Source organism: Amphibalanus amphitrite, unplaced genomic scaffold, assembly GCF_019059575.1.
Source record: "Amphibalanus amphitrite isolate SeventyFive unplaced genomic scaffold, NRLGWU_Aamphi_draft 000579F_arrow, whole genome shotgun sequence".
Lineage (NCBI taxonomy): Eukaryota > Metazoa > Arthropoda > Thecostraca > Balanomorpha > Balanidae > Amphibalanus > Amphibalanus amphitrite.
Window position 1 is genome coordinate 178,608 of NW_024882073.1, and position 72,089 is coordinate 250,696.

The 72,089-nt window shown below is 49.7% G+C and overlaps 2 protein-coding genes and 1 long non-coding RNA gene across 4 annotated transcripts in view; all 3 read right to left on the minus strand.

Annotated features, from left to right (window-relative positions):
- The window catches only part of LOC122394200 (bifunctional 3'-phosphoadenosine 5'-phosphosulfate synthase-like), a 55,130-nt gene extending 41,703 nt beyond the window's left edge, over positions 1-13,427 (minus strand). The window contains exons 1-2 of one of the 2 annotated variants that reach the window (XM_043390924.1): positions 13,161-13,427; positions 12,532-12,692 (exon numbers count right to left, since the gene is read on the minus strand). In XM_043390924.1, coding sequence (XP_043246859.1) covers positions 12,532-12,618 — 87 coding nt within the window. In that variant the 5' untranslated portion in view covers positions 12,619-12,692; positions 13,161-13,427. Of the gene's footprint in view, positions 1-7,285; positions 7,503-12,531; positions 12,693-13,160 lie in introns of those variants that run through there. The other variant, XM_043390926.1, reaches the window with a different exon arrangement.
- A 14,515-nt stretch (positions 13,428-27,942) lies between these two features.
- Positions 27,943-31,124, minus strand: LOC122394204 (probable indole-3-acetic acid-amido synthetase GH3.9). The gene is made up of 3 exons (XM_043390929.1): positions 30,734-31,124; positions 30,086-30,348; positions 27,943-29,888 (listed from the first exon to the last, which is right to left on the minus strand). Exons 1-3 carry the CDS (start codon positions 30,774-30,776, stop codon positions 28,380-28,382), a joined length of 1,815 nt encoding a protein of 604 aa, XP_043246864.1. The 5' UTR covers positions 30,777-31,124; the 3' UTR covers positions 27,943-28,379.
- Positions 31,125-31,543: 419 nt separating this feature from the next.
- LOC122394205 lies at positions 31,544-34,321 on the minus strand. Its single transcript, XR_006258821.1, has 2 exons — positions 32,360-34,321; positions 31,544-32,079 (listed from the first exon to the last, which is right to left on the minus strand). It is a non-coding gene; the product is annotated as an uncharacterized LOC122394205 (long non-coding RNA).
- Between the last annotated feature and the right edge of the window lie 37,768 nt (positions 34,322-72,089).

Genomic DNA, 72,089 nt, shown 5'->3' on the forward strand with positions numbered 1-72,089 from the left:
ATAACAACACAGTTAATTAATCACCAAGCTGTTTTGCAAGTTCCAATACAGTTGAATCGCACGCGATTTGAGTGCAAAAATCAAGAAAAGTGCCAACTTGTTCCCGTAAAATATTTTGAATATTGACCTAAAAAGGTGAGTAATTTCCAGATAAAATAACAGCGAAATCAGTTTTCGCTTGCCAATAAAACTCACAGATATTGAAGCTCCATTATTAAAGGAACATTTTAGTATATGCCATTCTTTATAAAACTTCTTAGCCACGCAATACCAGCGCAAAATAAAGAGACACTGAAAACACGACCAATCACTCCGATTTACCATAGGAAAATACATAGACAATGTATGTCTCAACTGCGCCAAATATACAGACAGTTATATACCTACATGTGACGTCATGATTAGCCCGACCAATCAGAAGCAAGTTGTTTTCAGCCACAAATAATTAATTTCTGAACTAACTAGGCATTTTTTAACAAAGTGATTTTAAATTAAATCATTAAAAATTCTGAGCTTTTTTATTTTACCAAAACATACAGAGCATGCAGATAGGTCCCAACCCTATTGTCAATCTGACGAGCCAGAGCCAATTCAGCATGCAGAAAAGTTGCCGTTGCAACAAACAAGTTTGATAGGCACACACAATACAACGACACCACTCCAGCCAACGCATGAAGAAAACAAAATGGTCAAAATGTGACAAATTCCTCCAAAAAGGTGGGCGTTTTGATTCACATGACTATGTGCAGATCACAAAGCCTAACAATCTGCCAGTTACAAAGTCTGAGTCTTGGGTCTGTTGCGGTCTAAGTCCCAGCCTCAGTCTCGGCGCCGTCCTTCAAGTCTGTCGAGTCCCGGATTGGGTCAGCTCTGTCGTTCTGTGCACGGGTCCCAGTCTGACCCCGCCTGTCGTTTTGTGTTTGGGTCCCAGTCCGTAGTGTGTTTGGGTCTCGGTCTGACCCCGCCCCGGACTATGTTTGGGTCCCAGTCCTGACCCCGATTTGGTCCCGGTCCGACCCTACCCGGTCTGTGTTTAGGTCCCAGTCTGTTTGAGTCCCAGTCTGGGTCCACCAGTCTGTGTTTGGTTCTGCCCCCGACCCGATCCGGTCTGGGTCAACAAAGTCCCGGACTGGGTCAGCGTGGTCGCTCGGTCAGCGCCCCTGCACACCTGCGCCGCTCCGACGGTAACGGTACTATACAGCGGCACCGTCCACCGGTCAGCCGCAGGGCGGCCGACACCGCGCCACCGCAGCCGTCAGCGGGACATCAACACCGGCACTGCTTCCATTAAACCGTCAGTCCAGGCCACTCACATAACAATAAACTTTGATTCTGCTGCTATACAGACATGACTATAAACCGTCGTGAAGTATCCATGCTTGCAGGGAAAAGTGATACAATATTGCGCCAAATGCGTGGCTGTGTTCTAAGGTCTAAATAATTTCACACGTCCTTTGAGGCAGGTCAAAATCAAATTTAACCGAATGGCGGTAATGCATCATCAATCGAGACAATGGTGGAAGAGCAGGGCTTATTTTTGAGAATGTTTAGACATATGATGCGCAGATCACGACTGTGATCATTTAAGAGTCTAGGATCTGCTCATATCCTAATGCCTTGGCGGGCAATAGAATAGCGAGGCAACAGATACCTGGCGTAGTCGCAAATAATCCATGGCATCAGTGAGACGAACGCACCATAACACACGCCTTCGAAGTTCGGGCAATGGCTTTATAATATTGATGCTGCTTGAAACACTTGCTAAAACCGACTGTACTAGCATTTATATATAAAAAAACGTACAACCTGGTGCGTTAAAGGTAGTGTGCCAGCTTTCCTGGACCGTATGGAGTTAATGGCCCAGATAAGGAGAACCGGATTTTTAGAACTTATCCATACCTTCAAAACTCATGGAAACGTCTTAAATTCTTCAAATTTTGAGTACCCCAGTGTGAAATTCGCCCCGACGGGTTGTCGGTCGTACCCCAACCACATTTCACACCACTATGAACAATAAATGCACACACTGAAATCGCTATTACCGATATGCTCATCCAATCAAGTTTCGATAAACCCGTTCATCATCTCCTGCGGTTTCGAACACGCCTGTTAGGTGGTGCGGTAGACCGCGCCCAAAGCCAGGGCCCCGGTAACGTGAGGTAGCCGAGTCGGGGCAGCGTGCGCTGACCCAAGCCGGGGCCGCGCGTCCTCCCGGTGTCATGTGATAGCCCGGGGCTGCCCGCGGGGATGCGGTAGATCGCGCCCAAAGCTGCGGCCCCGGCTTGGGTCAGCGCACGCTGCCCCGACTCGGCTACCTCACGTTACCGGGGCCCTGGCTTTGGGCGCGGCTTCTGCTCATACTTTGTGGTGCGGTGGTGGTGCGTCGGGCCGCGCGCTCTGACTTCGGCCAAGAAAAATGCGTCAGCTGATCATTGTCATTTCTGCCAGTTGCGTGTGGTGAAATGGGGTCATAACTTAAGAGACGGCTGTTTCATATCAATTATTTTACATAAAATCATATTTCAAACCATAAATAATGTTCGACAGCCAAATAAAAGAAACAATACCAATACAGGCTTACAGTTTAAGGCTCGACATTGTGTTGTCTACGATTAGACAGCTGATAACTCATTCCCGTACGTCGTAACTCTATAATGACCTTTGCTTATTGTCACATGTGCCCCGCATTCGCGATTGTTGCCGACGCCTGTTTGCAGGTCAGCCCACTACAGTTGTTATACATATCGAAAAACCGATAAACTTTTAGGCGAAAAAGGCACTATTCCAGGCCCATTTTTGATTTTTTTGCGATATTAGGTAAAAACAGAAGCTTCTTATTCTAGGAAAAATAAAATGGGAAATCTTTCAAAGGTGGCACACTACCTTTAATTGGAAACTCGACAACCTTCGCCACACCTCTACAGATAAAAAACATACCCCTCCCGTCGAATTCAACAGGCTGTGCCACACGTGCGCCAGAGCCCATGACAGTCAGCGGCGACTCCTTTGAAGAATGCCTCGTCACGGTCCTCTATACTCGATCCACCTACAAATATTGTCCGCCCTACGTCACCTGTCTCATTCTTTCCGCACGTAACGCCGCCGCTCGCACAAACGGCTTCAAAGCGCACTGTTGGCATATGTGCCGCATGTGACCTAAGAAAAAAAGCTGAGACATGAGAGACGGTCGATCGACATTTTTCCTCGCAGGTGTGGGCAAGTCTGGGGTCTGACAATCTGACATAGGCAGAAACTGCAATCTGGGACACATTTCGCGACCTTGGTGCACTGGGTAGGCACCAGCCAGTCTCGTGGTTTCGTGCCCAAATGCACGAGAGGCGAGAACAGTAGTTTTCCTCCACCAATTATCTGGGCTTTTCGACAGTAGCGGCAGAACACCTTCGATTAAGGGGGGGGGGGGGCACTGCCGACTTTTGGTCCGATTCTTTCTGTGCAACGCCCATAGGGCTGATGTAAAAATGCCAAAATCAAAGGGGGCACGGTACCACGGTGCCCTACCCGTTCCGCCGCCTATGCTTTTCGACAATCATTGCACTTTTCCAGGTTGTAAAACAAGCTCCTCTCAACAACTCAAATGCACCCTAAACAATTGGTAGAACTAAAGAAGGCTAACAAATTGCTGTGCATGAAATCTCTCACACCACGCCCAACAAGGAAAATACCTCGACTCTGTTTATTTATGGTTTAATGGCTGCTGCATGACATATTGCATAATACACAAACCATGGAACCCAGAGGAATTCAATATTCGGATCACGGCATCACCGTTCACAGGGCACAGCGACGAACGTAAACAAACGTGCTGGGCTCTATGCACTTCCCACGGGAGTCGATGCGGGACGACGGGGACACGTTGGGCGGAGGAACGGGAAGGGAGCCGCAGCCACAGGAAGAGTCACAGCCACAGGAACGGAGGGGGAGCTCACAATCACAGGAACCGGGCCGGAGTGAGAACTGTGAGCCGTGGAGTTACAGAGACGGCTTCAGTTACATAGCCCACAGTGACCTCAGAAACAATGAAAGTAATGGATACAGTGAGATACATGTAATGGAGGCATAGCGGGCACCGTCACAGACATTATAGTCAACAGCCAAAACCACAGTCATCACCACGGTCACTGCCAGTGACCGCCACAGCCACAGTCTACAGTCACAGCCAGTCAACAGCCAGGCCCACAGTAAACACCGTCAGTCAATCGCTGTCAAAGCCACAGTCATCGCCCCAGCCACAGCCACAATTTTCACCGCAGCAGTCACCGTTACACCCACAGGAAACTAGACGGAAGCACAGCAGCTAACAGTCACGGATGCAGTAACAGAGGTAAAGCCACACTGGGTCGGCTCGGCTTGCTGCTCTGTCTGTCGGTCAAGAGATGGAGAGAAGTGTGCCAACACATTACCGAGAAAAGAAAGATGGAGGGAGGGAGGGAGAGGGAGAGGGAGAGGGAGAGGGAGAGGGAGAGGGAGAGGGAGAGGGAGAGGGAGAGGGAGAGGGAGAGGGAGAGGGAGAGGGAGAGAGAGAGAGAAAAAAGATGACAATGCTGCCTTTCTGACAGCGGCTAGAGAACAGTGCATGACAAGTTCATAATTCTAAAGGCAGACAGAGCACTCAAGCGTTGTTAACAGATGTCTACGGTCGCCTTCTGTTGTGAGTGAATACGAGTTATAGGTCAGACCGAACCACCTGCCAACTCATCAGTACACCATATGGTGACAAGCTATTGGAAATTAAACACCCTTCTCCTGACCTCACAATACACTGTCACCAAAGTCACATACTGATACCCCAGCACGCACCGACTGTCAGTTCATTTTCTCAGCACGTCAGCATTCAGGCGGCACAAAATTCCCGCCCTAAATGTCATCAGGTTCATACCACACATACAGGGTGGAAAGTAATTACGCGAACATACTTTTTCGTCTTCTAGTAATGAAAAAAACGGCGGTGACATAAACAATATATGTTTTACTTTATCCTTATCTCGTTGCGATGCATTGACATAGGCGTTCCGGCATGATTTACATCAGCATGTGAAGATCTGTTGGCCAAAGCTCAGCCCACACCTTATGGAGCTGTCCAGTGAGGCAATCGGCATTGGTGGCTCCTTGCAGCTTTTAGACGGTCTCCTGAGGAGTCATCTGGAGATTTTTAATCGAATTGAGGCCCAGGCGTTTCCCAGATCAGCTTTTGTATGTCCTGAAGAAAAACAGGTTCTCACAGCACCAGTATTGCGTTTTGTTGGCCGTGAAAGTAAGGATTTCACCAATCACGAAGAGAAGTTTCTTTGCGTCGGGCACAAAAGTGCGCTCAATCATTTTGCCCCTTTCGTTGCACGGTGGATTAGACAGAGACACTCGTCTTGGAGGATGTTCCACCGGTTGTATACTTTATTTTTAGTGACCTTTTTTAGCGCTACACGCAATTCTGACACCACCCGGGGGCTCGTGACCCACTGATGTGTTCCTTTGCCGGATGTTTGAAGGTTGGGACGGACGGGACATAGGACGCAACAGCAGCCCTCAGAGCAGTTGTTCTGCAGGTTTGACGGATGAAACAGTTTCACAGATGTCTCACCCAACCACAAATCCAGCTGACTGTCCTCCTCTGTCCATCTTTGATTGTCTTTGAAAAGCTTCAATTAACAATTCTGCTGTTAATTCGTGAATTTTGGTCATCCCGAGGGTTTGTACGACTTAATTTTCGAATTTTTGCGTATTAATGTGCGAATCGTGATATCCTAGATCGGGTACCCGGCCAGAGTAAGCTATTTTGCCAGTTTTTGGGTCGACTGGCGTCGTTTTGTCGCCGACATGGTGACCACCCGTCCGGCGACAGAATTCGCCGAGGGGTTGCTGCCGCAGACGGCTTTGCTTTTTAAGTCCTCTCAAGTGTTATTATGTTTTAAAAAACGTATAATTGTGCAATGCTGGTGCTGAGACCGCTACGAATCCCTTCTCCGCCAGTCCAGCGAAAATAATCACAGACGCTTTCCCTGGCAGCTCCAAATTGAGCTCTTTGCCCATTTCGGTCTTGTGCAGCGTATGGTGTCTGCACCATTTTAAGTCGAGAGGTGTTTAAGACCTTCCAGGTCATTGTTCAAAGATAGGTCACTTTTGGTAGATGAGGCGACAACAAACACGACCAATTATGTTCCATGACAGCCCGTACTCATAAAAATGCTCCACTGACGGTCAAAATTGTAAGAAAATACATGTTCGCGTAATTACTTTCCACCCTGTAGGTACGTATACATAAGCGGGTCTCCATACCAGGACCTCTAAAGTCCACAGTCCAGGCGGCTTCTAGTCAGCCCAGTCAGCGTTACAACGTCAGTTCGGCCGGTGGAGGGGGCGTGGTAGGGATAGAAGGGGGCGTGGCAGGACCAGAAGGGGGCGCGGTAGGAACAGAAAGGGGGCGTGGCAGGGATAGACGGGCGTGGCTGCCGGAAATGAGACACAGTGGGAGCGGCAACGGCTGACCAAGAGCTGAAAGCAGCGTGACATAACCGACCTTGACGCCAAACCGGGTGTCTTGTGGAGGATCGTGACAAGGCAAATGGGGCGATTTACTTTGGGGATACGACAGGAAATAGGAACTGGAAGTGCTGAGAGACTCAAGTGGAACCCATGACACAGATAAATGATCTCGCCGGAGATATGGGTTCTCCCAGGCGACCACAGCTTGAGTCGCTAAAGACAAAGCCAAGGTGACTGCTGAGCTGAAGCACTCAGCTGTGTTCGCAAGCCATGTCGAATCGTGTGGTCGAAAGGCCTTGCTTCAAGAAAATGCTCACCACCGAATCCAGCCACGGTAAAACCATGACGGTGCCCTGACATTTAGATTCACAAGCGTCCGACACAGCGACGCTCAAGTAATCTAACCAAAGCCGAGCGGGATGAAGTCAGGTTTGAATAACATTCCGCGTTCCGATCAACAGTTCTTCGACTGAATAATGTGTACGAAGAGCGAGGTCATGTGCTGAAACGAGACTCAGCTCCTGGCTACATTTATACAAACTAGCGGCAGTAAGCTCACATCCTGGACACTTGACAGTATAAGCCAGACACACACTGGTTTCGATTTACTCTCGACTGATAGTATCCCCTCAAATTGATAAATCGTGTCTTCCAGAATAAGCACAGCTCCTTAGCCTCACAAGTACAGTACCCTGTACCCCGAAACTGACACGACGTTCTGAAACCACCATTCACGAGCCGAGTACCCCTACATACCAGGAAAAACACACACCCCAAGTTCTCCTACCTTTCCGAATCCCATCTCTGCTTCTCTGATCTTCCCTCCTGCTCAACTTAACCACCAACTACCAGTCTCAAACACACCCTCCGGGCGCACACACCGTCGACCGTCCGGCCTCGGCCAAATCCAGCCGGAGAGTGACGGCTGGGCGGCGGCGGCACTGGCTCCTCAGTGCGCCGCTGGAGTCGAGAGGCGGGGACGGGGGTGTGGCGGCGGCGGCACTGGCTCCAGTGCGCCGCTGGAGTCGACTCGAGAGGCGGGGCGGGGTGGGAGTGGGAGTGGGGCGGGGGTGGGGACTCCAGTAAGACGCTGGAGTATAGAGTCGGCGGAGAGCGGATGAAGGGGGTGGGGCGGGGAGGCGACTCCAATACAATGCTGGAGTAGAGATTCGGAGGAGTGGGTGGGGGTGGGGGTGGGAGCTCCAGTAATACGCTGGAGTAGAGTCGGAGAGCGAATGGAGGGCAGGGACGGGGGGTGGGGGTGGGGACTCCAGTAATACGCTAGAGTAGAGAGGTGGAGTACGCTGGAGGCGGAGCGGGGCTGGGGTGGGAAGAGACATTGGGTGTGACCGGCAACGGGGCAGTGTGGTAGTTATTTCAACCAGGGTACTTCCCACCTGATATATGTAGGTCGAATCTTGGCAGTGAATCAAACGAAGAAAAAAATCCGGAAGTGTGATAGAATTGGGTCATACTGCGAGCCCAGCTGCAAAGCCCGGGAGAGGAAAATTGGCGTAGAATAGCGCCCGCACGCAGGATACAGACTGAGCGTCGAGGGAGTGAATCAGCACTGCGAAATCGTAGAACTAATGGGCGACCAAGGGCGTCAGACAGGCTCCAGTGGCAGTGTAGGTAACGGTTGTGGTGCCTTTGGCACACGCAACCAGCGTTCTTTCAAGATGCCGTAACAACCACAGGACAGAGCGATGTACGGCACATTGCTAATAATATTGTCGGTATTCCACCGCTCCACTAAGTAATAACGCAGTCACGGTCACGATCAAGCTCAAGGCGAAACCCAAGGCCCAGGTCAAGGTCAGTCAAGGTCCGTCACGGTCAAAGTCACGGTCAAAATCAAGACCATCCCAATGGCCACTAACCATCACATCCCGCCCCATCCAATTTTTTTCACCTCTTAAGTCCCACCCAACCCAATATCTCCACCTCGTATCTCATAACCGGTCATTTTTCTTTAGCGCACCACGGACCTCGACCGCGGAGCCATCGCCAGTGATGGACCACCGCCGATTTCCATTTCCCGGCCATAGCCGGCCGGCCTGCCGACTTGTTGAGTGCCCCCCCCCCTCGAGACCCCCCCTCAGGTCGTCCCCAGCGACCGAGACCCGATCAATGATCAGATTCGGTCGCAGAGTACCGCCAGAGCAGCTAGCGAGTCTCTCGAAAACAACGGGAAGGTAACGGGAATGATACGACTGAGTCGACTGACGCTATTGTATGTAGAGCTAGAGGCCATGTAGGCAGTCATGGAAGTAATGTGGAACTAATTTGGTAGCAATGACTGCTAACTGCGTGAAAAAAATACTAATTGATTAGCAGGTATTCACGTAAGCGCATTGTTCAAAATAAATGTAACAATATGTAATTTGCATGGCAGAAATATAAGTTTCTTCTCACTGATATAAATTTTGACGTCAAATGCCGTGAATCCAAGACAACCTTTCAGTGAGATTGGGTCCAGAGAGATCTGACTGACTCCGGACTCGGCGTTCCTTTTCGTTTATTTATCCTCAGGAGTTTTGTGGGAGTTTTATTTTCACAGCGTGATGTCTGTAAGAATAATAAACAGAACACCTAGAAAAGTTTCATACCATATCATGCTCTGTAAGCTGTTCTCGTATTTCTTACGGGCGTTATCCAAGTTGCAATCTGCTGTTGAGTCCGATCAGTCTTTAGCATTGGTAATGCAGTTTGTCATTACAAGTGTATAAAGGTGAGTCTTACTTGCACTGCCTTTTGCCCGTAACGATGATTGGTCGGATATGCACACCACCAACCCTGCTTAAGAGTGAAGAGTTAAGTTGACAGCTGTGGTGAAGCGGAACGAGGATATTACAGGATGCGATTCTGATAAAACCGCATCCTTCGGAGGCATAGAAACACGTTTTTTCAACTAGTGATAAGCTGCATTGGTCATTTTTCCATGAATATTCATTTCGACTCAAAACATCCATGAGCGAATGCGAATACAACTTAAGAGCCTCCAAGGTCACACAACAACCTTGAAACTCGCCGCAAGCATCACAAGTCACCTTGAGACGGCATCCCCAACAAACCACCTCAGACGTCTCCACATCCCTACAACGATCCCTAACTCCCTTCTTCAGACGTCTTCAGACGTCTCCCGTATCCCGCCCCCTCTCGTAACCTCCCATTCAAACGGCAAGTCAGCGTGATCTCGCTGTAGGACCCCCCCCCCCCCCCCTCCCCCAACACTCTTAACGACTTCAGGGTCGCTTCTGACCACAGTACACACACACTCGAGCTACCAATCAGGCGGCGAACGCCCGACAGCTCATGGCCAGCGCTCACAAGTGCCGAGTCATTGTTAAAAAAGTTATATGAGCCGCTGGACCGCAGGCCCAAGTCATGTCACAAGGGTAGGGTTTAGAGTCAACGTCAACAGCACTGGCTGAAATTTGGTCGGTGTAAACTGGAAACAAGTGCAAAATGATGATCAGCAAATATGCAACTGTGTGCAAAATACCTACCCCTCAGTCCAAACCAGCTGAAGCGAATACACATAATAAGGAAACCATTGAATGAGAGACTACACATCAAATTGTTACAACTCTCATCAACAAGCATGACAATCATCACAGAAAGTGTTTGGTATTAATCGCATCAGTTGAAGGAGGAGTCATTGGTGGCAGAAAGATTCCGATAACATCCAGTTCCGGCTGGTTCGATCTGGTTTGATCGAGATAGCGGAGACTGGCGGACGGATACGACAGGACAGATCGAGTCGGGTCGGGTCGAGTCAGGTCATGTCAGGTTAGGTCATGTCAGGTCAGGTCAGGCGATGTTGATTCCAAGGGGCGTGACAAGCCCGGGGTGCGTCAGGGTAGGATTTTGTTCAGGATAGGTGCCGTGGGTCAGCAATGGGACGTGATAAAACGGCGCAGAACGCAGAACGGCAAATACAATTAAGCCAGCACTGATGAGATTCCACTAACGTTACCAACATTACCACGCAGAGCGCAAATTACATAGAGATATAGTGGCCAAGGTCATGCAACTTCATAAAAAAATGGCGCCTGTCTGCGCTACCAATCGCTACCCATTCATTCAGAGCTCGCCCGAGAAACGCCACCCCAAATCGCGCACCCTGCGACCGGCGACTTCCCGTCCTATCCGACCCCACCCACCTCCTCACCAATCCCCCCCCCCCCCCCCACCGACGTCCGACGCGGAACGGCCATATCGGGTCTGTCAGATGCTGTCATTGGATCTGACAGCCACTGAGCGGGCGACAGTAGTGCGCACTTGGGCAGGCCGCAGGAGGAAGTGGCACGGGAAACCACTGGCAAGGCGGCTAGTGCGTTAGAGGAGACGTAGACGCAGGGGTTCCTCGTGGATAACGAGTCTTTAATCCCGGATCCGTTACCGTCTATGGTTTGAGTGAATGTGACAAGATATTATTTCATCAGTTGACCCTTCATTTAGCAGTACCATCAACAAGTTATCATCAGAATTTAAGTAGTGAAATTATATACCTAACCGCAAACCAACTCCAGGATGACTGGGACGCGTTCGTTGATCACATACACCCAGCAGACTGTATCTAGCGGCGCGCACCACCACACCGAATCCGCAGCTTGGCAACTACCGTACCCTTGGCCTTGACAACCAGCGTCTTGCAAATCAGCGTTACCAGACTTCTCAGGTCCATGGTCAATAGCTGTAAGCAATATGTGGAGGAACACAGAGGAACTCTTGTATCATTCATGCTTCGTTTTTAAATACCTCGTCTTGCTCTAAATGAACACAACTGCAAGCTATTCATGCCCTAAGCCCATGCTGCTGACCTTTCCTAAAAAAGCATTCATTCAGCCACATTTGGCGTGTAAAAAGCAGTATTCTTCAATGTGCGTGCCGTCTCCGACACATATTGTTTATCCTGTTGAGAAAACGACCGAAAGTGCGCCTGAGAGGCGAGTCAGTGAGCCAGACACGCCCCCTCCCCCTCCCTCCCTTTCTGAGCGAAACCGTGTCTGCACCGTGGGAGATTGAGATTAGACAGGCAGAAATACTAAATCAAAATATTGCTTTAAATTCCATATATCAATATGGTTGGAAATATATGGTTCCAGAACGAAATACTATCAACATTTGATTTGATGCCCAACATGAAAAAGAAGCCTAACGAAACAAAGACAATGACTGATGACAGCAAGATCAATCGCAATGTGTGCGGCTTGGTGAAAGCGGCAGGACCTGCTTTCGCTGCCGACTTCGCTCAGCCTAACATGAAGTCATCGCGCAGGTGGAAATATATGTGAGTAGCAGAGCTTCCTGAAGAAATTTGAAACTGATATCCACGTAGCCTCCAGCTGCGTGGAGCAAAATGTTTGAAGAAACAGAAAGCCAAACAATGATTCTAGATTCGATTAGAAACCGAAACGTAGCACACGCGGAGAGCGGTCGCTGACTTACAGTCAACAGTTTCACCATTGCGTACGTGCACCTGCGCACAGTACGAACAAGTTCTATAGTGAATCTCATATTTTAGCCTTTTCCTCACTCGGACAGAAGTATAGACACTCATCGACGACAAATAAAATATAACTATAGCGCTCTGCGCTGACCCTCTGAGATGCCACGGTATTGCGGAGACATCACTCACAGGAAAACCAATCCACAGACGACGGTATGCACGGGAACAGGACTGGTGCCCGAACGAGCTATAGGCCTGACATCTATCGTCCAACAGGACAAACTAGGACAGATGGCGCCAGCTGTCGGCAACAATGAAGATCCCAGGCTCACTCCCAAGTGCCCAATGCCCCACATAAACCACCTCGCCCTACGAACAGGTTCATATCATCATGCTAGGCTTTATCATTCTAGTCATATCTGTTATGGTCAACTGCTTACAATGTTGCATTTCCTCTTCACGTCTAACAAAATAATAGCCATCTACCAACAAGAGTAAGCAGAAAGTACTGTCCCATTGTTTGCTTGATGGCAAAAATTTATGCATATAAACAAAGTACTGACATTCCCTGAACTCACCTGAGCCAGTTTTGCCTTCTTGTTCCTCGGTTCTGTGCCATCCTCCACAGGATGCTCCGATTGCCCCTGGATAGGCTGTTGCGGCATGGCTTGCCAGCTGGTTGTGACTAGATGAATGAGTATTAGAAGTGATTAAGATGCACTTGTTTAGTGAGTGCCACCTGCAACATACAACATCAATGCTGATTTATTGCCCTGAGATCCAGTGATAAGATGTTGTGATGCAATGCATAGGTAGGTGGTTTCTTGATCATAAAAGCATGCCGAAGGACTTCCAAATAAGAAAAGCCAATGTGGTAGGCTTAGTTTTCAAAAGCTGATAATTACTTATTTTAATACCTACCTGACGGCAAAAAATCCATTACAATTAGGTACCTAATTAACATGATGCTGCCGGTTGAGTAGTAGGTTCGTAGTCAGCACCATATTCTTCAAATAGGGGGATCAGTGAGAGGTAATGGTTACAGAATAAAGCAAACTGCTATTAGCACAGTACCTTTAACAAAGCTGGCTCAAATCCACATCCTGATCCCTAGGATGAGAACAAATCCATGTTTCCGTGAATCAATCCCAATCCATTCAGAATCACTCAAAACATACCATTTAGCAGGGAGACTACTTCAACTTACCAAAGTGTGACTAGCTTGAGAGTCTCCTTATCTTGCAACAAGACAGATGTCCTAGCAATAACTTCGGATCCTAACTAGAGGCTGTTGTTGTTGTTGTGTTGTTGTGGGTTAGGGCGCGTAGCAACTTGGCTCTTGCGTCCAACCCTAACTAGAGGCGCCAATCCAACGCCAAACACATTCAACACACGTATTTTGCCCCGTTGGATTTTGTAGCAGCCGCGCCAGAATAGCACCAACGTATTATCTTCCAAATTAAAAAATAACTTTTCCAAAGGAAGGGAATGAAGAAAAATGCGCTATGACATTTCCTTCTGTCCGACAGGAGGTACCTATGTCAGTAGGTATTTGAAGTTTGAACTACTAAAACTACCCGAATAGCTATAAAACTAGCAAAATCGACGGAACTAATCGAAATCAATGACCTTCAGCTGACCTTCACGGGACCACAAGGCACGGGTAACAATATGCGAATGATCGAATCCGAACTATGGGCTACCTCAGGCTCAGCCCGGCGCATAGGCGCGGGAGCCGGGGCCCGGGGGGCAGTGGGGGCAGCTTGCTCCCCAACTCTGGGGCCGTGGGGGCGTTGCCCCCACAGCTTTGAGACGGAATACCACACTTTTTTTTGCAAATGTTTTCTTTTTTGTTGAAAAAGCCAAGGAATGAAAAATAAGTGGCCTAAAACCGGTGAGAAAACTAGATTTGGGGGTACCCTAGGTTGATCTCTATTATGGTGTGCCCCCCAGTCTGAACGTAGTTCCCGCGCACCTGGCCCGGCGCCGAGGTACCTAAGTCGTCGTCGATTGCGATTTGCAAAATCCTATGTCCGCGGACCGCGGTCACACTCACAATGTCTATGTGGTATTTGTTATTAGTCTTCTGCCACCCTTAGGCCTTACCAAGTCAAGTACCCGTTCCAAGCCAAATAACTCCGGGCGCCCGGGCCTTGCATTTATGGGGTGGGAATCGAACGGACCCCTCTTGGTTTTTCGCGAATAACTCGCGCAAAAAGAGGCCAATCGCGACGAAACTTTCAGTACCTCAACCCGCGCCCTGCTGGGGGGGGGGGGGTGTTTGAACACCCCCCTTGTGGTTTTTGGCGAATATCTCAAAAACGGCGGCGCGGAGCGCCGCCGTTTTTGGTACACCTTATCATACATCAATTCTACACATGTTGTGAAAATTTCAGACCAAGGTCATTCAAGGTCAGGTCACCAGGTCACTTGAAGTGACCTCACCTCATAAAAAGTTTCAATGTCTGTCATAGCTACACCGAGTGACCGATCGCTTTGAAACTTTCAGCGATTGCTAAGAGCAATAGCATGTACAAAATGTATCTCTCAGAATTTTGATATCGATGACCTAAGGTCAGGTCAATTTTGCGACCTCCCCATTAGGGGAGAGTGGGGTAAGATGCCCAGGGTGGGAAAGACGCCCCACCCCCTCTAGCGACGAAACAAAGAATCGGTCCTGGAAATTAATGTTCTTAGCGTAAAGCGGAAGCCTGCCTTGTTAACAGCACAAAAAATTGCGAAGCTCAGTTGGGCAACGGCTGGCTGATGACTGCATATTTTTTATTTGCTGCTTTCAAAAAATATTTTGGTGTCAGAACATTGTAAATATCAAAGAAGGTAAATAATTTTTGCGTCCCTTGCTATAGTCGTGATACATTAGCATGCGTGTACTGTGTCCCAAATAGTTTGTTTCATGGTGTAGTTTTATGGCTAACAAATTGTACTGATTTAATGTTACTTCGGTACCTTGGGGTAAGATGCCCCCTGTCCTGATGGGGAAAGACGCCCCCCTAAATCCGTAGGCTGTCCTTCAAACAGCCCGTCAAATCGTTTATTACTTACTTGTGATGTACCTAGACAAAAGCCGATCTGGGACTATTGAGAGTCCAGTACGGTCGGGTGCTCCCCATGCCGGTCTCTCGGCCCACATAGCGGCTTTTTGGGCGGCATCTGACTCTGAGAGCCCTCACGACGGCCTCTGTGGGCCCAATTATTGGCTCCAGGGCCCCTCACGACATCCTTTGAGGGCTCCCACGTTGGCCCCACGGGCCGCACTGGCATCGGAGGTCCCCACGATGGGCGCGAGGGCCCTCAAGCATCATGAAGACCTATAAGAGCCCCACAGTGGTCTCCGAACGCCACCACGGAGGCTTGTTTGGCCGCGCTGGACTATGATGGCCCTAACGATGACCTCTGAAGCCCCTTACGACTACTTTTGAGGGCCCTTATGATGACGTTTGGTGTCTACTGCAGGCTCGAAGGGACTACTGATTCGTTCAGGCGATTCACGTGCCCATTTATGTCACTTATAGTGCAGGGGGCATCTTTCCCAACGTCAGGGGGCGTCTTTCCCACCCTGTGGGGTAAGATGCCCCCTTTCACTTCTTCAGGAAAATGCTTAATAGCAAAAAAAGTAATAATATTTCAGGCACGAAGGTGTGATATTTTTGGAGAAAAATGATGTCGGCTTCCGTTGAAACTCCAAGTGTTTGCTTTCCCATCGTCATTTTCGAATAATATATGACATAGTAAAACCCTGGGCATCTTTCCCCACTCTCCCCTATAAGTCAATGGGAGAAAATTGAAATGCGCCTCTTTTGGACGAAAGACTTATAAACACTCCCAAACACTGAATCACAAGTGGTTTAGACACACTGAACATGAAAATGGTGTCCGTGACCCCTGTTTATGCTCTGAGGTCATCTTAGGTCACGAATGGTATCTAACAGTTTTTCGCAAATAACTTTTGGTAGAGGCATGCTAGAGCGATGAAAACGCCTTAGATGTGTTCAGCTCGACGATACGGATCGACTGATATGCAACATGACCCTTTCCGGTCAGGTCATGACATTGACCTGAGGTCAAATTTTCAAGTTGACCTTTCAAGGTCAAGTTATAGTTCATTCGATGCGTCTTGACGAGAGGAACACGATGCCGGTAAAAGTAAGCTCGTACAAGGCTTGGGTCAAAAGTTATTGCAGAAAAACTGTTTCCGAAAAAAATCGGCTATTTTCGCAGTTTTTGCCCCCTGCAGGCAAAACTGTTGACGTTAGGTCAAATCTGAGAGAATTACTCAGAAAGGGCGTTAATAGGGCTATCGAATGCGCTTTTCCGCGGCACTGTAGCTCTATTGGTTCCCGAGTTATGCGTTGGCTTCTTGGAAATTGTCGACATTCGACCTGGAATTTGGCGAAATTTTGCCTTGAATGACCTCTGGTGACCTGACCTTTGACCTGACCAAAAAATTGACCGAAGTGATTTCCTCATTATTTTTTACGCTCTTTCGAACGCCGCCTTCCACGTATCGCTACGTGGCCCAGGAGCCGAGTTAGAAGGGGGGGGGGGTGTTCAAACACCCCCCCCCCCAGCAGGGCGTGGAAATCCAGGACCCCCAGCCGGGCGCGGGTTAAAGTCAACCAATTTTACACATACCCTGATAATTTCATGAAACTGACCCAAATGACCTTTGACCTGTGACCTATTCCTCGGACCATGTTTGGCCGGAATCGCGATTGGACTATGTCGGCTCACATTAGTCGCGCGTTTGCATCTTTTGGTGGTCTCAAACGTTCAAACATGTGAAATGCTGGTCAGTGGTCCCATGCATTATGGTACGTGATAAGGTCTCGTGAAGTGAAGGTCAGGACAGGTCAATGACCTTTGGTGACCTTGGTTCACTTTTTCGAGTTTTACATGTCTCTGGGCTAATTTTGGAGTTGATTTCGAATTTAGAAACCATTTGAACATTTACAAACAAGTTCTTGAGCCTTTGTAACATGTTACGAAGCTGTCTGTGGTGGTTGGCAGTTGGCACCTCAGCTGGTCAACTCACCTGGTTAACTCACCTGGCTGGGTTCCCAGTGTCGTTAAGGAAGTCGGGAAGGAAGTGAGAAGTGGGTATGAGGAACAGGAACCCTGAATCCTAGACGCACCAGCCAAAGTTGAGTTCTTGTCTGGGGAAGATTATGAAGTACGAAGGCTGGAGTTGAGCGTCTTCCGTCTTCCATGATGAGACACGCATGAATACCTACAAGGCACTTAAAGGTAGTGTGCCACCTTTGAAAGATTTCCCATTTTATTTTTCCTAGGATAAGAAGCTTCTGTTTTTACCTAATATCGCAAAAAAAAAATCAAAAATGGGCCTGGAATAGTGCCTTTTTCGCCTAAAAGTTTTTCGGTTTTTAGATATGTATAACAACTGTAGTGGGCTCACCTGCAAACAGGCGTCGGGCAACAATCGCGAATGCGGCGCACTTGTGACAATAAGCAAAGGTCATTATAGTGTTACGACCATACGACGTACGGGAATGAGTTATCAGCTGTCTAATCGTAGACAACACAATGTCGAGCCTTAAACTGTAAGCCCGTATTGTATTGTTTCTTTTATTTGGCTGTCGAACATTATTTATGGTTTGAAATATGATTTTATGTAAAATAATTGATATGAAAAAGCCGTCTTATAAGTTATGACCCCATTTCACCACACGCAAGTGGCAGAAATGACAATGATCAGCTGACGCATTTTTCTTGGCCGAGGTCAGAGCGCGCGGCCCGACGCACCACGCGTATTTGGAAATTCCGACCTCGACGAGCATCAGAAGCCACCTAACAGGCGTGTTCGAAACCGCAGGAGATGATGATGAACGGGTTTATCGAAACTTGATTGGATGAGCATATCGGTAATAGCGATTTCAGTGTGTGCATTTATTGTTCATAGTGGTGTGAAATGTGGTTGGGGTACGACCGACAACCCGTCGGGGCGAATTTCGCACTGGGGTACTCAAAATTTGAAGAATTTAAGACGTTTCCATGAGTTTTGAAGGTATGGATAAGTTCTAAAAATCCGGTTCTCCTTATCTGGGCCATTAACTCCATACGGTCCAAGAAAGCTGGCACACTACCTTTAAATACAAAGTAACGAACACAAGAGTACGGTACGGTAAACAGCAACACAATCATAAAAAGACAAATGATAAGCAGCATATACAGGGTGTCCACGCCAAAAGTGTACCCAGCCTTTTCTCCATATTTTATCTTAAAAACATCACACTCACGAACAATTGCCCTCGTTGGAGAGCCAAGGCAATGACAAAACATTTGCTATGCTTTTCAACTGTGTTCGGCACTCTGCTGACCAGCGCGTGCCGTCTGGAGCAACTGCTCTATATTTTCTATATAGGTACACTTACACGATTCAATGACGGTTTTTCGTCCAGCAGATTTTCGTCGGACAATTTTTCGTCCGCAGATTTTCGTCCGACTTTTTTTCGTCTCGCATTTTTTCGTCTGACATTTTTTCGTCTGTGCATTTTTTCGTATGTACATTTTTTCGTCTGTACATTTTTTCGTCCGGACATTTTTTCGTTCGTATATTTTTTCGTCTGTGCGTTTTTTCGTCCGGACATTTTTTCGTCTACAATTTTAACGTAACCTAACCTAACCTATAACCTAACCTAACTTAACCTAACCTAACCTAACCTAACCTTTAACCTAACCTTTAACCTAACCTAACCTAACCTAACCTAACCTTACCTAACCTTACCTACTGATGTTTGCCTACCGGGGGATAAGGAAAAAGTTACTTGCATGAATAGATTGCAAGCAATGGTAAGTCAAATATTTTTAGGTTAAGTGGTTATGCATCAGGCTTCAGGCCTTCGGCCTGAAGCCAGATACACAACCACTTAACCTAAAAATATTTGACTTACCATTGCCTGTAATCTCTCCTAAGGCATTGCCTTCGGCACTGCACTGCTTCGCCCCGAGTATTATTATGACGTCATTTGCCTCCACAGTTGAATAGCATTGTAGTATGTTTTCACTCAACCTTGGGTGAACAGACGTAAAATTTATTGAACGAAAAAATGTCCGGACGAAAATATGTACAGACGAAAAAATATACGAACGAAAAAATGTCCGGACGAAAAAATGTACAGACGAAAAAATGCACAGACGAAAAAATGTACAGACGAAAAAATGCGAGACGAAAAAAAGTCGGACGAAAATCTGCGGACGAAAAACTATCCGACGAAAAAATGTCAGACGAAATTTTGTCCGGACACGTTTGTCTGGAGCAACTGTCTACCCTTTGCGTCGGGCCACCGCCGGCAGAAGGACCGTCTGGAGGTAGGTGATCGCCTGGTCAACCATGTGGGAAGGAAGGCGACGGATCTCGTCGATGATGACGTCTTTCAGCTCCTGGGTCGATCCTGGATTGCCAGCGTATGCACACAGTCCTTGAGGAAGCCCCGCTTGAAGAAATCTAGAGGGCTGAGGTCGGGCGAGTGGGGGGAGCCCATTCCACCGCGCTTTTCAAGCTGCAGATGTGGCGGTCAGGAAAGTGCTCCTCCAGGAATTCTAGCGACCGTTTGGCGGTGTGAGGCGGCGCCCCGTCTTGTTGAAGCCATTCTTCATGGCGACGGATCCCGCGTCTCTGCTTCAGCTATCACCAGAATGGTTCCAGTGCCTCCGAGACGATAGCGTTCTAGCGTTACGGTGTTGTGTTTGTCTCTCCCCTGTCGTCCTCGAAAAAGAAGGGGCCGTTGATGCCCCCTCCATGCCTCATTGCCACCCAAACCGATACTTTCTTGCTGTGCAGAGGCATGGTCTGAACTTTTTCTAGGCAATGGGATCCCCAGTGCACGGGGCATTGTGGGATTTCACATGCCACGGTCCGTCTGCCGGCGGTGGCCCGACGCAAAGCGGCTCATATAGAGCAGTTGCTCTAGACGGCACGCGCTGGTCAGCAGATTGCCGAACACAGTTGAAAAGCATAGCAAATATTTTGCCATTGCCTTGGCTCTCAAACGAGGGCAATTGTTTGTGAGTGTGATGTTTTTAAGATAAAATACGGGGAAAAGTCTGGTTACACTTTTGACGTGGACACCCTGGAAGAGTTTTTACACAAAGTCAAATAGTCTGTCGTGCAAGTGCAGATGGAGCATTTCCTTGAACTTTGCTAGGTTTGGGGCAGAGACAGCCTCCAGAGGCAGAGCATTCCAAGCAGGCATGCATCGCACTGAGAAGAAACGCTTCCTAGTGTCAGTCCTGGTGAAAACGGGAAATATTTTGTGTCTGTGGCCTCGTGTTCGTGTTTGCGGAGGTCGACTAAATACATCAATGGGCTCTATACAGGATTTTCCATTAAATATCTTCTAGCAGTGGATTAAGTCTGAACGAAGGAGCCACCTACCATACTATGAATACCTGTCAGGATACCTACTGGTTGACCTGACCTGACCTGAACCGACCTGACCTAAATGCATGAAGACATCATCTGTGATCAAAACTAACATGAAGTTCGTGATCAGCATCCCGAAAACCCCGTAACAACCTCACATTAGGTTAGGTACGAAGTTCTGACAGGTCCCGATTTTCCCGACTTTTGGGTCATCGACCTGACCTGGAAGATCAACCAATGACCTAGGCCCGGTCATCGGCTTCCTCTCGTTACTCACGGGCAACACGCTCGTTTTTTCTGCTAAGCTCTAGCTCGAATCGGACGGCAAGGGGGAGGGGTTCCGCTGGTTACGGAGTTACGGACCCCCGTGTACGTTTGCGGCTGACACTTGACAAAACACCAATACAGGCGAGGGTTAAACCGTATATTTTAGGTCACCATGGCAACCGCTGCTTTCTGATTGGATTGTCACGAAAAGCGTTCTTAGGTGCACGTCGCACGATGCAACGCCTAATAAGCATAGCATACACATATTGATATTGTGGTGCCTTCAGGGGAGGAGCTTCGAATATGCTCAGTGGGGTGCAGGTGCCCCACCAACTTGACATTTTGTCTCACCAATAAGCGCTACGCCTGACCAACTTAGCTCATTTGTGGGACTTTGTGGCCTTGCGAATCAATCAAGAAGATTTGAAATGTCCGTTTATTACGGAAGCTTATCTCTATAATGATAGGATTTGTTCCAGTCCAGCATTTGATTCAACTTAACAATCAGCTGCATTGTTTTATTAGTTTGGTGGCTTTTTTCCCCAACAACTTCCCTGGAAAAGCTCCACCAATCAGGGTGGCTTGGTGCACGGCTCGCGCCCAAAGTAGAGCCGTGGCACTCAGTTGGCCTATACTGTCTGTCATCGGCAGCTGAGTATCGGAGTTGTATTTTCTAGTCCGCTATACTGGCTACTTCTCATCTTGGGGACAGGCGCTGCGACCGGTATCTCTTTTATTAGGTACGCAACATAGGCGGCGGAACGGGGAGGGCACCGTGCTTTCCCTTGATTTTGGCATTTTAACATTAGCCCTATATGGGCGTTGCATGGAAAGAATGGGAACAAGAGTCGACAGTGCCCCCCCCCCCCTTCAGTGAAGGTGTTCCGCCGCTACGGTACGCAAGACCTGCGAACACTAGTTATGTGGCGTTGTATTATCGTCGTGGTTTGATAACTAATCAGTAATCAGACCAGTACCTATTATTTGCAAATCGTCGTAAAAATATCGGTGCGCCGCCCTCTTTTGCCCGGACCAAAAGCCTGATCATCGTCTCCGGTTCAGTGAAAAACCCCGATGCCACGTTCCGTAATAGTAATTATTATATTGGTACAGTATCCGTCAAGCTTCTTCCACCAGCAATAAATCCTTATGCGCTGCTGTTTAATGATGTCTGACTCCACAAATGACCACTGAGCCATGGACATTAGGGGTACCCATTTTTGGGTCAATTTTCCAAATTTTAGGTGGGGGTGGATTTTCCCATTATTTGGTCTATTCTGACTCCATCTGTGCCAAAAATAGCGAAATCAAACGATTTCTAGGGGTCGCGAATTCAAAATGAAAATGCCAATTTTAGCGAAAAATTGACCAAAATAATGTTATTTTATTTTGGAACAAGGTTGCCATGCGAACAGGTTGGAGTCAATTTTACCATTATTTGGTCTATTCTGATTCCATCTGTGCCAAATATAACGAAACCAAACGATTTCTAGGGGTCACGAATTCAAAATGAAAATGTTAATTTTAGCGGAAAATCGACCAAATTAGCAATATTTTATGTTGGAACAAGGTTACCATGTCAACAGTTTGGGGTTGATGTTATTGCATTTTTTTGCTCCGTTCTGGATCTAGCAGTGACAGAAATAACGATATCAGACTACTTTTAGGGGTCGCGAGCTTGCATTGGAAGTTTTAATTTTACTTGGAAAAATGACTTCATTTTAACGACTATAAATATGCAAAGCCAATGTGTTGCAGTGGTATTGATGACTGTTGGACACCGTGCAACACTACTTCAGTTGTATATTTGACGTGCAGCGGTAAAAGAGAGCACCAAATATATCTACAAAGACATAAAAACAGCACTAAGCTATCCTGGTATGCATGACCTTTTCCAATTCGCTAGACGACCTCCCCGAGTCCCGGAGTTGCAGAGACGGCAGAGGGAGGGGCGCAAGCTTTATACCACCGCGCCTTTGGGTGACCGCTGTGCTTGAGTGTAGCTTTGCCCCTCCCCCACAAACACCCACAACCACACACAGAATGCGATTGTGCATATGGAAAGACAGCTGGCGGAGAACATCACAGGAGGAGAGGAACAATGAACTTCATCCTCACCCCATTATGAAAGCAATATGTTTGCAATCTTGCTGATGACGGACAGCACTGGCCTGGCCGAACGCGTGCACGACTGCTCGTGGCTCCAGTTCTGGTAAATCTGGGCATGTGCCACTACAAGCAGCTGTTGACATGAGACGGGTGCAGATATCATGCCATGGAACTAGTGCCTGGTGATGGCCGCTGCCAGAAGTATCCTTGCAAGATAAAGTAACGGATCTTACGCTGCACTCACAAGTCACAGGCCCAGTCCAAACCCTCAGATGGTGCTGAACTGAAGTCGAATGGCATTGCCTAAAGCTGAGAATTAGGAAGGTACCAAGTCTAAACGACTCAGCCAACTCCGAGGCAGAACCGTTTACTGACTCTTGGCATTGCCTGGGGGCCGAGACAGTGGGTGGGCCACGGACCTTATGGTGGCGGACCTGATTCTCCTCCTCTTCAGCCTTTGCACGCACACTCCTCTATATGATGCGTCCTGGTGCCACCATACGGCCCATGCAGGATGAAAATCTTCTGCTACATTATAGGTTCTTCAGATTCAGACGCTAATTACCTGAGATCACAAATGATCTGTGCCAGAAGCTGTGAAAGTTCTTCGTCACATACCTATCAGCCGTGCACGTATCAGCGCATGGCTAGTCCCCCGTGTCGAATAATTAATATGAACTCGTAAATGATCGGATTGTATCGGAAACTCTTACATGAACGGTGTGTATCTGTCCCCACTGAAGAAATGAAATGGTACATGGTTGGTGGGCATGGATAGAATCGACTCTTTGGAGTTTCTGTTTTTGGATCAGAAGTTGAATTTTTTGGTATAGAACACCCATACCTAGGTATTTATCCTACCCTGTCTAAAGGTGTATTACATCGTAGCCGTGAGCGAACGGGACGGCGTTTCTTGTGGAAGTATACGGTCGAAATGGTTTGATCGTTTTTGAATTACATGGTTTGAAATACATTCGGAGCCATGATCTGTCAGATGTATCCTGAGCTAATTTGCACAAACTTGAATTGTATAATGGACACAAAGAGCCTGTCATGAACTGAGATATGGCAACTGAAACTTCACAGTTTAGTTTGACCTCAAAGGTCATCAAAGGTCACTAATGCAAGACAAAAAGAAAATATCAAAAATGATGGCACGCTGACCAGAATGATACCAGCAACAGGAGCAAAACATCCCGGCGCTTTTCATCAAATGTTACAATATCGACATTGTAATGATCGCTAGTAAAGCATTGAACCGTAACCACGTGATGGAGCACATCGATCTGGATGAAAAGGGAGCGTTCAATGACCCCTCCACCCGACTCTCGAAACAAAAAGTTTGCCTTCGTTGCGATTTACTATCAGCGTAAAATAAGCATATTTCTAGGTAAATACGCAAATTTCAATCTCAATTCGCGACCCCTAAACCACCTTTGATTTCAATATTTTTGGCACCATTGGAATCAGGAGCCGCGAAATAATGGGAAAAACCACCCCCACCCACAAATTTCCAAAATCGGGAAAAATGGGTACCCCTAATGGACATAGACTTTAAGAAAAGGCTCCAATAAAGCCGTTCCAAGAGTTCGGCAATATCTGTTCTTGCCTTAGACCCGTCAGTACCTAATCAACATTTTTGTTAGCGGCAGCATCGGAGCATCTCTATGGCAACCAGCGTCCGGTAGGTGGGTCGGCCTGTTATATCAACAGGGTGCCGCGAGAGATCAGACCAGAAAGACCGCTCACCCACCGACGTTCACACCTGACATGAGCGGCTGATCTGAGTCTCACAGCGGACACCAGCGACTTAGCAGGCCGTCCTGGAAGAATGGTGTACATTTGGGTGAAGACGGTGGTGGGCGCTGTGCTATCGATCAACTTCTCCTTCCCTCTGATCACCGTGCTTAGCAACCGACACCTCTGGGACGAGCCGATGGCACTCATCGCTGGCAGCATGTCCTTGAACTGCACCGTCTTCGGTCTGTTCGTAATGCTCATCGGCCTCTATGACGTGGCTGGTCTGCAGAGTGAGTCGCTGTGCCATTTCATGCAGTACGGAGGCAGCGGTGCTGGCATCGCTTTCAAGGCGGCTCAGTCGTGCGCCGCCCTCGATCAGTTCGTGGCGGTCGCGTATCCGCTGCAGCACTATGCCATCATGACGCAGGCCAGGCCGTGGCTCTTTACCTCCATCTGGATCGTGTTCGCCGCCAATGTCCTCTTCGGCTTGGTGTCGTTCCTGACCGACATGGAGACGTTCTTCGAGCACGTCGTCAGCCGCGGTGGCAACTCGACCTACAGCGGCTGCCGCTGGGAGACGGGCATGACCCACGCCTTCACCATCCTGGCAGAGATGGAAATGGTGACGTTTTCATTGATCACGGCCGGCATGCTGCTCTACGCCGGCACCGTGGGTCACCGCACTTACAAGAAGCTCATGAAGGAGGACCAACAGCGACGCCAGCATGGGCATGATGAAAGCAACGGAGAGCGCAAGACCTTCCTCGACAACTACCGCGCCTTCAAGAGCATCGTCACGGTGCTATCGCTGACCGTTTCGCTGGACATCGTGGCGCCGCTGGTGCGCATCTCCAGTCGCTGGCGGCCACGACCGATGCTGAACGGTATCCTGCATCAACTACGTCTTCTTGGCTTCATTTTCGAAGGCTGGGCTTACGGCTTACTGAACGCCAAACTGCGTGCCGCTTACCGCAAGATGCTTTGCTGTAAGTCCCGCCGCGTAGATGATCTGGATGCGAGTCGCAGTGTCGCACAGCATGCGGCCAAGAATGAGGAGCAACCGCCGGTCGCATCTGCCGACCCAAACTTGGAGCTCCACTCCATCGCCAGCAACGAGCTGCGGAGGTTCTAAGAAAGCCAGCAGACGTGTTACGAGTCGGCCACGAGCTGCTGAGGTCCTCAGGGATGGAGCCAGCGAGGAGCAGTATTTCAGCATCCAGGCCATTTAACCCGCGAGTTGCTGGGGGGGGGCGTTAAACGCCCCCACTTTTTTCGCCGGGCCATAGTATAAAAACGGCGCGCCGCAGGCGCGCCAAATTTTGGGTACCTGTAGGGAATTAATTGAAGTTTATTGTGACAAAGTTTCAAAAAAATCGGTCGGAAAATTTTTGAGATATCGAGGTTTTAGTGACGTCATGATTTCTGACTTTTCGACCAAAAACGGCATATGTTCAAAAAATCATATAAAATCACAGAATAGACATACAGACATGCCGTAGACGCCATTAGACTGCCAATACCATGATCAATCAAATGGCTATCTTCGATTATTGATTATCGTTCCGCATTTTCCAAAATATTGAACTGAATCTTGGCAATTTTTCTTGACTACTTCACGACCATGATACATGAATTTCTTAAATTGAACTTTTTGAGCCAAACACGTACACATATGATAAAATGAATGTCACCATCGTGTTCTACGCCCCAAAGTACCCATAAAACATGTGTCACAGGCTGCGAATATCAGTTTTGATTTTCGGGGATATGTGCCTACCCGGTTGACCTGACCTTGACCCTGACCTATGCTTGACTGACCCCTATATGAAGCTGACACTCTTGTAGGCCTTATAAGATGGATTGTGCACCGTTTTGACAGAGTTTATGGCGAGAGGCGCCCATTGCGATGTCCTGAAGTCCATGCTACTGAAAGCCCGATTTCAGGTGTTTGACCTGACCTTGACCTGACCTGTGACCTCAAAACTCAACTTTAAAGTACTCATCTGAAGCGTCTTGTCGCGCTCTTTCGTTTGCCGCCTCGTGCGTTTCGCTGCGCCTATTGGTTCTCGAGTTATCGGCTGGGGGCGTTTAACGCCCCCCCCCAGCAAACGGTGGGTGGCGAAATACCCCAGCAACTGCCGGGTTAACAAGCTGTAACGGCCAATACCACTCCCCGAAGTTTGGAAGGCTCGTGCTTGTGGCACCTTGAACATCACGTTACTCGGCACATAACAATCCAGCTCTACATAGTCGTGAATGTGTCCCGTGACGTAGCGTATAATCTCGCCCCCCCCCCCCCCTATATGAACATTTGTCGTTTTCTGTTTTGGGAGCATCAGAACCCGGTATCATAGGGCGAATTCTACATTTTGTTGCATAAACAGCGACTTCCATGTGTTATACATATGCCAGGTGTCGATGCATTGTCGCATGAACAGTATCAGCTTTCAACCAACTGTTTACCTACGTGAAGCCTTGGCACACCTGATTCCCTGTTCGAAAGACATTCCTGCTTTGAATGCGGCAAGTGTTTTCTTGTCTGTCAACTGTCGCACGACAAACCGTTCCTGTACGCATCATAGGTCTATTTTCTATAAGTTCTTTCCTTTCCGGGCATCAGCTGTAGTTCAGTTCGTAAGTTCATGTAGCTCAGTTTGTGCAGTTGATGTATACGTTGATTTAACCTCATGAGCGGCCGAGCTCCGTGTGGCCGTTTTGACGGAAGTCTCAGCAGCGTCCCAAACTTTCAACCGCAGCCGTTCCGAGCTAGTGCAGTCCTTCTAGCTACTTCGCGAATCTCTCGAGCTGCCGCACGCGCCCCTTACTGGTGGACGATGGCACAGCGAGGCCGGAGGGGTTATTCAGGTGCTGATCTACGGTTATTTTGTGTTGAGCATGTCATTGTACCCGACGCTTGCAAGAGTTCCTGTAATTAAGATTCGATTCGTGACAGAAGAGATAATCAATATTACTGTCTCCCGTCCTATTTATTAAGACATTGTAAATGTAGGCCGTGAATAAAAGCCATTTCGACTTTCATGTTTCGCATCTTCTTAACAAACACGGTCGATACAGTAAAAGGGCCAAGTGCACAACACACCCACGACTCAAGTGCACGACTCTTTGGTGCACTGCACTCACCGTACGTACCTACGCACCGTGCGTCATTAGTACTATTTATCTCTACAAATAAGATTACATTTTGCTACCACGTTCGATCATGACCGTATTATAATTTCCTTTAGAACTGTACTTAAACTTATATCTTTTATCAATGAATCTCACTTATTCTCACCCACAACCTGCCGTCTTCTGGTGCCCATTCCACACTTAGTGGATGAGCACCGGATGACGACTGACTGAACCCTGACTGAACATTCAGAACAAGTGAAGTATGGCTCTGATGGGGTCCATATATGTAGACAAAGCGCGTGAGTTTTGGAGCGCCCATTCCCGTGAAATTGAAAGACGATTTATGAATTGACCTTATTTTATTTGTACAGTCCACATCTGCACGCATTATGGCTTTTCAGTTGTGAGTGGACGCAATATACTTAGCACGATGCCTATACTTCGGTGAACATCCTACACACAACGTAGGTTAGGTATTGGACGACAAAAATGTCCACAAACACATTACACTGACTGTAACATCATATTTACATGGAACCAGAAATTATGACACATCTGGCCTAAAATAAGAGCCTATCACACATCTGCTGCTCGTTCATTATAGGGAAGCGTGCTGGGCGGATACGTGCTGCCGGCGTCGTTAGCCGCAGAAGCCACGAGGCGGCAAGGCATTTCTAAATCTGATCTGTTTGTCTGCTTTCAGTTTCCACCAGTCGCGGATACAAAATAACAGCATGGCATGGGGTAAACAGTCCTCAGTATACGTCAGCATGCACCTCACTCTGTTGATATCGCCCTATTCAGAAAGAACTTGACTTGCTCTTCGGTGCGTAGAACGCGTGGCTGTTTGAACTGACTCATTGTGGTCTGGGTAGTATCGAAGACGTGCTGACGATAGCCGGCAAAAGTGCCCGGCCGAACACACACCACCCTCATCGGGCCAATCGAGGACTTGGCACGGAACGACCGATAGACGGAGTGCTCGTTCTGCAGGGTTTTGTCAATGTCAGCGGCTTGCTGCGGTGGAAGAGACGGTCCGGAGAGCTCGACCAGCACCAGGTAGTGGGGAGGTGAGTCCGCCGAGTCGGCAGCGGCTGGGTCCAGCACGCTCTCAGCAGTGGTGAAGTCCACCAGCTGGTGGTCCGGCCAGCCGTCGACGGACCGTCGCAGCGCGCCCGTGAACGCCGCCTCCGACACCTTCTCCATGTGCACGTTGAGCATCTGTTTGGCGCGGAACTGGAAGTCGACGGTGGGCGTGCCGTGGAAGGAGCCGACCACGCGCACCACGTCCCCCATCCGGTAACGGTACAGACCGGCAGCACTGGTCAGCACCACCTCGTACAGCTGGTCCATCTGGACCTCTGAGGCCAGCAGTGGAGTCGCGCCATCCTCCGCATCACCTGACTCGTCCACCGGCAGAAACTCGATGAAGTTGAGCCCAGGTAGCATCGCATAAGCAGGCTTTTCGCCAGGGTTGTTTATGTTGACACCCAATATGCTCTCGGAACCTCCGTACATCGCTGAAGAGATTTTGAGTTTGCCCAGGTACGGCCTGCACCGTTCAATGTAAACGTTCATCGAGGTTCCGGAACACATGGCCATTACTTTCTCTACATGAGGGAGAACTCTCGGCACAATGCCGCCAAAGCCTCGTTCAAACTCCCTCTGAAGGCGGGTGGCTCTCTCGGGGTCGGGAATGAGGAGCGAGTCGATGGTCCTCCGCTCCTGTTCAGTGACGTCCAGAGCTGGACTAAGCCTGCCGCACCGAATGTCGTCAACTATGCTAGGCCAATTATTTTCCATAAAGTGAAGCTGGTTCCAAAGAGTAAATACAAATCCCGCGTCCCAGATACAAGCCTGGCTATCTCGCAGCGCCAACACGAGACCAACGTGAAGCGCTTTGGACGCCGTTGTAAATATGTTAGCCTTTGGTAGCATTGTACACTGACAAGCAATAACTGGCGAGCTCTGAGCGAACGCTGAGGTCGACCCTACCCTCACTCCCGTCGGAGAGTACTTCCACCGCGTGGCTACCGGCAGGGTAATGATATTGCGCAGGTTCCAGGGGAAGAAGTCTAGGGCCCCGAACATAGCCACGGCCTGTGCCAGCGTGACGCGCTTCGTCATCGGGATGTACTTGCTGACGCCGGTAGTTCCAGAGGAGCAGAAAAATGCCGTGATCTCTTCACCAGGATGGAACATGGCGCGAACGTTCCCTTCCATCACCCGATCAATGTACGGCTGGTAGTGGCTGTATTCAGTGACTGGGTGCAGGCGGCGAAAATCCTGAAAAGGAGAGCCGTGCTCTTTAGACGTAACTTTAACTACATAAGTGCAATAGTAAAATGACATCTACTGAATATGAACTCGTTTTGACTCATGCCTGCGCAACTAATTCTGAGAACAATGGTAAGATATGTTCTATACTTGAAAACGAATAGTGTAATGCTGTATGGAATCCAGCAATGTTCATAGAGTCATACCTCGAGTGAGTGCACGTCAAAGAAGCGAAAGTCTCGTCCATAAGTACTATCTGCATGCCGCTTCAGGGTTTTCATGACAAACTCCTCTTGCGTGTTGTAAAAGGAGGCGTATCTTGCGCTGAGGGTCCGCCTGTTGTGCCACGCCACGAGATGGAAGGCACGACGTACCAGGTAGGTCAGGATCAGAGTGCGCCACGTGTGGAACCGGGAGCGGGGCAGCAGTGCCATGTCGACCGCCACCGCCACTAACAGCGCCACTACGCCTGCAATGTGATCAGGACAAACGTCAGACGGATACCCAATAGGTGTATGCCTATTTTGCATTGCTTAACCGACCATTGACATGGCTTGGCTTGTTCATGGCTTGAAATTAATGATATTCATTATTAACTTCTACGGCTCTGGTAAACGCGGTTAGGATGAAGAGCCCTTGCTTTCAGACAAAGGAACGGTCTGCTTTGAGACCTCACAAAGGCACAATTTAAAAAAGACATACCCAATATCTTAAGTTCAAAACTTATAACCAAGTACTTCGTCAAACGTCAATGTTGAATAAAAAGTAAAGTTTCGAAACTGTCAAATTTCAACAAAGGTGTCACACACACGCAGACTGAGCTCAGGAACTCATTGGCGCCTTTTCAAACTCACCTGATAGTACGCACCACAGCAGAGTCGTCCACCATTCTCCCATTATTTGCCAGTGTGATAGCACCGATCAATCACAACTGCGGTGAACTATCCCACTGTTTAGCCAGTGTTGGCCAGGCGACGTCTGGGAGCCCCGCTGAGCGCTCCGCGGAGCCGGCCGCGGCTCCCTCCCCAGTACTGCTCAGATGAGGTATGTTTGGATAAGTGGCAACGATGCCTGCCCTACGTCACAGACCTGCACGGCTGGCCCGGTTACGAAACAGGTCCAAATTTAGAAACCGCCGAAGGTCAACATAGCAGAGCTGGAATATGTGAATAGCTAACGGCATTTGTAGCTGATAAGAAACGTCTCGGAGCTGGTTTCTCTATGCATTCCCATTACCTTTGGCTTTATCTTTGCCAAAGCTTTGCGCATGCATTTCTAATGCTCACGCACGCAGACGCACACACACACATACGCACGGAGGAGTAATGCAATCAAATGGTGCAGGATAGCGATCCGAATGGCGTTATGGTGTTTGAGTGAGTGGGACTCTGTATGAGCCATTGAGATGAGCAGCGGCCTCGCTGCTTAGTTGGTATTCCATGTGCTATTTTTAGCGTACAGACTGCAGTACGCTCCATAATCGTATGGCCTCGCCGTTCAGACCATTGCAGAATCGGACCGTGCTTGGCGCGCGTTCAGTTGTCGCCTATCGTGCTAGATACAGAGTAGTCAGAGCTCTCCGTCAGGCGTGTCCTTAGTCCTGTCCCGTATTCACTATTCAGGGTTCTCGTCGAAAAATATGCCCGCTCAATGCAAAAACATGCTACATGCCATAGTGTTGTATTCAAAACAGACTTCGGGTAGTGGGCCTATGTCTTGCAAAGAAAAAAACTGATGCATTTTGACATAACGTATCTACGCTCAGCCTTGGCGACTCTCAGCAAATGCCCAGGGAGCCCAAGCTTTTCAGTGTTCACTTCTGATGCTTCTGCACTGTTTGGTGAGATTGCATACCGGCAGCACAATTTGCTGATTTCTGATTGAAGAAAACCTTCCGAATTCTGGTGTTCAAAAACAAGCGGCGGTTAGCGGATTCCTCCAAAAAGTCCCACAGGTAGAAATGAAGTCACCGGTATACGAAAAGTTGGTCTCATAAAATAACAATAAACAGTCGAAATTCGGGTGACTGCCTCTGGCTTTAATGTGGGAGCAGACGAAACCGCATGGCGTTGTCCTCTGGAGCAGGAACAGCCCTTTGCGTGGTGACTTGTGGTTCACCCTCGGTGGCAGAAACGCTGGAGATTGACGCAGACCGAAATCTCCATTCCGTCTGGCGCTACCCGGGATCTGCTTCACCGCCCTGAAACAGGGGAGTCGGTGTCAACTGTCATCCGTATGTCTACATGCTCGAGTGCACATACTACAGTAGGTTTGAAAAGGATAGTAGGTTTGACACGCTAACGCAACAAGTTAGATCGGTCGATGCTCCCAGGCTGCTGATTAGAGAACGGAGATGACAACCGGGCGTGGAAAGCACTCGCCTTAGAACGGATGTTCAAAGGCACGGGCTGGCTTTGCGCAGCCAGAGCTCGGTGAGGTGGGAGCTGATCACTGATCATGTCGTCTAGCCTCTGACGCACTTGCAGAAGAACGAAATGACGTCCGGGTGAAGACCACATCAGCAAGGTCGGAACCAGTCCTCCGCCTGCGATTGACGTCCGTTGGGAAGCCGGCAGAGATTCAACAACTCCAGCACGGGATCAGCAGCCATCGTCGTAACGGCGACAGTCCTGCTTCCTGCAAACAATCGGCGGGATAAACTGTGTCATGGATCTGCGAAATTGGTAAAAATAACGCGTAAATAAGTGCAGCGGCAGGTCTCGCTAATGTTTCAAACAACGATATCATATTTCATCTCATTTTTATATTCTTGTTTTATTGCGCTTTGCATGATTCACTTTTATTTTCCCGCCCTAGATTATGGTGCCATGGTTACCGCGCTCGTAAATAACAAGTTTCTTTTTTGTTCAGAAAATGGAATTTACATCGCTATAAGAATTGTTTTCAGTTCAGTGTGCGGTCAGATATCGAACTGCAATGCCTTTCTTTTCCGTCAAAGCATAATTGTCAATTTTTATCTTTTATCTCGGCCGCCACAACTGTTCGTGTTCACACCGTAAAGTAAATAAACAATGAAGCAGTAACAGCGACGAAGACAGATGTACAATGTACATACATCAGGTGTAATGATTGTAGCGCTGCGAAAACAGTGAACGAAACTTGGATTGCTTTTTTGAAAATATCATGTCACAAATGTAAACCAAGCGGCAAAAGATGAAGCCAATAGCCAGAAAACGCACCAATAACCAAAACGTAGCCCTAAATGCACGTAATTCACGCAATTTGCTGTGTCTCGGAACGGATCCGCAAGCCAATTGCGGTTTTCTAGTCACTCAATCATTGGCAGGTGTGGTGAGGAGAATATTACCAACATCCGTGCAGGTATTTGTATGCTAGGTATTCTGAATAGTGCGAATAATAACAGAGCCAAGAATGCAGTAATATAGCATGGCATAATATGGCTGACGGTATTGCTGAAATCTTTCGTTCGGTGCGTGAAATGGCAGCTGGAATATGCAATATTACCGTTCTAGCAGTTATGAGCTATTTGCGGAACATTTACGGTTGGTTGGCATGGGTGGAGCTTTTCCAAGGAAGTTGGTGGGGCAAAAAGTCGTCAAACCCACAATGTCCGATTATAAAGTTGAATAAAATGCCACACTGAATCAATTCCTATCATTACAGACAAACATGTATTATTTTGCATCAAACAGGCATTCCAAAGCTATTCAATGCGAAAAAAGATTAATTTGCAAAGCAACAAAGTCTTAGAAATCAGCTAAAGTTGGTGGGGCAAAACGCTTATTGGTGGGGCAAAACGCTTATTGGTGGGGCAAAATACCTAGTTGGTGGGGCAGCTGCCCCACCAACTGTATAGGAAGCTCCGCCCCTGTTGGTTGGTGGCACTGGCTAGGTAGCATATCTTGTGGACCAAGTGCTAACTGGAACCCTCGCCCTTCTCAGGCGGCCATGGGACAGAACGTCACCCCACAACCGAAGCCACCCCGACGACTGCCTTGTTTTTTGATCGAACAAAAAAAAAGGTTCTTGGCTTCATAATGCAACCGCCTGAAGTTACTTCGACGAGCTCGAACGACGAACGACGATCCGAGTGCAAAGGAATGCAAATGCGATTTTTGTACTAACAATTGACATTGAAAGTGATTTTTTCAGCGAAAAATTTGTTTTGGCGATGTGCGCCGCCTAAAGATAACCCGCGCCCCGTAGGGCTATCGGCGGACCCTACCATCCGTAAGGGGGGGGGGCGTTTCGCCCCCCCTTAGATCTCGAAAAATTACCGGCCGATATTCAAAATTCAAACGGCGTTCGATAGCCCAAACGGGGAACTACCTTGTGACCAAATTTCATTGACCTAGGTCAAACCGATCCTGACAGCTCTCCTCGCAAAGCTCTTTCGGTCGAAAATGGCAGAACATGCGTCATTCTGACGTCATTTGTGGCCAACCTATCATAGCCTTTGAAAAGTTTTGGTCACAGTGTGTAAAATTGATGCCCAGGGGGGTCCTGAAAGTTTGGTGGCGCTATCTGCAGTCGTTTAGGAGATATCTACGGAAAAGGACAGGGGGGGGGGGGTTCGCCCCCCCCCTACGGAGCAGATTTACGGCTGATCTTATTTTGCAGGATCTAAGAACTAGAAGTGCAAAGTGAGAAACGACGTGTGTGAAGGAAGCATTCCTATTTGAATTTTAATCTGTGTCGCAAAGTATTTTGACAACTTTGATACAGAGTGGAAATTAAAGGTGTACCGCATTTACCTTCCTTCTAGCATGCACACTATTTAGCTTAGCGCGTGCTATCATGCAAAATTCGAAAGCACGAGGGTTGGATATTTTTCGGGAACACTTTTTAATCGTTTTCAATCATGTCTCCAATCAGTACCTACTGAGGAAAAAGTAAAACTGGTAGATTCCTATTGGAACACCAGATCCATTATTCAGACACAGCGGAAGTTCAGAGCACAGTTTGGAAAGAAAAGAACTCCGACAAGAAAAACAATACTCCGTCTGTGTGAAGGTTTCATAAAAGAGGGCTCTGTCCTGAACCAGAGCAGGGGTCACAGCGGCCGGCCAATATCAAAACGAACCCCTGACGTCATCAAAAAGGTGAGGGATGCAATCGAGCGTGACCCCTCGAAATCCATCCGAAAGATCGCTCAGGAAGTTGGCACTAACCACTTAACATTGAGGAAAATTCTGACGAAGGATCTCAACCTGAAACCCTACAAGCTGCCCGTCCACCAGCACTTGGCGCCACACGATGAGGGGCAGCGAATGACGTTTTCAAGCTGGCTGAAGGAGAAAGTGCGCGAAAATCCGGACTTCTTGCAACAAGTTTGGTTCAGCGACGAGGCACATTTCTGTCTGAACGGCAAAGTAAACCGCCAAAACTGCAGGATCTGGGCCTCGGAGAAGCCAGAAGACGTGCATCAGCTGCCTCTCCACAGCCCCAGGGTCACCGTCTGGTGTGCCATGAGCGCCAGTGGCATCATCGGGCCATTTTGGTTCGAGACCAGCGATGGCGCGACGACCACCATCACAACCGACCGCTACATCAGCGTCTTGAACAAGTTCCTGAAGGAGATCAGGAGAGCCGGTGACGGCGATCAGGGCAGCTGGTGGTTCCAGCAAGATCAAGCCCTCACACGGCAAAACTGACCCTCGCATGGCTTGAGGAGCACTTCGGCGACCGCGCATCAGCCGGAAGACGAGTCATCCGTGGCCCCCTCACTCCCCCGACTTGACACGGCTGGACTTCTTCCTGTGGGGGTATTTGAAGTCGAAAGTGTACCAGGGTGACCCGCAGAACCTGACAGAGCTGAAGCGCGCCATCAAGAAAGAGGTCAGAGGCATCAGCAGGGAAACGTGCGCCAAAGTTCTCCGTGAAGTGGACAAGCGAGCACAGCTGTGCCACTCAAGACAAGGCGGGCTTTTCGAGCACGCGCTGTAGCGGTGAGGCCGTGGAGCGTGAAGATGCTGGACCGGTCGCAACTAAATCTCCAAAGAATGTGCTTTGAAATGATGTAATACAATTATGTCTGTGTTGAACATTTTTGGTTTTATTCAACTGTAAAATGAGGTACACCCACCTTTAATTTCCACCCGGTATTTAGGCGAATTATTTACAGTGACTTTGTCTTTATGGTTTGAAAAAGATTTATATCGAAACACTTGTGTAGCCAACTTAAAGTAATATGACTCAAAATCGTTCCCATTGTTTTCCAATTATAACTGAATTTGTCTATCAATATCAACGATGTTTGACCCGAGTTTTTGCATGGGGCGCGGCTCTCGACCAGGCACCCCAGCAGCCACTCGTTAACCCGCGCGGTGTGCGCGTCAAACAGCGATTCAGAAAACAGCGACTCAAAAACAGCGATTCACTCAAAACAGCGACCGCATTTTTAGCGAACTCCAGAGCAGCGGCTCACACTCTTGAGCGATTATTTAAAACGGCGATCCGTAACAGAGCGACCTCAGAGGAACAGCAACTGTTCTAGCTTTGCTTTTATCAAAATTATAGAAGATTCGAGTTTTCGGACATTCTTAACTCCGTTATTGATTATTTTGACGACACTTACATCAGAAGACCCCAGCGAAATCGCCATCGCGGCCCATCTTTCCACCCACATATGTGGGATGTTCTGGAACGAACAACTGATGGTCTCCAAAGAACAAATAATATGTAAAAAGCATAGCCTGATCCAGCTTACTCCCCAGGCAACTAACATCCTACCATTATAAAATCCACCCTGATAAGTACATTGTATACATACACGCTACAGGATGAAAGCAAACGTTTCCGTTTGTCCCATGTCCACATATTAAGGGAGTTTATGCAAAGTAAGCAGGTCCGAAACTCACACAGTGTAATTGACCCGGTGTGCTCTCGGAGCCATCTCTTCAGTTCTGGCCCAAGGCAACACACGAGCGCGGCCGGCAGCTAGTCTAGGAATAAAAAATTGACGTGCATTACAATGAAATATCTTTGCGCTTGACCATCACCGTCGTAGCGACTCATTCGTTCAGAATCCGTTTACTGTGCGCCGGAGCAGCAAGTTTGTCGAAAAGTCCCCAGTTGTACGAAATCGTGCGGTTTGAAAAGAGTCAAATGAATATTATACATGACTTGCGTCGCTTTGGGAACTTGACGGTTGCGGTTTATAATTGTGCTGTCAAATATAATAGAGGCGACTATATTACTTGGACTTATATACATTGATACAGTTCGTTACATTGATCATTGTTTCCACAATTCATCGGAACTTGTCAGGTTTGTACCTATACATACAGTATACATATTTGATTGTGGTACAAGACTGGAACTGGAAAGACACAATGCGTTCGATACAGATGTACCCTTCTAAAAAAGTACATGTATCTAATAGCTCGGTATCTTACTTAATGGTAATCTATACAACGGCTATGGAAATTCAATCATTATTAGAGCACACTGATCAACACAATGTATAAGATACAGAAAGCTCTGTATCAAAACTCGTAAAACACGTCAGTTGTGCCATGCAAAACTCGTTAAACTTTTAAAAAGTGCAAAACTCTCACTTGTAAAAAACGCGCGATTTTATCCAAATATTTGGATCGAATAAAAGTGTTCCGGTTTTCGAAAGGGCTAAGGAGGTAATCCTTCTGCTATTAATACCATTTTACGGTGAAATGGATGCAATGGAAAGTGTGGGAAGCGATGAAACGCAATTTGATGAAGCCAACGATCATGGTAAGTACTAGACAACCCCACCAATAACTTCTGTTGCTATTCCAACTATGTGGATGTCAAATAATTGCATAGTGACTCTATGGATAACAGATATTGTCATAGCGGTGATAACAATAGGGTAACGTAAAATCTCGAGAAACTCGCAAAAGCGTCCGTTATAAAGCGAAAAAAGCGAAAAACTCTCGTTTGCTAAAACGCGTAAAAACCAAAAAGGTTTACACGTGGAGACAGTACTTACCGGCGTTAAATGTAGCCGAGAAAAAAACACATGATGATGAAGGCGCCCGCAAACGTTTCAAAGTGGGATCTTTCCAACTGTGTCGGAGCACTAGACGCTGCAAGTGATCGTGAAGGCGACCACAGCTACAGAAAAGTGGGACTTTCCCAACTATGTCGGAACCATAGACGGAAAGAAAAAGATAGTAAAGGTGCACCCGAACAATATAAAGCGGGCGGTGTGTGGGTGCAGTGGATGGCAAGCATGTCATGATAAAGACAACCTTAATCAGAGAAAAGTGACACTTGACCAACTGCGTCGGGGCTATAGACGGCAAGCACGTCATGATGAAGTAACCAAGAAACAGAGAAAAGTAGGACTTTCCCAACTGTTTAGGTTACGTGGATGGCGCGCCATGATGACGGCATCCACAAGGAGAGAAAAAATGCGTCGTCCGTAAATATGTAGGCACGATAGATTACTAACACGTAATAACACCCGCAAAGAGAGAAAAGTGACTGTGGCCTTCCTACTGTGAAGGCGCATTGTATCCCAAACTCGTGATGATGAAGCGACCCAGAGAAAAAAGTGCGACTTTCCCAACTGTGTAGGCGCAATAGATGGTAAGCATAAGCACGTGACGATAACGGCATCCCCAAACAGAGAAAAGTGTAACTTTCTCCATTGTGTTGGCACAATTGACGGCAAATAAGTAATAATACGGGACCAAGCAAACAAGAATGTGGGAACTTACTAACTGCGTCAGCGTCATAGACGACAAACACGTGATAAACACACCGACAGAGAAAATGGGACTTTCCCAACTGTGTCGGAGCAATCGACGGAAAACACGTGAGGGTGAAGAAGCCTATCATACACCTGGACGAGACATGGTTCAACCAGTACGACAACAAGAGAAAAAAGGATTACTGGACGACAGCGAATATGATGGCCGAAAGACGTTCCACACTTTGACAGCATCATCGAGACCGTCAACCTAAAAAAGTTTCAATGGGGCTACAAACACTACGAAGACCCAGAACACGGTCGGCGAGAGGGTCGAGGTTCCAGCCATCAATCTGCCGGTAAGGACCGTAGTGTAAAACAGGCGGATTTCATTATTCATACGGTGGGGGACTCTCATGTGCGACGCCTCGGATCCACAGCGACAAAAACTCGCCACCTGGGTGAAGGCCTCAGGGCTGCAGGGGCCGTAGAGGTCTACATATACGCAGCGTTCGTCCAGAGCTCTACAAACAGAGGCGGGCCGTCATGAACCGACGCTGGACGTCCCGCTCATGGCAGTGGTCCTGCCCACGACGCCATCGTGGTGTGGGTGTCACTGGGTGGAAACGCTCTCACAACCCGGGCGACATCACACCTCGTGGGCGACAACGTCCCCGCGGTGACGGCAGCGGTGGCCAACAACGTCAGGTGGCTGCTCAGATGCCTGGCGATGTTCGGCGCCCCGGACACCAAGTTGTCATTTTGATGACGGCGGTTCCGCTGCACTGTTTTAACTCGGGATCAAAACTGGCCAGGGCTCGTAACTAAGAAACTATATGAGATACAGACGTGTTTTTGGGCTCAAACGAAACGTTGGAGACTAACGATCATTTAAAGTGCAAAATGTGTCGGACCAGATGCTTATGTACTTGTTTATGACGTCACAAGTGTCACGAAACATATACAAATATTGTGTCATATTCTAGCTATGAATGCACGAGCATTTAGGTATCTGTAAATTTATAGTAATCGTAAGTCTGAGCAAGGCTCATCGACGAGGCAAGTCAAGGTTGAGGACATGACCTTGTTAATTAGCGTTGATGACCTCAGATGACCTTGAATGCTCTTATATAGGACTTATTCATATAGGACCTACAATCTTTATATTTATTTCAAAAAACATTTTCAAACGTATGTTTTGATATCAACTTGATGTTAACCCTGTCTCCACTTTAGTAAGTCCAGAGTCCTGTATGTTTTACGTCACATGATGTCAGGGGCGGATCCAGCTAATCCGTTTGGAGAGGGCAAAAGTTTCCGACACATTCGGTGACCTCGACCCACCGCCGCGCCGGTGACTTTACAACGCTTCACTACGTCTGCAATCTGCATGTGTGCAGTTCAGGGAGTTTCATCTGTTATCAGCATACCGACCTAAACAATGAGCAGCGAGCGGTCAGCTCCATCCCTCAAAATGATTGTGACAAAAAGACCTGCTTTTCGTCCAGATAGGCATCGACGCTGTATTATATTTCTCATCACCAAAAGCTTTGGGAGCGGCAAAAGGATAGTCTTGCCGACACTATTCAGCTATGGGGAGGGCAAATACCCATTATGCCCTTCACTGGATCCGCCATCGCATGACGTGAAATGGTAGAATGTATACCAAAACTTCTTACCAATTCCTATTGTATGGTGCGTTATGTAACATGCAGCGTGCATGTAAAAGCACCTCATTGCCATACTAACTGACGCTTACTGCAGCAAACTGATACTTTTTCATAAAGTTGGACAGCACTTATGATACCATACCACCTACATCGAAGTAGTAATACTGACTGCAGACTGAAGAGGCCGATGGTACCTAACCCTGCCGAACGCAAACAGGTAATGGACGACCAAAAGCCGATCATCGTGATCAGCAGTCTGTGACAGGTCTCATACAGTCACCTTTCAGCTAACAGTCCCATCTTAAACTGGGCACAATGAACATTTAATTGCGCTTCATCAGGTACTAAAATATGTTTTTAAGCTATCAAGGAAGCATGTGTAGCGACCATTACAGCTCCAGAGCCCATCTATGAATTTACTGAAATAGCCATGGGGTGGAAGGTTCCGGTTATAGACCTATAGGTACTATACTTAATTAATTACACCGATAATGCTGTTGATATTTAAGAAATGTATGTTTCATAGGAATGCTAGCAGTTTTTGAATGAACAACTGTCATTCACCGACATTGTCCGGTCTCCGGTTCCGGAGACCCTTTGTTTTCTTCTCGCGGCACATGAAAATGCAGCTGGCACGTGTCGTAGGGGGTCGTGCCGTCAGCTGATTACGCCCCAGGGTACGGCAGGTCGCCCACAGGTCGGCGACATTCCATGGGACACCAACTCGTCGCAACAGACGAGAGAATGAACGAGAAGTACTAGCATTTTTCCTTGACGCACGCTAGCGACCGTCCCATGGCTCAACAGGAGTAGACGTGACTCGTTCAAAAAGTGTTCACCCCCAACACCGGCGCACTCAGGCGCAGCTGAAATTTTGAGGACATATAGACAACTCCTTGACCCACAGTGTGGTGGTAGTCCGAGACCGTACACTAGCGTACAATTTTTTGTAGCTCTATTAGAACCTTGACATTTTTCAAAAAAGTGTGCCAATGTAAGGGCTGGCGGAAATCAATAAATGTAACACCTATGTCCTATATGCATCATAATTATATAAATTATGACTCATTACAAAGCCAAAAGCTCGCGCTATCGTTTGGTACCCAAATTATATAGTTTTGTCAATCCAAAGCTCGAATATGTTGACGTGAAGCAAGGCGACTGTTTCTGCGTTTGTTCGCCGAAGTTTAGCTTTCGAGAATTGTCTGACTTTGTTGTACATTTTCAACGTTTTCAAAAGTAAAGAGAATAAAAGTTTCCGTCGTTAAAGATGCTCTGATCATTTTTGAACACGATAGTGGCCAAATGAAAACGTTTAAAAATAGTCGATATTTCGCGTCCTGGCCAGTTTTTGGCCAGCGTTAAAACACGGTGCGCTGGCCCGGCTGTCCGGTGACGTCCTGTCGGCGTTCTGACAGCTGTCCGACGCCCTGAGGGCCCTGGCGGCGGAGTACGTTCCTCGCTGCGTCCTTCTGGACGTCGAGCGGCTGGTGGGGCTGAGAGGTCGGCGCCGGACATCTGGCGCCGCCGCGTGTTCCGCCACAGCCTGATGGGAGGTGAGGCAGCGGCAGTGGTGCAGGAGGCCGGCGTAGATGTCTGGTCCGGCGCGGCCCCGCCCCGGGATTTCGCGAGGCTCGTCGTGACGGACTTCGGCCCCGACGGGGTGTCCCGCTCAGACCGTGACGGGCCGGGCGGGAGTGACGAGTGAGGTGCAGTGACGGGTTCGGACGCTCTCTGCCTCGGGTCCTCAGGCGGCGGAACCTCCTCTGGACCGGCGGCTGCGGCCCGCTCCCGCCCCTCCGCCGGCGGTGGGCTGGCGCGGAGCCCGGGCGGCGGCGGGGGCGGCGGTTCGGCGGCCGGCTCCGTGTGCCGCCCGGGCGCCAGCTCCAGCTCCAGCTCCAGGAAGGGATCCACGGGTCGCTGGTGAGGCAGCATCGGCTCGCCAAAATCCTGTCCAAAGGCAGAGGGGGCGATAATCCAACTCGGTTACCAGCCCTGGTAGCCAGCTCACTTTACCAACTAACCCGGTTACCATGTAGCGCAGAGGATCGGACCGGCTCATAACGCTCTTAAAACTCATGGTATTTTGCTGAAGTTACGATAGCAAATTTAAATGAGGAAAGTTTCGAATCATTTGCTCCAGCCGTCCTAAGCTTTCAGGGCTCAACAAGACGGGATGGACTGATAATACATTCAACCCCTATAGAATGGCAGGCATTCTATAGTAGTATTCTCCGTCGCCACGCCCCTCAGGGGCGTGGCGACGGAGTACGCTCCCCGTTGCGTCCTTCTGGACGTCGAGCGGCTGCTGGCGTCTGAGAGGCGGCTGGAGATAGTTGCTGGCGGATGGAGGAAGTTGCAGTGTGACCGTCGGCTCCTGGTCGTACAGCGCCCTGCCTCTCGGGACACTTCCCGAGGTTAGGGCCGCGCTACTATGAGGCGAACAGCGTCCAGCTGTCCTACCGCACAATCCGTGCCGCTGAGGAGGAGTTGATCTGTGCAGAGACGCTGAAGCCACCAGCCCCTAGATCTCATTGCAAACTAATCCTGCCCGGGGGTGCCGCAGGCGACTAGAACAGCGACATGCTATCCCCCATGGAGCATTTGTTCATGGCGGACCGTGTAGGTTTCCCTTCGTAGGCATAGACATATAATATAATCAAACTTAAAACTTTTACCTAGCTGGTATCGGTATCAGCTAGAATTCTATTTGACTTGCTCAGCAGTCCAGTGAAACATTACACCCGTCAGCCAGTCCAAGAAGAAAAGGGATCGGGCAAAGCCGAAGGCACTGGGAACAGAGGCGACTGTTAAAGTCCTGCTAATGGGGGGGGGGGGGATAGTAAGTTTAGGTTTAGGGTTGGCCCCCACCTTGGCGTTATAAACAGGAAAATTCGCTGTAGTGCCCTTCAGACAGAGTTCATCAACATTCAACAAACAGCTCCTGCTCTGGCATAGCCGGGAAAATCTTGCGTACACCAGTCAGTTGCAGCAGATATCCTGGGGGGGGGGGGGGGAACCGTGTGCCAAAGACAGGGATCAGTTGTTATTGGTCTTTTTTCAATGGGTGGTAACGGCGTTTTCGGACGGACAGAACTACGTTCCGACGTATAAATTCTGTCAGGACCATCTTGACCTCGTCTCCAACGCCGTTCGGACTCCCAAAAAGCTTGTGTGCATTTTACATCGACATTGCAACAAACTTGTTTGCGACGTAAGTAGCTTTCATTCAAGGTGACAAGTACTGCGTCAGATTTGTGGACGGCAAGCATGTGATGATCAAGGTGTCTGTAAACAGAGAAAATTGGGGTTTTCCCAACTGCGTAGGCGCAATATATAGCATTCACTTGATGAGGGCGCACAAAATAAAAGTAAGACTTTCCCAACCACGTCTGCGCCATGGACGGTAAACAAGTGATAATGATGACGGCTACACACAGAGAAAAGTGGGACTTTTCCAACTATGTCGGAGCAGCAGACGGGAAGCAAGTGATGGTGAAGGCGACCACAACTACAGAAAAAGTGGAACTTTTACAACTGTGTCGGAACCATAGACTGAAAAAGAAAGATAGAAAAGGTGCACAAAACAGGATAAAGCATGGCTTTCTAGGTGCAATAGATGATAAGCATGTCATGATGAAGACAACCACAAGCAGAGAAAAGTGACACTTTTCCAACTGTGTGGGAGCGATAGACGGAAAGCATGTCACGATGGAGGCACCAACAACCATAGACAAGCGGACCTTGCCAACTGTGATGCACCTCAGCACCTCATGATGAAGAAGACAACCACAAGCTGAGAAAAGTGACACTTTTCCAACTGTGTCGGAGCAAATAGCCGGCAAGTATGTCATGGCGATGACGCTCATAAGTACTGAAAAGTGGACTTTTCCAACTGCGTGGAGGCGATGGACGGAAAACACGTACAAATGAACACGATGAAATGTAAAGTGGTAAATAATATTGGACGGAAAGTGGACGGAAAGCACGTGATGATGAAGGCGTCCACAACTACACAGAAAAGTGGGACTTTTTCAATCGACTGCTTAATCGATGCTTTATTCGGCGACTGCATAATCGACTGCTTTATTCGGCCTTGCCTACATTGGTGGCAGCGGTAAAGGATCCCGATATTTTATTTATTTTATGATGGAAGCATTAAAGTTAACTGGTTTAGCACTTCCTGTGTCGGTGGCCTCGAAAGGGACCTGGAGAAAGACAGGCTTTTCGCTGCGCTGAGAGGTGATGACAGTGACACAAAACGATAACCCAGCGTTCATGTTATTTGCATTGGTTCAATCACCCTCACCCTGGACCAATATGACGACACCTGAAAACCCGGTTATCGACGTTGTCATTGACAACTGTGTAGATGTAGAAACTCTAAAAGACGTGTCAAAGACAGTAGAGATTCAAACATTTACGAGAGTGATCGTCCTAGGACCCATTCACCCAAAGGCAATGGATGCAGCAGATGTGAGATGTAAAGGCCTTTAAAAACCTATGTGACCGATATGTAGACACCGCAAAAACATCGGACATTACTTTGTTGACGCTATCAGTGTGCTGAGTGATGAAGACGGGCGCATTAAGAAAACATGGTAGGCAGGGCATCTTACCATTGAGCTGTGCAAAATGTTTGGCGTGCTGTCATCCGCGTCCTTTGGACCCCAGTGACATCTGACGTGTGATTGAAACATAGCGAGCCTATCAAATATCAGTGTACATACAGTACGCCTTCAAAGTTCCGCGCATCGGTGCAGTGGATCCATTTAGCACAACCGAGGAGCCAGGAGGGGCTGCTATAAGTTGACAGTTACCGAACCAGTTCACATCATAATCGGTTCGTTGACAGTGTCAAATTTACAGCCCTTTCTAGACATTCTATACGAAGAATGCCTGATTTCAAACATTGCCTGTAGGCTGTAGCATATACATTATATACCTATGCTAATGTTTGATCATTATGTTAGAGCCTACACAATCACCTGTCCGTGCAATGAAGGTGCCCACAAACAGAAAAGCGCGGGACTTTTGCAACTGTGTCGGAACCAAAGACTGAAAGAAAAAGATAATAAAGGCGCCCAAAAACAAAATAAAGCAGGGCCTTCCGAACTGTGTAGGTGCAGTAGATGGTAAGCATGTCATGATGAAGACAACCACAAGCACAAGTGACAATTTTCCAACTGTGTGGGAGCAATAGCCGGCAAGTATGTCATGATGAAGGCACCCACAAACAAACGAAAGTGGTTCTATCGTAAATGTGTAGGCGCAATAGATTACAAACACATGATGACGAATGCATCCACAGAGAAAAGTGGCCCTTGCTAACCATGTGGGCGCAATGTATCCCAAACACGTGATGATAAAGCGACCCAGAGAGAAAAAGTTGACTTTCCAAACTGGGCAGGCGCAATAGATGGTAAACACGTGATGATGACGGCATCCCTAAAAGAGAAAAGCGTGCCTTTCCCAACTATGTTGGCGCAATTGACGGCAAACAAGTAATGATACGGGATCCAGCAAACGAGGAAAGCGGGAACTTCGTAACTCCGTTAGTATCATAGACGGCAAACAAGTGATGACGAACACACCGACAAAGAAAATGGGACTTCCCCAACTGTGTCGGAGCAATAGACGGAAAGCACGTGAGGGTGAAGAAGCCCATCATATACCTGGACGAGACATGGTTCAACCAGTACGACTACAAGAGAAAAGTCTGGCTTGACGACAGCAAATAGAATCACCGAGAGACGTTCCACACTTTGACAGCATCATCGAGACCGTCAACCCAAAAAGTTTCAATGGGGCTACCAACGCCATGACGGCCCAGAACACGGTCGCCGAGACAGTGGGGGTTCCAGTCATCAATCTGCCGGTAAGGACCGTCGTGTAAAGCAGGCGGATTTCATTATTCATACGGTGGGGGACTCTCATGCGCGACGCCTCGGATCCACAGCGACAAAAACTCGCCACCTGGGTGAAGGCCTCAGGGCTGCAGGGGCCGTAGAGGTCTACATATACGCGGCGTTCGTCCAGAGCTCCACAAACAGAGGCGGGCCGCTGTGAACCGACGCTAGGCGTCCTGGTCATTGCAGTCGTCCTACCCACGACGCCATCATGGTGTCGCTGGGTGGAAACGCCCTGACCACCCGGGCGATACCACACCTCGTGGGCGACAACGTCCCCGCTGTAACGGCGGCGGTGGCCAGCAACGTCAGGTGGCTGCCCGACTGCCTGGCGATGTTCGGCGCCCCGGACACCACCGTCATTTTGATGACGGCGGTTCCGCGTGCCCGGCTGTCCGGCACCGGCCTGTCGGCGTTCCGACAGCTGAGCAACGTCCTGAGGGACGTTGCTCAGCTGTCCGAGTCCGCGCGCCCGGCGACAGTTCGGCGGGCCAGCGGACTCTACGCGTGGCCAGCCTTGGTGACAGCCACGCCAGGCTAGTCGCCTAGTGTCCGCCGAGCCCATCCACCACAGGCCTCGTGGTGGACGTCACCTTCGAGGCAACGTGGGGTGGGACCAGTGGGGCGGCGACCGCAAACGTCGCCACCCTCCTTACCGCCGTTCTGCGGCGCCGGCTGAGCCCCCCACCGGCTGTGGTCCTGCTCCCGACGCGATTCTGGTGTCAATGGGCGGAAATGCCCTTACGACTCGGGCAAAACCACACCTCGTGGGCGACAACGTCCCGCTGTAACGGCGGCGGTGGCCAACAATGTCAGGTGGCTGCCCGGCTGCCTAGCGATGTTCGGCGCCCCGGACACCAAGTTGTCATTTTGATGACGGTGGTTCCGCGGGCCCGGCTGTCCGGTGACGTCCTGTCGGCGTTCCGGCAGTTGTCCGACTGAGGGGCGTGGCGACGGAGTACGCTCCCCGTTGCGTCCTTCTGGACGTCGAGCGGCTGCTGGCGTCTGAGCGGCGGCTGGAGATAGTTGCTGGCGGATGGAGGAAGTTGCACTGGGACCGTCGGCTCCTGGTCGTACAGCGCCCTGCCTCTCGGGACACTTCCCGAGGTTAGGGCCGTGCGACTATGAGGCGAACAGCGTCCAGCTGTCCTACCGCACAATCCGTGCCGCTGAGGAGGAGTTAATCTGTGCAGAGACGCTGAAGCCACCAGCCCCTAGATCTCATTGCAAACTAATCCTGCCCGGGGGTGCCGCAGGCGACTAGAACAGCGACATGCTATCCGCCATGGAGCATTTGTTCATGGCGGACCGTGTAGGTTTCCCTTCGTAGGCATAGACATATAATATAATCAAACTTAAAACTTTTACCTAGCTGGTATCGGTATCAGCTAGAATTCTATTTGACTTGCTCAGCAGTCCAGTGAAACATTACACCCGTCAGCCAGTCCAAGAAGAAAAGGGATCGGGCAAAGCCGAAGGCACTGGGAACAGAGGCGACTGTTAAAGTCCTGCTAATGGGGGGGGGGATAGTAAGTTTAGGTTTACGGTTGGCCCCCACCTTGGCGTTATAAACAGGAAAATTCGCTGTAGTGCCCTTCAGACAGAGTTCATCTACATTCAACAAACAGCTCCTGCTCTGGCATAGCCGGGAAAATCTTGCGTACACCAGTCAGTTGCAGCAGATATCCTGGGGGGGGGGGGGGGGGAGCCGTGTGCCAAAGACTGGGATCAGTTGTTATTGGTCTTTTTTCAATGGGTGGTAACGGCGTTTTCGGACGGACAGAACTACGTTCCGACGTATAAATTCTGTCAGGACCATCTTGACCTCGTCTCCAACGCCGTTCGGACTCCCAAAAAGCTTGTGTGCATTTTACATCGACATTGCAACAAACTTGTTTGCGACGTAAGTAGCTTTCATTCAAGGTGACAAGTACTGCGTCAGATTTGTGGACGGCAAGCATGTGATGATCAAGGTGTCTGTAAACAGAGAAAATTGGGGTTTTCCCAACTGCGTAGGCGCAATATATAGCATTCACTTGATGAGGGCGCACAAAATAAAAGTAAGACTTTCCCAACCACGTCTGCGCCATGGACGGTAAACAAGTGATAATGAAGACGGCTACACACAGAGAAAAGTGGGACTTTTCCAACTATGTCGGAGCAGCAGACGGGAAGCAAGTGATGGTGAAGGCGACCACAACTACAGAAAAAGTGGAACTTTTACAACTGTGTCGGAACCATAGACTGAAAAAGAAAGATAGTAAAGGTGCACAAAACAGGATAAAGCATGGCTTTCTATGTGCAATAGATGATAAGCATGTCATGATGAAGACAACCACAAGCAGAGAAAAGTGACACTTTTCCAACTGTGTGGGAGCGATAGACGGAAAGCATGTCACGATGAAGGCACCAACAACCATAGACAAGCGGACCTTGCCAACTGTGATGCACCTCAGCACCTCATGATGAAGAAGACAACCACAAGCTGAGAAAAGTGACACTTTTCCAACTGTGTCGGAGCAAATAGCCGGCAAGTATGTCATGGCGATGACGCTCATAAGTACTGAAAAGTGGACTTTTCCACTTGCGTGGAGGCGATGGACGGAAAACACGTACAAATGAACACGATGAAATGTAAAGTGGTAAATACTATTGGACGGAAAGTGGACGGAAAGCACGTGATGATGAAGGCGTCCACAACTACACAGAAAAGTGGGACTTTTTCAATCGACTGCTTAATCGATGCTTTATTCGGCGACTGCATAATCGACTGCTTTATTCGGCCTTGCCTACATTGGTGGCAGCGGTAAAGGATCCCGATATTTTATTTATTTTATGATGGAAGCATTAAAGTTAACTGGTTTAGCACTTCCTGTGTCGGTGGCCTCGAAAGGGACCTGGAGGAAGACAGGCTTTTTGCTGCGCTGAGAGGTGATGACAGTGACACAAAACGATAACCCAGCGTTCATGTTATTTGCATTGGTTCAATCACCCTCACCCTGGACCAATATGACGACACCTGAAAACCCGGTTATCGACGTTGTCATTGACAACTGTGTAGATGTAGAAACTCTAAAAGACGTGTCAAAGACAGTAGAGATTCAAACATTTACGAGAGTGATCGTCCTAGGACCCATTCACCCAAAGGCAATGGATGCAGCAGGTGTTAAGGCCTTTAAAAACCTATGTGACCGATATGTAGACACCGCAAAAACATCGGACAATACTTTGTTGACGCTATCAGTGTGCTGAGTGATGAAGACGGGCGCATTAAGAAAACATGGTAGGCAGGGCATCTTACCATTGAGCTGTGCAAAATGTTTGGCGTGCTGTCATCCGCGTCCTTTGGACCCCAGTGACATCTGACGTGTGATTGAAACATAGCGAGCCTATCAAATATCAGTGTACATACAGTACGCCTTCAAAGTTCCGCGCATCGGTGCAGTGGATCCATTTAGCACAACCGAGGAGCCAGGAGGGGCTGCTATAAGTTGACAGTTACCGAACCAGTTCACATCATAATCGGTTCGTTGACAGTGTCAAATTTACAGCCCTTTCTAGACATTCTATACGAAGAATGCCTGATTTCAAACATTGCCTGTAGGCTGTAGCATATACATTACATACCTATGCTAAAGTTTGATCATTATGTTAGAGCCTACACAATCACCTGTCCGTGCAATGAAGGCGCCCACAAACAGAAAAGCGCGGGACTTTTGCAACTGTGTCGGAACCAAAGACTGAAAGAAAAAGATTATAAAGGCGCCCAAAAACAAAATAAAGCAGGGCCTTCCGAACTGTGTAGGTGCAGTAGAGGGTAAGCATGTCATGATGAAGACAACCACAAGCAGAGACAAGTGACAATTTTCCAACTGTGTGGGAGCAATAGCCGGCAAGTATGTCATGATGAAGGCACCCACAAACAAACGAAAGTGGTTCTATCGTAAATGTGTAGGCGCAATAGATTACAAACACATGATGACGAATGCATCCACAGAGAAAAGTGGCCCTTGCTAACCATGTGGGCGCAATGTATCCCAAACACGTGATGATAAAGCGACCCAGAGAGAAAAAGTTGACTTTCCAAACTGGGCAAGCGCAATAGATGGTAAACACGTGATGATGACGGCATCCCTAAAAGAGAAAAGCGTGCCTTTCCCAACTATGTTGGCGCAATTGACGGCAAACAAGTAATGATACGGGATCCAGCAAACGAGGAAAGCGGGAACTTCGTAACTCCGTTAGTATCATAGACGGCAAACAAGTGATGACGAAGACACCGACAAAGAAAATGGGACTTCCCCAACTGTGTCGGAGCAATAGACGGAAAGCACGTGAGGGTGAAAAAGCCCATCATATACCTGGACGAGACATGGTTCAACCAGTACGACTACAAGAGAAAAGGCTGGCTGGACGACAGCAAATAGAATGACCGAAAGACGTTCCACACTTTGACAGCATCATCGAGACCGCCAACCATGTTTCAATAGGGCTACCAACGCCAGGACGGCCCAGAACGCGGTCGCCGCTAGAGAGGAGGTTCCAGCCATCATCCACAGACGAATTTCATTATCCATGCGATGGGGGACTCCCATGGGCGACGTCTGGGATCCACGGCGACAAAAACTCGCCACCAAATTGGATGGAGTGAAGGCAGCAGATGTCAAGGCTGTCAAAAACCTCTCCCGACCGTTATGCAGAAACCGCGAAAAAAGCTCGGACTTAACATAGGTGCGCGTCGGCCCACTACACCGTTGAGGTCGGAATGGGCGGAAATGCCCTTACGACTCGGGCACAACCACGCCATGTCAGCGACAGCGTCCCCGCTGTAACGGCGGCGGTGGCCAACAACATTAGGTGGCTGCTCGGCTGCCTGGCGATGCTCGGCGCCCCGGACGCCACCGCAATTTTGATGACGGCGGTTCCGCGGGCCTGGCTGTCTGGTGACGTCCTGTCGGCGTTCCGACAGCTGTCCGACGCCCTGAGGGGCGTGGCGACGGAGTACGCTCCTCGCTGCGTCCTTCTGGACGTCGAGCGGCTGCTGGGAGCTGAGAGGTTGGCGCTGGACAACTGACGCCGCCGCGTGTCCCGCCACAGCCTGATGGGAGGATAAGGCAGCGGCAGTGGTGCAGGAGGCCGGCGTAGATGTCTGGTCCGTCGCGGTTTGCAAACATATCATGACAAAGATAAGTACAAGCAGAGAAAAGTGGCGATGACGCTCATAAGTACTGAAAAGTGGGACTTTTCCAACTGCGTGGAGGCGATGGACGGAAAACACGTACAAATGAACACGATGAAATGAAAAGTGATAAATACTATCACAACTGCATCGGAGCAGTGGACGGAAAGCACGTGATGATGAAGGCGTCCACAACTACACAGAAAAGTGGGACTTTTCTATCGACTGCTGGTGGACGACTGGTCGGATTCCGACTGGGACATGGAAGGTCAACCTCCGGTCGGAGCCCGAGTAGCAACGCGACGTATGATGCAGGAGGGGCTACCGGGCCGTAGCACGGACGTGTGGGTGGAAGTGTGCACTGCCGCCGCTTCCCGCGCGCCCACCGCCTCCACCTCAGGCGCGCCCACCACCGCCGCCGCCTCAGGTGCGCCCGCCGCCGCCTCATCCTTTAAAATGTCTTAACTGTCTGAAAATCTGTCTTCCTTAGGTTGAAAAAGAAGACAAAAAACATGAAGTTTAAGCCAACACTCGCCACTATTTATGAGGAGCCGCCGGAAGCCGCCAAGGAGCCTGAAATATATCCCGGCGGTCCTCCGTCGGGATATATTTCAAGGGGTCAACGCCTTGCTGGGTCATGTGGCCCTCCGGCAGAAAATATGTGATGAGGAACGCAGCGACGGGAGGCTGGGATGACTTCGACGGCCACATTAATTCCGTGCGCAGGGGAGGTGAGTATGGTGGTGAACCAGAGATCAGAACAGCAGCACGCGTCCTTGGCCGTCTCATCTATGTGTGGGAAAACGGTCCTCAGGTGCTTATGGAGCACCAATTCAGTTTGCTATCCACCTATGATATGATAGGCAGAAGCAGCACTATGACCTCCACCTGGTCGCGCCATCCCAACCAACACCACCAACGCCCCATGAGGAGCAAACTGGCTAGACCTGAACGGCCACCATTGAGAAGATGATGATGGTGTTTGGACTATTGTAAACGGACGGTTTTAGTTCCTACCATATGTGTTGCAAATATGCCCGTGCCCGCGCTTTCTAACGTCAAGAGCTACGTTCTGAAGTACAAATTCAGCCAAGACCACCTCGAGCTTTTCTTCAACGCCGTCCGGACTCCCGAGAACTTGATAACATGTTATCTCAACATTGTATCATACTTGTTTATGACGTAAGAAACTTTCATTCAAGGTGGCAACTATAGCGTCAGCGCCGTAGACGGCATGGATGTTAAGATTAAGGTGCCCGTGAACAGAGAAAATGGGATTTTCCCGACTGCGTTGAAGCAAAAGACGACAAACAAGTGATGATGAAGGCGCCCAAGATAAAAGTGGGACTTTCCCAGCCGCGGCCAGCGCAATGGACGCTAAACATGTGATGATGAAGACGTCCACCAACAGAGAAAAGTGGGACTTTCCCAACTGTGTCGGAGCCGTAGACGGAAAGCACGTGATAGCCTCAGGGCGACCACAAAGAGAGAATGCGAGACTTCAAAAGCATGATAAAGCGGGACTTTCCCAACTGTGCAGGTGTAAATTGCAAGCACCTCATGATGAAGAAGACAACTACAAGCTGAGAAAAGTGACACTTTTCCAACTGTGTCGGAGCAATAGAGGGCAAGCACGTCATGGCGATGACGCTCATAAGTACTGAAAAGTGGGACTTTCCCAACTGCGTGGAGGCGATGGACGGAAAACACGTACAAATGAACACGATGAAATGTAAAGTGGTAAATACTATTACAACTGTATCGGAGCAGTGGACAGAAAGCACGTGATGATGAAGGCGTCCACAACTACACAGAAAAGTGGGACTTTTCAATCGACTGCTTAATCGATGCTTTATTCGGCGACTGCTTAATCGACTGCTTTATTCGGCCTTGCCTACATTGGTGGCAGCGGTAAAGGATCCCGTTATTTTATTTATTTTATGATGGAAGCATTAAAGTTAACTGGTTTAGCACTTCCTGTGTCGGTGGCCTCGAAAGGGACCTGGAGGAAGACAGGCTTTTTGCTGCTCTGAGAGGTGATGACAGTGACACAAAACGATAACCCAGCGTTATTTGCATTGGTTCAATCACCCTCACCCTGGACAAATATGACGACACTCGAAAACCCGGATATCGACGTTGTCATTGACAACTGTGTAGATGTAGAAACTCTAAAAGACGTGTCAAAGACAGTAGAGATTCAAAAATTTACGAGAGTGATCGTCCTAGGACCCATCCACCCAAAGGCAGTGGATGCAGCAGGTGTTAATGCCTTTAAAAACCTATCTGACCGATATGTAGACACCGCAAAAAAACTCTGACATTACCGACAACGTCCCGCGGTGACGGCAGCGGTGGCCAGCAATGTCAGGTGGCTGCTCGGCTGCCTGGCGATGTTCGGCACCCCGGACACCAAGTTGTCATTTTGATGACGGGCCCGGCTGTCCGGTGACGTCCTGTCGGCGTTCCGGCAGCTGTCCGACGCCCTGAGAGACGTCGCTCAGCTTTCCGAGTCCGCGCGCCCGGCGACAGGTCGGCGGGCCAGCGGACTCTACGCGTGGTCAGCCTTGGTGACAGCCACGCCAGGCTAGACGCCTAGTGTCCGCCGAGCCCATCCACCACAGGCCACGTGGTGGACGTCACCTTCGAGGCCGTCGAGGTGTTTATCTACCCGCTTCTACCCCGAACGAAAGTGCGCGGCGTCCGCCCAGAGACGTACGACCAGCGGCGGTGCTTCGTGAACAGACTCTGGGCGTCACGGTTTCGGGCGCCGCCCGTCACCTTGCTCGACGCGCCCGTGAACGTCAACATGCTCACCAAAATTGATATGTAATCTCAAATTTGTATGCATTGGTGGTCTGCCACTTTACGTTGCTTATCATGTAGGAATGAAACCGAAACATTGTATTATATACCTCTTATTTCATCACCCAATTGGCCAACCGCCACAAACATGTGGTAAATGTTACGCAGCTCTCATTTGACTTGTACATTTGTGTATTTAAGTAATGTCCTGGCTTTGCGTCCGTAGCTCATAGCGTATGTTAGTGTTGAAATTGCGAAAGTGTTCACTTATTAAAAACTACGCTAGACGTTAAAGCTAGTAGCAAGATGGTGTACCCAGGGACAAATTATCTCGACATAAGCCCCCAGGAGATGACCACAAAGCTGTGAGAAGCAGTTCACGGCAAACACCACCACCCCGCGACCCGGAGCATTCTCTTCTCCCGTGGAGGCAATGAACTGGTCTACTCCGGCAATCAGCAGCTTGTTGTTAACTCGGAGACAACCATCGCGAAGATCATGGACTCAATGCGGTGGCTTGTCGCTGGACTCGTCGCCCTCGGCATCCCGAAAGGAGTCATCTGCTTACTAGTTCGGTAATCCCGTGGTGCCAGCTGACAGACACCACGTCCGACTTCCGTTACCTCTCCAACACCATTGAAAATATCGTCAGGGAAATGGCCCTGGCACTGTTTTCTGGATATCGAGAGACTGGTGGCGGCGGATAAGACGGCGGCGTCCGGCGTCTGACGCCGCCAGCATTCCTACGTCGTGTGGCGTGGCAGCGGGAGCTGGTGACGATGAAACCATTGGCTCCTGGTCGGACATCGCCCTGCCTCGGGACCTCCCGAGGTTAGGACCGTACGACTATGAGGCGGATGACGTCCACCTTCATCAACTCTCCTACCGCACAATCCGTGCCGCTGTGGAGGAGATGATTTGTGCAGCGGCGCTGCAACCGCCAGCCCCCCGTCCTCACATAAAACTTGACCTGCCCGAGGGTGCCGCAGGCGACTATGACAGCGACAGGCTGTCCGCCATGGAGCTCTGCTCATGGCGGACCGTGTAGGTTTGCCTTCGGAGGCATAGAGATATAATCCAATTGAACTTAAATATTTTCCTTGTTGATTATCGCTGCCCCGTGCACCCCCGTCCGTACCGCTCATTTGTTGGCGTTTTAACGGTATTGATTACATACATATGAGAACACAACACTATTTTTCTTCATTTCAGATTTGATTCTAGAGAAGAGTGCTTCAGCTAGAATTCGATTTGGTTTGTTAAGCAGTCCAGTGTAACATGACAACCGTCAGCAACTCCAAGAAGAAAAGGGATCGGGCAAAGCGGAGGGTACTGAGACCGGAGGCGACTGTGAAAGTTCTCTTAGTTGGGGATAGTGAGTTAAGGTTTAGGGTTGGCCCCCACCTTGGTGTTCTGAATAGGAAAATTCCCTGTCGCGCCCATCAGAGTTGATTACCTCTTAACAAACAGCTCCTGTTCCGGCACATCCTGGAAAATCGTGCGTAAACCAGTCAGTTGCAGCAGATATCCTGGGGAGGGTAGGTGAAGTGTGTGCCAACGAAAGGGGTCAGTTATTTTTGGTCATTTTTCAATGGGTAAAAACGGCGATTTCTGACGTCTAACATTCTGACGAATAAGTTCAGTCAGGATCATCTGGAACTCGTCAACAACGCCGAGCGGATTCCCAAGAGCTTGTGAGCTATACATACATCAACATTGTTCAGATTTGTTGGCGATGTAAGCATCTTTCATTCAAGGTGCAAATACTGCGTCAGCGCAGTAGACGGCAAGCATGTGATGATCAAGGTGCCCATAAATAGATAAACTTGAGATTTTCCCAACTGCGTAGGCGCTATAGATGGCAAACAAGTGATGACGAGGGCGCCCAAGATAAAAGTGGGACATTCCCAACTGGATAGACGCAATGGACGGCAAACATGTGATGATGAAGACACCAGCAAAGAGAGTCAAAGTGGGACTTCCTCAATTCTGTTGGAGCAGTAGACAGGAAAAAAGTGATGGTGAAGGCGACAACAACTAAAGAAAAAAGTAGGACTTTCCAACTGTGTAGGGACCATTGACTAAAAGAAAAAGATAATAAAGGTGCAAACAAACAGAATAATGTTAAGCTTTCCCAACTGTGTAGGTGCAGTAGTTGGCAAACATATGACGAAGACAACTACAAGCAGAGAAATGTGGGACTTTTCCAACTGCGTCGGAGTAGACGGCAAGCACATCATGATGAAGGAATCAACCAAGAGAGAAGTGCTTCTTCTGTATGTGTTCCGTAGATGTTCTTGTTGTGAAAAATATTAACAGCTAGGCTTAACGTGTTATAAAACACTGTGAAGATAACCAGTAACTGCATGGTATACATCCAACATATTTCGGATTAACCTATTTCGGATTTATACTGTGAGTTTAATGGTTATTTTCACATTAGCAATATTTACAAATTACAATGAGCCTCTAAAAGAGTTTAGGCTATTTAAGAAGTGTTATAAGGCAGCCGAGCACCGCCAGCTCCGCGGCCGCGCCAGACGAAGTGAGAGCGTTCAGCATCCCAGGAGGACGACTCGGCTGCCCTGAACACCGGCGCCGCCTCCTGCGCGCAGCAGCCGACAACCGTCCAATGGACGTGCTTTTGGTGATCGGGGGGAACGACCTCTGCCAACGGGACCTCGACGTCCCCCAGCTCTCCCGCGACCTCATCGCCCTTGGCCAGGGCCTCAGGGCTGCGGAGGCCGTCGAGGTCTTTGTCTACCCCGTTCTACCCCGAACGAGAGTGCGCGGCGTCCGCCCAGAGACGTACGACCAGCAGCGGCGCACCGTCAACAGACTCTGGGCGTCACGGTTTCGGGCGCCGCCCGTCACCTTGCTCGACGCGCCCGCGAACGTCAACATGCTCACCAAAATTGATATGCATTCCCAAATTTGTATGCATTGGTGGTCTGCCACTTTACGTTGCTTATCATGTAGGAATGAAACCGAAACATTGTATTATACATATACCTCTCATTTCATCACCCAATTGGCCAACCGCCACAAACATGTGGTGAATGTTACGCAGCTTTCATTTGACTTGTACATTTGTGTATTTAAGTAATGTCCTGGCTTTGCGTCCGTAGCTCATAGCGTATGTTAGTGTTGAAATTGCGAAAGTGTTCACTTATTAAAAACTACGCTAGACGTTAAAGCTAGTAGCAAGATGGTGTACCCAGGGACAAATTATCTCGACATAAGCCCCCAGGAGATCATCACAAAGCTGTGAGAAGCAGTTCACGGCAAACATCACCACCCCGCGACCCGGAGCATTCTCTTCTCCCGTGGAGGCAATGAACTGGTCTACTCCGGCAATCAGCAGCTTGTTGTTAACTCGGAGACAACCATCGCTAATCGCTAAGATCATGGACTCAGTGCGGTGGCTTGTCGCTGGACTCGTCGCCTTCGGCATCCCGGGCGGAGTCATCTGCTTACTAGTTCGGTAATCCCGTGGTGCCAGCTGACAAACGACACCACGTCCGACTTCCGTTACCTCTCTAACACCATGGAACGTTACGACCGTTGGAACGTTAACACCAGGTCGCTACGTTACGACCTGCTGTGCACTAGCGAGCTGGCGGGAACAAGCCGGACTGAGATCGGCCGGGTGCACGCTGTCAGCCAGACGCCCATTCAGTACACTATCGACCGGGTGTCGGCGGGAACGGCGATCGGTGTAGACCCCGGGCTGGCAGGCCTGTTCTCACCGGCCATTACTGCGCGGACGTCCCCAAAGCCTTGTCGGCGCTGCGTGCGGCCTATGCCAACCCCCCTCCAACCGAGTCGTTCACACCGGAAGCCCAGTCTGCGTTCCGGAGCATGCTGCGGGCCGAAAGTCATCCTCATCGACTGGTCTGGCGGCTGGCCACCATGTATGTGGCCACACGATGGGCGAAGCTCCACGGCGTACCACGTCTCAACTTGGAGACAGAGGAGGTGCCGTCACCATATCTGCTTTCGGGTCCAGCTGCCCACACTGCTGCCATGCAGGCGTGTCGACAGGGCGGCCTTGCACCTGTGGTCTACGAGTGCCGGGCTGATCGACGGCAGGTGTCCGAGGACTGGGCCCTGCTGCGGACGGCGGCAGCAGCAGGAGACCTTGCACTACGGGTGCCGGGGGCCTACGCTGGGCAGTGTGAGCTGCCGGGAGTAGCTGAGTACCTACCCACGCTGGGGGGGGGGGGGGGGTCGCGTGCTACACTCCTCTACCACAAGCGATCGGCGACAGTGCCCGCACAGTCACTGACGAGGCCGCTGAGGGGCTCGCGCGCCGCTGGTGTGGACCAATCAACTGCTGGGGCCTGTTCTGTGACTACGTGTCGACCATAGAGACGCTGTGGTTTGGGGCCACGCCCCAATCAAGTCCTGTCTTCGGGACCCAGAAGCTGGCCATCCAATTACCGGTGTTCGCGACATGGCCGCACCTGGCCATGCCCTTTTACAGCGGCAACGAACTGGCTAGGGCGGACCCCGGAGCCCTCGACTTCCCCCTGCTGCCGAGAGCTTCGTCCGGGGTGCAACCCGCCAGCTGCTCCTCGCACTAGGTGTCCGTCAGTTCGTCCAGCTCGCGGTGGGCCCAGCAGCCTACCTGCTAGCCGAGGCCAAGAAGGCTCTGACGGACGTTGGGGCGATGCTCGCGCAGACGTCGGGTACCAGTGCCGTGGTGGCCCACGCTGTGCAGGTCCTAGCAAAGCTCGGCGTGGATGGACATCCAGGACGCGTGATCATGGGGAGTTCGGGTGGCCTAGCATCAGTGCGGCAGGTTGTGTGGTGGATGCAGCTACACCAGAGCGCCTACCAGTGGGAAGAAGCGGCCTTGTTTTTGGACAAGGTGCCGGCCAACGCAACGATCCACGGCATTCTGCGGCCTCTCCGGACCCTGGAGCTGTTGCAGCCTCTGGAGTGGTATGAAGTGGGGACGGTCGAGGCCGAGCGCTCTGCTGAGGTCTTCTCGACTCTGTGTGTGTACGGTGGTGTTGACAGGCTGTACACAGTGTCGAGCCGGTATTCGCTGGTACGGGACTACTTTGAGCCGGAAACGTATGCAGGGTATCGTGAGGGAGTGCCGTCGGACTGGTGCCACCTGCGGTCTGGTGTGTACGGGGACCTAGAATTGGAAGCGATGTTCCGACCACGAAGTGAGGTCACGGCGCTGGCCCTCAGGACGGGCCCCCGAGGGGCCAACACATGGAAGTGGTATGTGGCGGAGCCTCGTGAACTCCTCGCTCACCTCGAAGCACAGGAGGTGGACAATCAAGCCCGCAGCCGCGAGGTACAGCGCCGGCTTGCAGCGGGAATACATTGAATACATAACATTGTTATAATACATAGCATTGTTAATCAAGAATATTCGTTTTAGATAGGTTAAGATACGCAAGCATAGAACTGGCTTACAGCCAACCACACCAATCTCAGGACAATCCCGCCTATTGGCAGTGAAGCAGTATTACAGCGGGAAATCACCCGATCACATCCCGCAAACACCGCTAATTCCTTATAAAAAAACTGGTCTACTCCGGCAATCAGCAGCTTGTGGTTAACTCGGAGACAACCATCGCTAATCGCGAAGATCATGGACTCAGTGCGGTGGCTTGTCGCTGGACTCGTCGCCTTCGGCATCCCGGGCGGAGTCATCTGCTTACTAGTTCGATACTCCCGTGGTGTCAGCTGACAGACGACACCACGTCCGACTTCCGTTACCTCTCTCGTTAGGCGGCACGGGCGGACATCGATAGCAGCGCCTCTATCGGTCACTAGGAAAAGCTGGGCTGTAGGCGACGAAATACCGGCTGAGTTGTCACACGTTGAATAGGTTTATAGCCATCCGTCTTGTGAAAAAGTTGAACTTTTGCCTTTAATATTTCTACAGGCAATTTTAGAAGTGTCTTCACATGGATTACAAAACCGTTTAGATTATTGTATTCACTTCAAGCCTTTCCTATTGTTCTTGATGATGCGGGAACTATTTATAATTAATGTTTCTAGCTTAGTAAAAGAACATACTGTGCAAACGATGAAAAAAGCATAAATGGAAAATTTTAAATGCAATTTTCTCTAACAATTAATGGTAAATTCTCTACATATCAAGGAAAAGGTGCACGCTAGCTGATAATTTAAAGTTCTTGGGGCCAGTTGTTTTCTTCTTTTCTTACGTCGCCCCAATGGCCGCGAATACACTTGTGATAACGCCTATCGTAACACCATTGAAAACATCGTCAGGGAAATGGCCCTCGCACTGTTTTCTGGATATCGAGAGACTGGTGGCGGCGGATAAGACGGCGTCCGGCGACTGACGCCGCCGGCATCCCTACGTCGTGTGGTGTGGTGGAGGTAGCTGGTGACGGTGAAACCGTTAGCTCCTGGTCGGACAGTGTTCTGCCTCGGGACCTCCCGAGGTTAGGACCGTACGACTATGAGGCGGATGACGTCCACCTTCATCAACTCTCCTACCGCACAATCCGTGCGGCGATGGATGAGTTAACACCAGCGGTGCTGCTGACACACAGTTCACTGACCACGGTATTATCAACAAATCATGTAAATAGATGCCGCAGTACACAGGGATATGGGGCAACTGATCAGGATACGAAGAAAAATGAAGGGTTGCCACCGCAAATGTTCCAAGAAATATGACATATTTCAACCATACATATGCGAGCAGACTTAAAACATGACCTATGGTAAACGTAAAAGGCCGAATCCAAATGACTTCCGAAGAAATGTCAGAAAACCAGACTCAATGACGAGGAATATTCTCAGTGAGAGTCAGCTAAAAGCACACAGTGACGGAGGAGCAAAGCAACAGAGGGAAGGAGACATTTCAACGAAGAAAGGAAAGTGTAGCCACAGGCAAGTAGCGGCCATTGGCGACAAAACTCGCAGTGGAGGCAGCCAACAGAGAAAATATTGGGATAATACCAACTGCACAACGGCAAGCACGTTGTAATTAAAGACGAGCCAACACAGAACTGGAGATATTCACTGTTAACAGCGTTTTTGGACGGACACAGCGCAAATCTGATGGGAGGACCATGGCGGAACTGGATGGCCACCAGCATCTTCTGTGGGACCTTCTGGCTAAAAACTCGAACCTGTGTGCCCTGGTTCTCGGGGCCTTTCCACGCCCGTCCATCCCAGAGCACGAGCCATTCCTCAGAAAAGTCAACTATGACAAGTGGGAAAAGGTGGCGGCGGTCTCGCAAGCGTCAGGGCGAAGAGCCCAATTTGAGGACGTAGCGCGAACGCTGTGCGCCAATCCTGATTTTTTTTTAATTAGTCAGATGGGGTTCATCTAACACCGCAGTTCGGAGAAAACCCGAGCGACCCCCAACGTCATGACCCAGTATTTTGGATTCACCACGCCCAAGGAAGTACCCCATTGTAGATTTCCCTTTGGAGGCATAGAGATCTAATGTTTGCCGTTGTGTCGAAAACAGGCAAGAGAACTGCTTCTGATACAACAGCACTGACGAAGTTAATGACAAACCGATACGCCGTTTACGAAACTGTTTTTTTTTTTTTACTGAAACTGAAGCTTCATTTACAACTGAAACTGAAACTGTTTCAACACACCGGTGCACGCGGCCCTGCAACAAGTGGCCGAGGAGGAACAGTTTGCTGGTGTGATGCAGATGATCCTCCGGTTGGCACCGTACAGTGCTCCACTCAACCCCATTGAGCGTATATGGTCGGTGGTGAATGCAACGGTAAAACAAGCGATTCAGAGAGATGCTGCAAGTGCAGACTGGTGACCAGTAATGTCGCAGAGCATCGCCTGCGCTACCTGGAGGGCAGGATAGACCCGGCGATACCCGCCATCATTCCGTGCCTGTGTTTGCGGGCCTGCAACCACGTGCAGCGGCACTTGCCAGGGTGCCCGGCTCTCGGTGATCTACCCTTAGGAGTTAGGGCATTAAGTGTGTAGTTGGGTGGCATCACTTGCGTGCTCATGTGACGACAAAGGTGATACTGATGTTTCTTGTGGTGTGATGTATTTTCTTTTTTATGTCAATTGCATTATTGGTTCTCCACGAAAAGTAGCAAAAAATACACATGTCAGATGTACATACCGGGTGATCATTTGGGAATGAGATAAAGTAAGTGCACGTGCAGATGTGTATTCAATAGCACACCAGACAAAAGACACGTCATTAGACTCGTCATCGTGGGACATTTTGTACTGCACACTATTATACACCTGCAAGCCACTGTTCATCTACAGCAGGTGCTCAAAGTGGCCACCCCCTTCTGAGCGGCACAGCTCAGCCCGACGGCGTGTGTGACGCGCCATCTTTCGCAGCTGCTCTTCGTCCATGTTGCGGGCGAAGTCCTCAACCAGTTCCTTCAGCTGTTCCAGCGTTTGGGGCTCGCTGCGCACGATCTGAGCCGTCACCAATGACCAGAAACAAAAGTCCAGACAAGACAGGTCGGGACTGTACGGCGGCCATCGGTGTTCACTGTTCCGGGAGATGACGCGGATGGCCAGGATGGACTCCTGTGAATTCTGGCTATCCCATGATGAGGAGTGGTTTGAGCGTGTACTCTGGAGTGACGAAAAGTGGTTTGTTCTGCATCCGTCTCCAAACAAGAAGAACACCGTGTGCTGGTCGCCAGAGAATCCGAACAAGCTCGTGCCATGCAAGAAGGCCCAGGGGCAGAAGGTGATGGCGTGGGTGGGCGTGGTGGATGGGAAGTGCCAGCCAGTTCACTGGTTCACTGGCTCCGTCAACAGCGACGCCTACCTGGAGATGCTGCAGAAGGTGGTGTGGCCTGCGGTGAGGGCTCGGGCGACGCGCCACCAGTACTGGTTCAAGCAGGACGGCGCGCCGCCGCACGTCACTGCTCCCGTGATGGACTTCCTCCACTCGAAGTTCGGCGGCCGCGTCATCTCCCGGAACAGTGAACACCGATGGCCGCCATACAGTCCCGACCTGTCTTGTCTGGACTTTTGTTTCTGGTCATTGGTGACGGCTCAGATCGTGCGCAGCGAGCCCCAAACGCTGGAACAGCTGAAGGAACTGGTTGAGGACTTCGCCCGCAACATGGACGAAGAGCAGCTGCGAAAGATGGCGCGTCACACACGCCGTCGGGCTGAGCTGTGCCGCTCAGAAGGGGGTGGCCACTTTGAGCACCTGCTGTAGATGAACAGTGGCTTGCAGGTGTATAATAGTGTGCAGTACAAAATGTCCCACGATGACGAGTCTAATGACGTGTCTTTTGTCTGGTGTGCTATTGAATACACATCTGATTCTGCACGTGCCACTTACTTTATCTCATTCCCAAATGATCACCCGGTAGTTCAACTACGATACATTTACATAGTAATCGCTGACATGGACGACCGAAATAACATTGCCAAAAGCACCATTAATCCAGGAGGAAATGGTTCATGCCACGAATGAGCTTGAACGAGCGTGACGCTGTTTTAATTTGAGCTTTACCTTTCTTAATGTGAATCTTATTTTTCTCAATTTGAGTTTTAACTTTCTTGATTTGAGTTTCATCGTTCCTAAAATGGATTTTACATTTCCTAATTTGAATTTCATTCACTTGTCTTAAGTTGAATCTTATCTTTCTTAAATTTGATTATATTTGTTGTAAAATAAATGAAAGAAGGTCACGTAACGTCTCTTTGATAATTCGTGTACCCGTGTGGAAACGATGATTCGCCCATCTCACTGTTGCCGTGCTTAGATCTTGGGCCAATAACGTACCTTTCATAAAGCATGGATCAATTTGCTATCCGATGAAGTGTCCCGTTCAGGCGGCGAGTCTGCCCTGGTGCGATTTTGCCCAAATGCCGTTCATTATCGTTCAGCAAAACAGGCGTGACGGCACTCATTGCGAGGCTGTGTTAAATATGGAGACAATTCCAAAAACTAGGCACCTCATGGAACGGCTCATGCCTTGTAAGTACAATCCGCGAAGCACGCGGCCGTTCTATCGCTTCGTGGCGGAGCAGTGGGTGCCGTTTTCCGATGAAAATCTGCGCGAAGTTCAGAGTCACCTTCCCGTCTCTGCCAGCCACACGGTCTGCGCGCACTGAACTTAGATAAGGTCCACGCGCGCGTCGGTAAAGTGTTACATTTTTATCAGTTTGTAAACTGGCTAGAGTCAGGCTTTCCCATGGCAGACATTTTCCGTACCAGCTACTCATCCGAGCGCGATGGCGAGGAAGCGGACACAAACGAGGCGTACTTGCGAAATCTCTGGGAGGAAATTCGTAATGCACGGTCAGGGAGGCGCATGGTGACGAGCCGGGGGACGATGGCGACGTTAACGTAACGATGCGACACGCATGTACTTCAGTGCGCGGTCGAGCGTCGCGTCGTTAGCGCTGTCCGTCCAAGACGAGGCGGCAAGCACTGTTGCTCGCGGTTCTACGCTACTGCTGATGTGCTGCGAGGAACTCGAAATTCTGAGTCGCGAGTTTGGTAATGACGACGGCGGAGCCAGCGGCGTGGCGGTAGGCGTCCTTACCGTACCCGAAAGTGATCGGCCGGAAGACATTCGTCAGCGAAGTCTGGCATAGACAGCCTTGCACCGCATTAGCATGCCTCCGGCCAACCGCGAACATACGTTGCCGGAGTGGACGCCCGGCTATTTTCAGCTCTGTTTTCCGGACGTGTTGTTAACTGGTGATGCCGACCCGTTTCAGGAGCGGCCTGTTTCAATTCACCAGCCGATAAAGACTTGGCGTCAGACATATTTGCACTGGCTAGCTCAACAGCCAGAATCCGAGGGCAACATTGAGCTACAATTTGTGATTAGCAACCAAAAGAGCAGGGACTGTTCAAATCGCGATGCCACCGTCCCTCTAAATCTGACCGATTTTCCAGATGGTCTCCCCACAAAACAACAGCTTGTAGACGATCCCCAATTGTGCCGCACGCTGGCTCGCTCTCTGCTCTGTTCTCAAACAAAAATGGAGGATTCTGATGCCTTTTGGCGTGCACAAAAGCACGAAATCATTGGCGATTTTCACGATCTTGAAGACCCGCCGTCACGGCGAGCGGTTGACATTCCTCTCGTAGTTCATCTGTGGCCAACTAGGGTTGTCCCGTATCATTATCATCTCGTGCTATCCATCGTCGTCTCACGGCGCAGCCGCCAGCGAAATGCTCAGCGACGAGCTAGCACCCCGCGCGCCTTTGCTAGCACCCCGGGGCACCCGGGCGTCTTTTCGTGGGTTACAGCGTTCATTGGGGAAATGGACACACTCGCGATGGCGCGCTTGCGATACGCCGCCACGTATCATATTGTGCGAACGGAGTGGGGCGCGAACGCAAATCCCCATATTCACCGTAATTTAAAGGAAGACTGCCACCTTCAAAAAGTTTTCTCAGATCGGCCTATGATTTATTCCCTGGACAAAACAAAATTTTATAATTCACCTGACAAAGTATCATCACGTGAATCGCGAAAAAATTGTCGATTATCATACAATTATCAATCGGTTAATGTCTAGCGACAATGTTTACACATCACTAGACTTCAAGGTCATAAGATTATTACATTTTATTTGAAAAAGTAAGGTATTTTATGATTTACTAATATATGATTTCATAAGAAATTGGCCATGTTTAATTTATTTTGCATTTAAGTTCGTAAAACATTTAAAAATCATGGCTCATTTGGAATGGGTCTGGCCCATGTTAAACCCCATTTCCCACACTTTTTTGGAAAAAATGAACTACTGAATATATAAGTTTAACTTTTATTTTGACACTCCAAAATTCTTCTGATCTCGAAACAATCAAAGTTTTGACATATATTTACCAAAAGATAAGAAAATTCATGTTTCAAAGTTATCGATAAACAGTAGAGATGTCGGTTTTCTTGGACTAAAAAAAATGGCATCAAACTGAACTTTGGTCTCCGATTTCTCCCAAACGGGTTCGAATTTCGGAAAACCGACTTCAGTCTGGGACATAGGTGGCTCAGCTCTAGTGAAAACCGTTTTGTGGAAAAAAGGTGGCAGTCTACCTTTAATAAGCGAAAGCGCAGTTCTCGCATTGACATTGAACGCCAGCGATGCAGCATTCAAGGAAGGAAAAGTGGTGGGAGTTCCCAAACTGCGCTGCAGCCATCGACGGTAAACAGGTGACGACACAGCAGCCAACAAACAGACACGGACGGCATTTCCCCAACAGTGGCGGAGCGATAGACGGCAAACACGTGATGAAAAAGGTGCTCACAGAGAAAAGTGGGACTTTCCCAACTGTGTCGGAGCCACTGACGGAAAACACGCAGTGATGCAGAAGCCAATGAAAACCGTTAAGAGATATTCAACCAAGAGAAGAGATGGTTGTGTAGCGGCAATCGACGGCCAGCATGATGTGATGCATGCACCCGCAGAGAGAAGAGTGCGGCTTTCCCAACTGCGTACGTGAAATAGACGGGCAACACGTAATGCTACGGAAGCTGAAAAGCAAACGGACATATAAAAAAACAGAAACGAGAGAGCAAGGGACATTAAAGGAACAGAGAAATGCAACACTTTCCCCATGGTGTGGTTGCCAACGACAGGAGGGATGTGGCGATAAAGGTTTCAACAAAAATCTGCTCAACTTTCTCAGTGCTATCGTGGCATTTTTTTGCTTTATATCCTGATGAAGAGCTGTGCTTGAAATTATTAATAAACAAGTGTTTATGCTCAACAATTTTACACTTCCAGGATAAGATCACTAATCAAAAATGTTTAAAAATCTGCTCTTCACGGATATTTATGACATCCGTGTACGCTAAATACAGCCCTATCTATTCCCCTAACTAAATATTTGTCAGGATCAAAGCAAAAGCACTGTACTTCGATCTATGCTCTTAAGTTTTAAATATTTCAACGAGGATAAGGTGATGTACGAAGAGAAACAGCGCAAAATGCTCACAATATGACATTGACCTCGCACAAGCAATCATAAACATTTCAATTACCCCCTCTGCTACGCAGCCTCTGAGTCGCTTGAAGTAGTTACACTGAACGGTGATTACGAAACTGTCTACCTGAATGAGATGCGGCGCACGGTCGGGAACGACCATCTGATTACGATGGTCATTGATAGCCCCTCATTCCGCTACGGCAGGGCATGGTGCAAATCAGCATTAGGGGCTGATGTTAGCTGGAAGTGCGGTTCCACTGCTGACGAGTGATGCTCGCAGTGGTGGTCGTGATTAAGCATAGGTAATTGTTTATTCAAGCAAGGTCTGAAAACCAGGTGGTGGTGTATCAATAGTGTGATTTATTTGTCGACGCGTTAGCGCCATTTTATAAATGTACTTGAATAATATCTACGTCAATGCGTGAACACGAATGGAATTGAACTTGGAATTCATGTAAAGCGTGTGCATACGAATAGGACGACTACGAAGCGACTTCAAGCGCAAGGTGCGGCTGGAGTTAATGCCGGCTCCACCGGCTCTCCTGCGCCGCCTCTGGACGGAAGCCGCCGCCCGCCGCCTGAACACGGCGCTCAGTCTCGCATCAATGATGACACGCCAAGTGCGGCCGGCGGACGGTGGCTACGCGCCGTCCGTCGTCATTCAGGGCCGCCTGTATCACCGGCTCGGCCCGCTGCAGGCCGGCGACGGCCAAGAGCCGTCGTTCGCGCAGATATACGTGCACGACCCGGCCTGCGCAGACCCGGCGACGGAGGTGGCCATGCGGCTCGACCACGTACCGCTGCCGCGAGCCACCAGCCCAGCGGTGCAGCAGCGCCTCCTGACGCTGCTGGAGGACTTGCAGGTGCTGCTGCGTGCGGTAAATCCGTACGCGAAGGACTTTATCCTGGCCTTGGAGCTGCCAGAGACTAGGTGGACCGGGTGGACCAGCAGCGGCTAGTTATCAGCGCCGAGGCCCGCCCGGCCGATCAGTGCCCAGGGCGCCGCAGCCGCGCCGAGGGCTTCCGCGAAGTGTCCGTCCTGATGGATGAGGAGCCCTATGACCACGACATTGTGCTACGGCAGCGCGCTGGTGCTGGAGGCTCGGTGCTTCAGACCATCAACGAGACGCACCGGGCCTTCGAAGCCCTTCACTTCATCCTGCTGCTCCCGTGGGGCACCGACGGATGGCAGCAAACCCTGAGGCAGGCGGAGCCGAGCGGGCGCGGCGACGTGCGGGCGCTGACGCTCATGCAGTTTTACGCCCACCGGCCGCAGGGGCGACCGGCCCCGATGGGCCCACTGTTCCGCGCAGGACGCCTGCTTCAGGAGTACGTGTGCATGGCTTTCGCACGCGTTGAGACACAGCGTCTGTTGTACCTGGCACGGAAACAGGCCGCCATTCGCGCCGAGCTCTCTCAGCGACTCGAAGACGCGCTGCCGGACGAAGGCGCCCTTGAGGAGCGCGCTGACGAAGACCGCATCGGACGGCGCATCATCCTGCCGACCTCCTTCACCGGCGGCCCCCGGTACTACCAACGCAAGTAAGTTTTTTTAATATGTGCACTCAAATCAGCGCTTTGACGCACCCTTTTTAAGTGAATTACTGAAATGGGGCTTTCTTGCCCTTACCAACAGTGAAGTTGGCTGTGGCTCGAAGAGGACAAGGGTTAGTGAGCGAGGTACGAAATCAATACACGCTATTTCATTTAAATATTTGTTGCTGCCGTTAATAAACAGCAATGCTTGTATCTCTGTTGGTCAAATGTACATATTGACATTTTCGTAGGATCATGCAGCTTATCAAGCGTATTACACCTTTTTGCACTCAAAATAGGCATCTTTTCATTCAATTTCGGCGAATTGCATTCAATTTTAGCGATCTCTCTATTCGAAGCAAATGAGAGATCGCTAAAATTGAATGCAATTCGCCGAAATTGAATGAAAAGATGCCTATTTTGAGTGCAAAAAGGTGTAGTATATTCGCGATCATTATTGCCTTAAATAAAACATTCACTTTTCCTGCAGGTCTGCCGCACGGCCATATCCTGGTCATCGTCCGGCAGGAGGACCGCCCGCGGACTGCCGACGATGTAGACGCGGTGATCACGGCGGAACTGCCCGACCCGGCCAGGCCAGACCAGGCGCGCCGCCTGCACGATGTCGTGGCGAATACTATGGTGCATCGCCAGTGCAGCGCCGCCAACCCGACGGCCGCTTGCATGGACGGCGGTCGCTGCTCCAAGGGCTTCCCCAAGCCGTTCGCCAACGAGACAGAGTGGCGGGATGACCACCATACCCCGTCTACAGCCCGCGACCGGCGGCCGAGGGCGGCCAGGAGTTTGTGCATCACGAGCGGCTCATCACCAACCAGTGGGTGGTGTCGTACTGTCCCTACCTATCCTTGGAATATGAGGCGCATGTGAACGTGGAGGTGTAATGTTCGGTGCAGAGTGTGAAGTATCTTTTCAGGTACATCTACAAGGGCCCGGGCCGCCAGATGGTGCGCGCTGACAACATGATCGGCGGCGACGACGAAATCGCCGAGCGTCAGAACATGCGCTTGATTGGCGCCAGTGAAGCCTGCTGGCACCGGTTCGACGTGCCGATTAGCAGGAGGCAGCAGATCGTGGTTCGACGAAACGGTGCTTCCTCTCAGTTAAACAATGTCTGGTTGTCAGATGAAGCACATTTTCATCTAGACGGACGTGTGAAGTCAAAATCACACTACTGAGACACCGAGCCACCAAAAAGCGCAACAGAGGGGCTGCACAGTGATAATGCACGGCTTGGTGTGCAATCAGGACATGAGGGTGCGCGCGACCAGCTATTCATCCATGCTGACCTCTGACAGAGTGGAGAACGAGCCTCTGGTGCCAACACTATTTAAGTGATGTATGACGCTCCGTGGCCAGCATGGAAACTTCCGAGCTCAATCAGCGTCTTCAGCGTGCAACATTGATAACAAGCAAGTGCTATCTAAGCGCCGTTGGTGTGTGCATCGCAAAGTAAAGAACCAGAAACAAAGAGAGGAAAGATATATTTCGGTGAATGAAAGCCAAAACGATTCCCATAAAGCCACATCATGGTTAATTGTCAGAACTACTCGTATGCCACTATTAACTTAAATTCACGTAAAATCCTCCTCTTTTACAAACAGGAACGGTAGGTATCTAGGGCCCGTGGTCAAAATGTCATTCTCAATTTTGATGCAAAACTTGCACCTATCAACAGTACTTTATTTCACGAGCATAATGCTATATTTGAAGTTTTGTTCAGTCTTTTTATCAACGAATGTGCTCCGAACAGCATTTTCTTCCTGAAAAACACCCCGCAGTACAACATGTTACGCCCATAAAGGAAGGCTCTCCCAAACGGATATTTCTGATGCATCAATATTCACCACACGGAGTGAACCATTTCTATTTGAGCGGACTCTATTTGAGCGGAAAAGTCGGCTGCCCTTGAGCTGGACTTGTACGCCTCGGTCAGGTCCAAGGTATCAAGGTTTTCACAAGCTTTCATGGAGAAGGCATGGAGGTAAACGAAGGTGGGGTGCACGGGTGTGTGGTTGGGGGAGGCATCCTCCCGGTCGGCCGCTTCGTGTTGCCTGCTACGGCGATAGCCACCCCCGCCGGCTGGGAGAGGTGAGGCGGCCAAAGTCGCCAATAATCGGACAACTACAGATGCGCACCGAGGCCCTTACTCGCAGTACCACGCGCGGGGGCCTTAGTGCAAATCTGGAGGAAGACTGCCGGTGGCTCCTCGGCGCAGTGGTGAGCCACCACGAGCACAAGCCATCAGCAGCAGTGATATCGTTCGGAGTGAATGCCGTGACGGGTGACCTCATCCTGAACCCTTCCCACCGAGACCACATTCTGGCATCATGCAAAAACGCGGTGAGTAAGGTCATTGGGGTCACGTTCCTAAGCCGAAACACGATGCCGATCGTTTTGGGCGCAATCTCCCTTGCATTGTTTTCCCAGAGAGGCTCGCTCTATGCCGTGCTTTACTGTCAATGGCACGCGGACCTTGCTTCCGAGCTTGGTGCCGTATACATCGACGTAGATGACCTGCCAGCCTCACCTGCAGGAGGAGCTGGAACACGACGGCGTCGAGCTGCACGACCAGCCAGCCGCCGCCGGCCGCGCTGCCCGTCCTACTGTCGTCCCAGCGGGATATCTTTGACCAGGTGCTGGCGGCCGTCGACGAGCACCGAGCGCTGGCCGTCTTCGTCGACGCCGCCGGCGGCACCGGCAAGACTTTTCTTTTCAACACGCTGCTGGCGGCGGTGCGCGCGCGCGGAATGGTGGCGCTCGCCGTGGCATATGTACACTGTACAGCGGCACCGCCGCGACGCTGCTGGAAGGTGGGCGCACCTTCCACTCGCGCTTTAAGGCGCCGCTCAACCCCGAGGTCACCTCAACCTGCGCCATCGCCGCCCAGAGTCCGCTGGCAGACCTGATCCGGAGGACGGCCGTCATCGTCTGGGACGAGGCGCCCATGGCGCACAGTCACCTGCTCGAAGCCTTCGACAGGACTCCGCGCGACATCACCGGAGAAGACGAGCCGTTCGGCGGTAAGGTGGTGGTCCTCGGCGGTGACTTCCGTCAGATACTGCATGTCTCAGGTGAGAATTGCTGTGTTGTCCATGTGTGTGTGCATCTCAAACTGAGCAATTTCTGTGTTAAGAACGTTTGCAGAAATGTAGCTAATAAGAGTTTCTCGTAATATCTGGTATGTAGCAGATTCAGCTTTTTTCCAGCCCTGCGTAGAGGCGACACTTAGCGTCCCCTTGTATGAATGTGATGATGCACAAGGCGCCGATGTCGGCGAAGAGAGGATAAGTAGCGCTGCATACCAAAACAAACCTAGCCCACCTCTCCCCAGTCCATTCACCGGCTCTGGGCTGGGAGGAAGTAAAATCGGCTTTGCTCGCTGAAAGTAGCTGTGTAGTGAGCCCCCTGGCGTCGTGGATCGGGTGCCGTGAAACCGTGCAGTGGCCATTTCCTGACGCCGATTTCGGGATTAAGCGCAATCACGTGACCCCATCGGATCACGTGACTATTGCAC

Bases quoted from the DNA above. Each gene is read 5' to 3' on its own strand.
- LOC122394204 (XM_043390929.1), bottom strand. From the start codon at position 30,776: ATGGGAGAATGGTGGACGACTCTGCTGTGGTGCGTACTATCAG. The intron at 30,349-30,733 runs GTGAGTTTGAAA...ATCACATTGCAG, and splicing joins GCTGTGGTGCGTACTATCAG to GCGTAGTGGCGCTGTTAGTG. The intron at 29,889-30,085 runs GTATGACTCTAT...TCTCCTTTTCAG, and splicing joins TTGACGTGCACTCACTCGAG to GATTTTCGCCGCCTGCACCC.